We start from the raw sequence: 70,500 nt of genomic DNA, 5'->3' as shown, positions 1-70,500 counted from the left end.
CCACTCCTCAGAGAGCTGGCAATCTCTGGTGGGCTCCTAGCCCACCAGAACTCTGGATAAATGAAGATGCAACAATCGTCAGTGACTCACCATGAAGTAGAAAGCAGATGTTCATTAAATGGAGTCACAGGGCTGAGAATGTTAGAGTGAGGCAGGATGCTCAGTTGCTCCAATTGCTCAGATTGCTGGGCTTATGTACCTGGCAGGGAGATAAGACCCAGTGTCCAGGATGGGTTGATATGGTTGGGGGGTGGGAAAAAGAAGGCAGAAAGCTAGGATGGAAAGCACTGGCTATAGAAGGGGTGGGGAGGGTTGCATGCCAGCTTCCCTAGGGCTCTCGTGTTCACCCCCTCAGATTTCCTCCAAATTCTTCATTTCCCAGGCTTCCAGGGTCAATTGAGTCCAAGGCACTTCACTAGCTCCTAGACTATTTTCTCTTTTTCTGAGCCTCAGCTTCTCTTTTGATCTCAGAAGATGGCCCCAGGGAGTGTTTTCTGGATGTGCAAGACTTGTGGGGTATCTATGCAAATGCTGGGGGTTTAATATGAGAACTAAAGATTCAGGAGCCAAGTTGTTGTTTGGAAGGAGTCTCAAAAATCAAGCTTCTCTCTCCCATCTGACAAATGGGGAAACTGGGTCTTGGGGTGCAGAATGGAAAAGGAACTTGCCCAGAGTCGCACAATAAGTGGGGCAGAGAGAGGATCATGGGACTCTGGCCCAGGGAGTGATTTCAGGATTTGCTCTGTACTTCCTGGCAGCAGTGTCATGGAGGTAGTATCCAGGGGCCCCTGTCCTGGTAGCATATTCTTCAAGGCTCCTACTCTCACCTGCCCTGCTCTGTCTGTGTGTTCCTCCGATAGTCCAGAGAGATCACTTTTGTTGCTTCTGTGGCAGGCTGACTTCCTGTAAATGTCACTGGCACTGAGAGGGTTTTCAGGCAATGTGCTCCCCCTACCCCCACCATGTGCATTTGTCCTCTGAGACACCAGCCTGCTTGGATGCAGGGCACGGGATCCACAGCTAGGAGACCTAGAACGCCATGGCTGGCTGGCTCGGTGGATGGATGAAAGAATGGCTGGGTGGGAAGTGGGTGAGTGGACAGTTGGATGGATGGAGGTCTGATGAATGCAGAAACAGCTGAATGAATGGATGCATGGATGCATGATCCCAGGTGATTCTAAGACCTGGGATAGCCAAGGTTTTAAGCACTTGCATCTGGGAGCAGAGGAGAGGAAGAGGATGTCATGCTGTCAGTGAGGAGGGGCTGCCACAACTCCCTCAACATTTCTCCCTTTTCTTTCTTTTTTTTTTTTTTTGAGACGGAGTCTCGCTCTGTCACCCAGGCTGGAGTGCAGTGGTCAGATCTCAGCTCACTGCAAGCTCTGCCTCCCAGGTTTACGCCATTCTCCTGCCTCAGCCTCCAGAGTAGCTGGGACTACAGGCGCCCGCCACCTCGCCTGGTTAGTTTTTTGTATTTTTTAGTAGAGATGGGGTTTCACCATGTTAGCCAGGATGGTCTTGATCTCCTGACCTCGTGATCTGCCCGTCTCGGCCTCCCAAAGTGCTGGGATTACAGGCTTGAGCCACCGCGCCTGGCCCATTTCTCCCTTTTCAAGGCCTGCCCAGGCCTGGTTTTGTTGCTGGCTGAGGTATACCTGATATAACAACGGCCTCTCTTCCCAGGCAAGGGTGCTCAATCTGGCCGCCTTGTTCTCATCTGACCCCAGTGGCACAGACTTGTCACTCCCAGCTGGAGAGGCCCTTAGAGAACACCATCTGGAGGCCAGCCTGCTTCCCCAGGGGACTTCTCAAGTACGAGGCCCTCACTCTGTACGAGAAGCCCTGTGGGATGCTCCAAGAATCACACGGCTCTCATCTCCCAGAGCTGAGATTCCTTTCTGGTCTCATGTGGGGAGATGTCTCTCGTCTCAGTGTTGCCTTTGAGCCCTGGAGCCCATGTAGACTGTAGGAGCGGTGGTAGGGCTCCTCTATGTGGAATCTCTTGTGCTTCCCTGGCTACTCCTTTTTCCACCCTGTGGGCCTCTTTCCTGTCTCTGACCTCTGACTCCCAGATCTGTCTGTCAGTGTCCCCGAGAGGCATGGCCCCAGGATTGCAAAGATGGGGCTAGACCTTGCTCAGTTTGGCTGAGAGAGGAAGGCTGGCCTGGAGGTCAGATTCTATATGGACAGAATGGACAGATGGGCCCTCAGCCCTGGCTTCTGAGTCTTTCCTCACATATTTATTCATTCACTAAACAAATATTTATTGAGGGACTGCCTTGTGCCAAGCAGCATGCTGGACACCAGAAAAATAGTAGAACTCGAAATAGATGTGATCCCAGTCCAGGAACATGGACAAATTTGGACAAACCAGCAAATATAAGTCAGTGTGATGAATGCTGTGAGGGGCTACTGCGGAAGGCTACCTAACCCAGCCTGGGGTCAGGGAAGGCTCCCTGGAGGAAGAGGCATCTGGACTCAGATGGGAAGCCAGCTGGGCAGAGGAGAGAGAAGAGTGTGCCAGACCAAGGGAAGGGCGTGGGTGGTTGGGTATTTTCCCCCCAGGCAGTAGAACTGGATCCTTTGCCCCACTCCACCTCCCCCAGCCATGAGAGCTGGTTCCCCACAACTCCCTTCCCCTGAGTGACACTGGATCCCTCAGACACCTGGTTGCTTGAACACCTGCTTTGGAGAGCAGAGACTGGGAGGCATGAGACACTGGCTCACTCAGGGAACTGATCCAAGCTTACTGTCGCTGAACTATGGAAAGCAATGAGGCTGATCCTGAGAGCATCAGGTTGTTAAGTGAAAGTGAGCGAGGAGACCCCTTAGGCCACAGAAGAGAAAATAGATCCTGCCATTCTACCTCCCCCTTCTTATTCCTGTCCTCCTGGCTAGACAGCAAACAGAGCAGACAGATCTATGGGTGCCAGGTGGCTTTTTTTTTTTTTTTTTTTTTTTTAAGGCTAGTCAAGCAGTGGGAGTAGAGAAAGAAGAAAGAAATCTGTAACTGGTTGTGATCAATTAGTTGTAAACACCAGGTGGTTTTATTGGTAGCATTGCAGTCTGGGGGTGGAGCAGCTTTACTCTGACCACAGTCACCCTCTTGCTCACACTCACACGCACACACACCCCAGGCCCTGTCCTGGCTGGTCAGATCTGGTGCAGAGGAGCTGGAGGCCTGGTGCTTCCTTCTGGTCCTCGGTTCCCCAGATTAGGTAATAATTCACAACGCTTCACTCGGACTCCAGGCTCCCTCTGGTGCTGTCATGGGTTAACTGCTGCGGCGCTTCTTCTAGAGGAGGCAGGAGAGGAAGGGTCATGGGCTGGAATCTTAGATAGGAGCTCAGAGGGAGGATACAGGGCCAGGGAGGGCCAGGCTTGCCTTGGTTGAGGTCCTCTGCAGTCTCTGGATGATGCGTTCTACCCAGGACTGGTCTGGGGGTGCACAGAGCTGGCGGCCCCTCAGTGTGGTGAACCTGGGGTGAGAGGTCAGAGAGAATGGAGCCCCAGAATCCAGCATATCTGGGGACCATGTCTGGGAACCTGTTTCAGAGATTTCCTTGAAGGGGTTGGGTTTGGCATGGAGAAGGGGAATAAGAAGGTGGGAGTCTCAGCAGGGACTAAAAAGGGAGATGAGGCTAGACACCCTCCCCACCACTCACACCACAGCAGGCACCCTGCAGCCATCCTTGATGAGAAGGTAGCGGAAATTCCTCACGATGTACCCCGGGATGGGTTTCTGGGTCACAGACAGGCAGCAGTCTTCAGCATCATTGGTGCCACTCAGAGTTGGGGCTAGGATGGGGAAAGAAGGTGACAGGACACAGGGCCCTTGAGGGTGGCGTGGCCATGGCCCTAGCTCGGATTAAGGACACCTCTGTGTGTGTATGTGTGTGTGTGTGTGTGTGTGTGATGGGGTAGGGGAGGAGTTAGACCTGGTATTCAACCAGCATGCACCAATATGGCTCTGACTCTGCTGGTTGCTAAACATATTGTCATACTTCTAAACTGTTTTGCAAATAACCACTGCCCTGAGCCCCACAAATGACTTCCTGCTGCCCTGATCACCCCAACCTCTCTCCCACGACAATCCAGCAAGTAAAGAGTTAATGCAGGTCACAGTGTGGGAAGGGTGTGGGGTGGGGTAGGCTGGTGTTAGGAGCCTTATTAATTGCTAAATTTTTGAATATCAGCCTTGGCTTGGTGTCTGCCATTCTTCCTACCTTAAGCAAATCTCCTTCTGCCTGGGAAACGGAGGCAGCAGGAAATAGAGCTTGCAGAGACAGCCACAGCCATAGGCCCCAGGATGTACTAAGAGACACACCCGCATTGGAATTCAGGGGCACAGGGATACCCACACTAACAGGCACACATGCAGGGATCCACCAGGCTCACCGAAATATGCAGACCTAATCATTCGCCTAAACTCACCATGTCCCTTATGTCCAGTGCCAAGCAATCTGAGATCTAGACATTACCCACTGCCAGCCCCTGACCCTGACTCTTCCTTCAGTCTTACCTGGGGAGGTCCAGAGAACCAGCAGGCTGAGGGCCAGTAGCAGGGCCATGGAGGGTGAACAGAGGCAGGCCAATGGCGAATATGTAAGTGCCAGCTGTCTCGGTGTGTGCAGGATCTGTGTGAGGCTGCAAGGTATGAATGATGTGAGGCTGGGAATGTGAGTCCTGCAGCTGACTCCTATTTATGGCCAGAGCTTCACTTTCTCTGCCTGAAATTCCCCTTCATGTCCCATTCTGTGATTCCCCTGTTACCTCCCTCTTTCTGGCAGAATCTCACCCTGCCCCTCCTTCTTCCCCACTGCGGTTGCCCTTTCCTTCTGCTTTCCTTGGCTCCTGCTCTGAGAACTTAAGTCTGCAGTCTGGCCCAGTAAAGGGGGCTGTGCACTGTTTCTCCAGAGAAAGGGATTGCTCTGTCATCCCATTGGTGGCATTTGCATCATCAACCATGGAGCTGGGGTTCAGAAGTGATGGTCAAAGGTGGGGGCCACAGTGAGGAGCTGTGCTCCCTTCCTTAGGCTTATCCCTTGTCCTCACTGGTGCTTCTTTCTTGGGAGGCTGGTGGTGAAGAAGGCTCCCTGGCACCCTCAGGACAACCATGAGAGCCTGGGGTGGCCTCCAAGGTCCCACCATATGGGAACCAGTCCTTCCCTTGGGGCAAGCAGAGCTGAAAGGCCAGGTACCTTGGGAGGAGACACAGGACCTTCATCCCACATCTCTGGCCTCTGGGGCTCAGCAAGCCCTCCTTTTCCTCCATTTACCATTTTCCTATGTCCAACACCTGGGTCAAAGGAACAGCTGGAGGGAGACTGGCTTGGAATAGCCCCCTTCATTTTCCCCCTTTTCTCAGTCCTGGGAACCAAGAGGGGATTTCTAAGGAGAGGGGCTGGCCAGCTCATATTCAGACAAATCTTAAAATTTCAAGGAATCGGCTGATGGAGGAGGGGACAAGTGACTTCCCCCTTATGAGAAAGGTCAGAAGAGAAGGCCTCGAAAGAGAAACTAAATATGAAACGCCCATTCACCCTTCGTAACCCAAGTCCTAGACCCTCTTTTGGATGCGGAGAGGGAGGGGGAACATTTCCCTCTTAAATTTCTGACTTAGCTTCTTTCCATTCATTAATCATAATAATAGTAATGGTATTTTTGATTGTTTACTATGTGCTAGGCTTTATGTCAAGGACTTTACCACTATTACCTTGCTTAACTTTCCCAAAACAATATAATTGATGTAGTTTTTCTTATTTTCACGTTATTATTCTTATTTTACCCATAAGGAACATGAGGCTCAGAGCACAAAGCCACACAACTAGTAAGTACTGGAGCATGATTTGGATCCAGGTGTGCTCTAGGGTTTACACTCTTTACCTTCACCCCACACCACCTGTCTGCCACTTGGTCATGGCACAGCGCGGGTAGTACACGGTGCAGAGGAGGGAGACTCTGCAGACAGAGCGCCTAGCTTGGGATTCAGATTCCACCACTTACTAACTGCGACAAGATGAAAATTCTCCAGTTTCTGTGTCTTAGTGTCCTTATTTGTGAAATGGGAATGGTAGATCTACATCTCAGGATTAAATGAGGTACCCTGAGTAAAGCCCTTAAAAGCCCTTAGCTTAGAGGCTGATGCACAATAAGTTCTGTTAGCCATTATTCTTCTTTTGTCCATTTTTTTTTTTTTTTTTTTTGAGACAGAGCCTCCCTCTGTCACCCAGGCTGGAGTGGTGCAGTGGCGCGATCTTGGCTCACGGCAAGCTCCGCCTCCCAGGTTCACGCCATTCTTCTGCCTCAGCCTCCTGAGTAGCTGGGATTATAGGCACCCACCACCACGCCTGGCTAATTTTTGTATTTTTAGTAGAGGTGAGGTTTCACCATATTGGCTAGGCTGGTTTCGAACTCCTGACCTCAAATGATCCACTTGCCTCCGCTTCCCAAACTGTTGGGATTACAGGCGTGAGCCACCATGGCTTTCATTAATTCATCCATCCATCCCTCTTTCCATTGATCTATCCATTCTTCTGTCCATGGTGGTTCTGGTTATTCTGTTTGCCCCAATCTATCCATTCTCCACTCTTCACGGCCCTGCTCTGCTCCCTGGAAGGCTGACCTCTGCAGATAGCATTACTCAGGGTCTCCTGCTCTCTGGCTTCTGTTTGGGGCTGGTCCATGGGAAGCAGCAACAGGAGATCAGTGGTGGAAGGAGAGAGGCTGAGGTGTTAATTCCCCAAATCTTTCATCTTGCTGCAGTTCTGGCAGTGAATAATTTCCCTTGTGGCAGTTGTTCTCAAAGAGTAGCCTTTGGGCAGCAGCAGCAGCATCACTTGGAAGCTTGTTAGAAACACGAATTCTTAGATTTTACTTCCCACTTACCACATCTGAGACTGAGGATAGGGTCCAGCAAACTGCATTTTCACACACCCTCCAGGTGACTCTGATACGTGCTAAAGTTTGAGATCCAAACGAGCCTCAGAGATACCATCAAATGTATACTTCATCCCAGGAGTCTCAGGAGGAGACTAGAGAGAATAGGGCATTAAAAAAAACTGAAGAAATAATGACAAAACATCTGAAATGTGATGAAAAGTATGAATATACATATCCAAGAAGTTCACTGCACCCAGCCTGCTATGTTGTTATGTTTATCAGAGATCTTTGTTTCTTTGTGTGGCGTAAGTTATTATTTTTTGTTCTTTTGTTTCATTCTGAAGGTCTCCCTTTAGCATTTCTTTGTTTGCTTGTTTTTTGTTTTTTCTTTCTCCCTTTAGCTTTTCTTATGGGCAGGTCTACTATTAATGAACTTCGTAAGTTTTGTTTATCTGGAACAGGAGTTTGAGACTAACCTGGCCAACATAGTGAAACTCCATTTCAGCTCCTGACTCCTCAGCTACTCAGGAGGCTGAGGCAGGAGAATCCCAAGGCTCACACTGACCTCCCAAAATGGTCTACAGATTGAGGCCCACTGGTCTAGAGTGATCCTTTTGGGTTGCCTCCCTTCCACGGGTCTATCTCTGTTCTTTTTGTTTTTTTTGACACAGAGTCTCAATATGTCACCCAGGTTGGAGTGCAGTGGCACAATCTCAGCTCACTGCAGCCTCTGCCTCCCACGTTCAAGCAATTCTCCTGCCTCAGCCACCCGAGTAGCTGGGATTAGAGGCACGCACCACCACCCCAGCTAAATTTTTTTTTTTTTTTTTTGAGATGGAGTTTCACATTTGTCACCCAGGCTGGAGTGCAATGGCACAATCTCGGCTCACTGCAACCTCCGCCTTCTGGGTTCAAGTGATTCTCCTGCCTCAGCCTCCTGAGTAGCTGGGATTACAGGGACCTGCCACCACGCCAGGCTAATTTTTTTTGTATTTGTATTTTTAGTGGAGACGGGGTTTCATCATGTTGGCCAGGCTGGTCTTGAACTCCTGACCTCAAGTGATCCACCCGCCTTGGCCTCCCAAAGCGCGGGGATTACAGGCATGAGCCACCGTGCCTGGCCTAATTTTTGTATTTTTAATAGAGATTCACCATGTTGGCTGGTCTCGTCTCAAATTTCTGACCTCAGGTGATCCACTCACCTCAGCCTCCCAAAGTGCTGGGATGACAGGCTTTGGAAACACTATTCCCTCCTCTTGCCCCTTCAAGCGTTTGTATGGTAATGGCTTCTCACCATTGCTAGACCCCAACAGCTTATCATCCCATGTTGGTTCCTTAATACTGACCCAATTTCTTAAATTGTCCCTTTATTAAAATCTTTCCAGTTAAATTTTTTTGAGTGTATGTGATATTGTGAAATATATATCTGGTCTTCATCTTCCTTTTCTGACATATAGCTCCTAAAATTCTTGGAATCTTGGGATAGATTGTGTCTTTTGTATGCTAATGAGGTAACTGGTGGCTGGAGGCCTCTAGACAGTCTCTGGATAGGAGCTAGTCAGCAGAAGAACCAGCCACATGGTTAGAGAGTTGGAACATTCTCTAACATTCTCTAGTGGTGGGGAGTCCCACCCACTCCCCACTTCTGGGTAGGGGAAGAGGGGTTGAAGCTTGAGTTGATAAACCAATGGCTGATGATGTAATCAATCATACCTATGTACTGATACTTCCATTAAAAACCCGAAAGGACTAAGTTGGCATAGGGGCTTCTGGATAGCTGAAAACATGGAGGTTCTGGAGGAGGGTGCCCAGAGAGGGCATGGAAGGTCCACACATTTTTTTTTTCCGATACCTCACTCTATGCATCCCTTTCATCTGGCTGTTTATCTGTCTTTTGTAATATCCTTTATAATAAATGGGTAAGCATAAGTAAGTGTTTCCCTGACTTCTGTAAGCCGCTCTAGCAAATTAATTGAACCCCAGGTGGGTTGTGGAAACCCCTATTTATAGCTGGTCACTCAGAAGCATAGGCCACAATCTGTGCTTGCAATTGGTATCTGAAGTAGGGGGGCAGTCTTGTGGAACTGAACCCTCAACTTGTGGGATCTGATGCTACCTCCAGGTAAATTATGTCAGAATTGAATTGAATTAGAGGACACCCATCTGGTGTCCACTGAGGAACTGTCTGCCAGATAATTTCTTGGTGGGGAGAAATCCCACACACTTATGAATAACCAGAGGTCACAGAAGTATTGAGTGGTGAGAGGGAGTAGAGAGTAGGGAAACATGGTTTTCCCTGTATCCTTGGAGTGTGCTATGTTTCCTGCCAGGGTTCTCGCTGATGTAATTGGTAGTACCAGAACATGGATTCCCAAAATGCGATTCTAGGATTGGCTTGCCCTTGATGAGGGCATGGATGGTCTCTGTGCTTGGGAAAAGAGGACACAAGTAATCTGGAGCATGTAGAAGCATCACAGTCACTTAGACTATCACTCGTGAGGCATGGATGAAATGTTGGAAGTCAAGACATTAGGAGATAAAGTACCTGAGGCACTTACTATGGCCACAAATGATGATTGTAAATGGTGATTACTATATTGTTACCATAGTACTATATTGAGGCCAGAACCTCACTGACCATTTCTGATTGTGCTAGTAAAATTCCAATAAAAAAGATAAGGTTAGGCCAGGCACAGTGGCTCATGCCTGTAATCCCAACATTCTGGGAGGCTGAGGGGGGCAGATCACTTGAGGTCAGGAGTTTGAGACCAGCTTGACCAACATGGCAAAACCCTGTCTCTACTAAAAATAGAAAAATTAACCAGGCATGCTGGCGGGCACCTGTAATCCCAGCTACTTGGGAGGCTGAGGCAGGAGAATTGCTTTAACCTGGGAGACAGAAGTTGCGGTGTGCAGAGATCATGCCATTGCACTCCAACCTGGCGACAGAGCAAGACTCTATCTAAAAAAAAAAAAAAAAAGGCTAGACCATGAACTTCTAACTCAAATGGAAGTCTTAAGGAATGTTTATTATATGTGGCCACATGACAGATATGGCTGAGGATCAGATCCAAGACCCGAGTGTCTTGGATTCATGTCTGAGTGATGATGCCCTTATACTAGAATGAAGGCACTGTTGGGAAGGCATAGGACTCCGAAACTTGGAATGGTGACATTTGAGCAGAGATGAACAAAGCTGAGAACTCTGGACCTTCAAATCCCCCTGAATCTTCCTTGGTGGCAGAAAATAATTCCCCCTTCCCCTGTAAACCATGAAGGATCCACCCTTCCCTTCCATTAGATAATAACTCTCTGTCAAAGGGCATGCCTTTTCTCCTCAGGACTCACCCTGACCAGACATCAGAATCTTCAGGCCCATACTTCGAGTTCAATCCTAACATTGTCTAGACAGGAAAGTACAGGATGTGCTCCAAGAGCAAGAGTGTAGGTGCTGGGAAATTTGCAGGAACTTGTCAACTTGTCCTGGGAGAATCCCAGGAACCAGTGAGGACAAATTTATTCATATAGGTGTCCTCATGCATGATTTGGGTATCATTGTGTTAATATTAGCTGAGCACCTGGGAGTTGTGTTAATATTCTGTTGGGTTGATTTCTGGAAGCCTGGATTTGACAGTGGCCTGTGATCAGTGAGGTTGAGGTGCTAGAACCTCGCTGGCCTGCTGTAGAACACAGCTCCTCAAACTTTAATGTGTGCATGATTCACCTGGGAGAATCTTATTAAATTATAGATTCTATTCAGTAGGTCTGGAGTGAAGCCCAGGATGTTTCATGTTCCACATTTACAATTTTGTTTTGTTTTTATTTTTGAGACGGAGTCTTGCTCTGTCGCCCAGGCTGGAGTGCAATGGCACCATCTCGGCTCACTGCAACCTCCACCTCCTGGGTTCAAGCGATTCTCTTGCCTCAGCCTCCCAAGTAGCTGGGATTACAGGCGCACGCCATCACGCCCGGCTAACTTTTGTATTTTTAGTAGAGATGGGGTTTCATCATGTTGGCCGAGCTGGTCTCGAACTCCTGATGTCAGATGATCCATCCACCTGGGCCTCCCAAAGTGCTGGGATTACAGGCCTGAGCCACCACACCTGACCTTCATGTTTCACAAACTTTTAAATGATGCTGATGCTGTGGTCCTTGGACTATACTTTGAATAGTAAAGTAGAGGAAGAGGTTCAAAGGTTAGAAATGAATGTTGAAGTTACCTGTTTTGTACACCTCCAAAGGGCCCAGAAAGATACTTTCTTCTTCAAGGCAGCAAGAACACATTCCTGAGGGGAACGCCAACTCTTTGAAAAGCACTGTGTGACTAGGCTAGAAATAGGCTAGAAATGAGGTTGTGAGATTCTCTCTTGGGACTGGGCAGCCTTATTTCAAGGTGAATGATGGAATTCTTGTGTGGTAGAGGACAGGTGTTACCACCTAACCATGAGTGATAAGGTGAGTGAAATTACTATGAAATCTGTAGAGATGAGTGGTAATCATGTGCTTTGCCCCATAGGAATATGTGGTGGTAGCTAATTAATCGTGGTGTTCCTAGTAATGAAATGGACAGTTTACTAATGTTCTACTTGACCCATACAAGTGGAAAAATTCCAGACCTGGTAAGCAGAAACTTGATTTTCAAGTTATATTAAGGATTTACAGTCTTACCCAGTTCCTAAACTTAAGTTGGTTTCCCAGAACTGAATCCTCTTGATTGGGTGGGGGGCTGGGAGATCCTGGATCTCTTTCACAGGCGGATTCTATAAGTCTTCCCCCTAGTCAGTGTTTTTCAAGATGTGGTGAAATTTCTAGGCTATGGAGATGGGGACGAGCTGAAAAAGTCATCTAGGGCATAACGTTAAAGAGCATTTTGGGTTTTAGAGGCAATATATACTGTATTTATATGTACTACGGCAAAATGTTGACTGGATATTGCATAAAGGCTCGTAAAGATGACAGGTTTTTTGTTTTTTTGTTTTTTTTGAGATGGAGTTTCACTCTTGTTTGTCCAGGCTGGAGTGCAATCACGCGATCTTGATTCTCCTGCCTCAGGCTCTCAAGTAGCTAGGACTATGGGCATGCACCACCACACCTGGCTAATTTTGTTTTTTTAGTAGAGATGGGGTTTCTCCATGTTGGTTAGGCTGGTCTTGAACTCCTGACCTCAGGTGATCCACCTGCCTTGGTCTCCCAAAGTGCTGAGATTACAGGTGTGAGCCACCATGCCCAGCCGAAGCTGATAGTTTTGAATGAGGTCCAGGCTCCAGGGAAAGTTGCACTGCTGCTCTGGCTGAATGACCCACAAATCCAGTGAACTTCATGTTGTCTGTGGCAGATAAAGGTGTGCTGTAGGAGCCCTAGTAGGAGAGTTAAAGCAAAGAACCTTAGTGTAGTGGAGTAAGGCCATGCTTCTTCTGCTAACAGTTCTTTTCTATTTGAAAAGCAGCTCTTGATAGGCCTTGGGGCCCTGGTCTCAAACTCAGATTATAGTTCATCCAGTGACAATGTGACCTAAGGGTGCTATCTAAGCAAATCATATAGTTGAATGTGCACAGCAGCATTCATTATGAAATGAATTGTATGTATGAGACCAGACCTTAGAAGTTTCAGAAGGTATGAATAAAATCATGGCCAGATGGCTCAGACTCCTACTTGTGTTGTTTTCTGCTTCTTCCTCTCATCACACTTACAGCTTCATGGAGATGTTCTCTACAAACAGTTAACAGAGGGTCTGTAAGGTATGCTGGCATTAGCTGGAAGAGACAGCTGATTACAGCCCCATCCAGGGATGGTCCTGAAATACAGCGGTTAAGGGAAGTCGTCTCAGTGTGCAGAATTTGGGGCAGTACATTTAGTGTACACTTTGCCTAGAAGAAGAGGCGGTCTGAGGTTTGGGGCTATACTAATTCACGTGCAGTGACTGCCTACAACAACCCTGCTCTCACCTCTGTAACTGGTCCCTTCACTAAATTCTTTTCCATTAACCTTTTCTGAGTATGGCATTTGTTTCCTGCCAAGATCCTAAATGACACAATCATATAGTGCAAAGCTGGCAGAGAGGTTTCAATTCAATTTCAATACCATCTGCCTGGAGCGCCTGTTGGGAAAGACCCTGAGAATCAGCAGGAAGGGGTGAAATAATTAAATAACAATAAACAAGGCATTTGTTACACATTCATTCAATAAATATTTATTGAGGGCCTCCTATGTGCCAGACACTGTTCTTGGCACTGAGATAGAGCAGTATGTACAACAGATACACGTTCCTGCTCTTGCAGAGTTGTTATACTAATGAAAGAGACAGACAATAAGCAAACAAGAAAAATCTATACTATCTCAGATGGCAATAAGTGCTATGAAGAAAAATAAAGAAGGCAAGAGGGATAGGGAGTATCGACAGAGGGTGTTATTTTAAATAAGGCAGTCAGGAAAACCTTTACCAATAACATTTGAGCAGAGAGCTGACCTGAAGAAGGTGAGGGAGAAATCCTTGCAGAGGTCTGTGTGAAGATGTTCTAGCTAGAGAAAACAGCAAGGGCAAAGAGGTAAGAGTGTATTTGAGGAATAGCAAGGAGGCCAAAAGGGGAGGGTGGTAGGAGATATACAGTCAGATAATAACAGGGGCCAGATAGCACACGGTTTTGTAGGCCATTGTTATATTCTGCTGAGTGAGATGGGGAGCTATTGGAAGGTATTGAACAAGTGTGACATGGTCTGACATAAACTCTCTCTAGCTGTTGAATGGAGAGTAGACCAAACTGGTGCAAGAATGGAAGCAGGGAGACCAGTGTGGAGGCTGTTGCAACAATCCAGGGAGGAGATGATGGTGTGTGGAGTTGGTGAGAAGTGCTCAGATTCTGGAAACAAAGTAGAGCCAATAGACTTTGCTGAGGGGTTCAGCATAGGATATGAGAGAAAGAAAAGGAGAGAATACTGCAAGGTTTTTGATTTGAGAAACTTGGATAGAATTTTAGTTAACAAGATAAGGATGATTGAAGAGGAGTGGGTTTGTGGGGAGATCAGGACCCTGGTATAGACTTAAGTTGAAACTGCATGTTGGGCATATTAATGGAAATGTTAAGTAGGTAGCTGGGATGAGCCTGGAGTTCAGGGAAGAGATGCTAGCTGAAGACACACATTTGGGAGTAAATGGATGGTATTTAAAGGTATAAGACAATGAGGTCACCAAGAGAGTGAGTGTAGATAGAAGAGGTCCAAGTTCTAAGTCCTGGACCTCACCAACATGAACAGATCAGGAAGAGAAAGAGGAATCAGGGAAGGAGGTGGCAGTCAGGGTGTTACGAAGGTACCCACTATCATGGCAAAAAGGGAAAGGACACAGGCCCGGTGGGTGAAGGGTTTAAGGCACCTACCCACAGCTGTTGGCTTAGATAATCCAATGGGGGTGGGGGACTGGAGGTCAGGGAGGTGTTTGAAACAGTTTCTGACCACAGATACAGAGGCATCAGCGCTACGTGCTTCGCCTCGTTCACCCTCTTCCCAGCCAAGTCGTCTTTACAGAGTTCTTGGTTCAGCCTGAGCCCTGGCAATCTTGTTCCAGCTCAGGGCAGATCAACTCACTCAGCCCAGCCTAGCCTCATCCTCTTCCAAGGAGCCTGCCCAACTTTCGTGCTCCCAGGTCTGGCCAAATCCCTGCCCCAGAGGTAGGAGATCCTGAATGCGAGCGTACTAGCCATTGGGGCAGGAGAGTCAACCAAGTCCGTTGGGGAGGGGGGTCGGGGTGGGTGAATGATTGTAGGGAGAGGACCCCGAGTAGATGGTTAGTGTATGTCGCATGCATGAATGTGTGTATCCCGAGCTGTGTCTGTGGGGCTGTGCGCGTTGGGGCATGTGTGCGGACGTGTGTCCGCGTCTGTGAGCGTGCCCATGCATCTCCCCAGCTGGGCCTGCAGGGGGCGCCCCGAGCCTGGGAAGGGAGCCTCTGGAGCCGGGCGAGGTTGCGGCAGGGGGTGGGCGCATGCCACTGTGACCCCGCGAGCTCCTCAGAGAGCCTGCGGTGCGCGGGCATCCGAAGTCCCTGGGCCTGGAACAGCCTCTGGCGCCCTCCCAGTTCCCTGGCCCTGCCGTCCCTGGGGTCCCCACGCTCGGGCCGGGCGTATGGAGGGAAGGCTCAGGTTGTGGGTGGTGCCCGCGCCTCCTGTGACCTGGGCCGACAGTTATCACGGGCCAGGACACCCCCCGTCCCGCCAAACTCCCGCCACCCAGGCCCCTGAGCCCCGGGGGTCCTCTGCGGGGCTGGCCCAGCCTGGTAGCCGTGGGAAGTCCCGTGTTTGTCGGCGAATATGAAGCATTTATCTTTCTCTCCCACGCCCCAAATATTCCCCATTTACCCAGAGCCCAAGGTGCCCAATGTTGAAGTCTTGAAATAATTAGTTTGGCTTAAAGGCTGAAGGAAGGTTCACATCACCTCTGGCACTTCCCTCGCACCCGATAGATATCTTGCACCACTCATTACGGGGCCAATGCTAAGAAAGGTTTCCTTATTCCACGGAAGTGTATTGAGATGCTAACCGTGTGCGAGGCGAGAGGCTCGGGCTGGAGGATGAAGGGCTATAGCCTGACATGGGCTGAAAAGGAACTTGTCTTGCTCATAAGTGGACACAGGGAAACGCGCAACCTTTGGCCTAGAATGAGACACATGTGAGAACAAATTGTAAAAATAGTTGAAAACAAATTGATCCTAGAAAGATGAAGGAAATGAGAATAGAAAATTCAACCCCCTCGCCTGTTTTCCTTTAACAGACAGAGGACTGCTGCCTCCTGGTGGTCGAGCAGGGCAGTGAGCGTCTCCCAGCAGGCAGAGGCTCACACAGCGCAGGGGATACTCCGAGCAGAAGCTGGCGCTGGCTGCTTAGGCCTTCACAAGTGGTGTTCAGTTATTCTCTTAATATTGGATTGAAATTTATTATTATCACAACCCATGATTCTAAAGCAAAAGTCTCAAAGAGTATGGTAACAGAGTTTCTCTGGGGTGTTTTAGTTTGCTGCCATTTGAGAAATGGTTGTCTTGAAGAAAATGGAGCTTTCAGTTTCTTGACATAGGAATAGACGTAGGTCACCAAGGTCACAAGGTCATACAATTCCCCTTAAAGTAGGCACTACTAGAGGAATTACAAATATAGGCCTGGCGCAGTGGCTTATGCCTGTAATCCCAGCACTTTGGGAGGATGAGGCTGGAGGACCCCTTGAGGCCAAGAGTTGGAGGCTGCAGTGAGCTACTATTGCACCACTGCACTCCAGCCTGGGTAACAGAGCAAGACCCTGTCTCAAAAAAAGAATTACAAATATAGGTGTTAGAAAAAAAGAGAGCTGGCATTTTCAGCATCCATAAAAATGGTAATCCAGCCCAAGACTGATGGCAAAGCATAGAAACGTTGATGACTTTAACAAAACAGCATTATTTTGTCCCCAAATACAAGGAGAAGTAATGCCTGGATGTAAGAAAGAAAAAGAACTTCACAAAGGATACGAGCTTAAGACATATTTCACAGGTAAGTGATTACAGCTGGGAAACAAATTAATGTGACCTTTCATAGACAAGTGACAGACCCTGCCCCTCTGACTCTCACTAGGTCATATGGCATGGTAGAGGATACCTAGTGTGTCGTTCTGGTAGCCCCATAATTTTAATTTTTTTTTTTTTTTTTTGAGACAGAGGCTTGCTCTGTTGCCCAGGCTGGAGCGCAATGGTGTGACCTCAGCTCACTGCAACCTCCTGAGTTCAAGCAATTCTCCTGCCTCAGCCTCCTGAATAGCTGGGATTACAGACACCCACCGCCATGCCTGGTTAATTTCTGTATTTTTAGTAGAGAGGGGGGGTTTCACCATGTTGGCCAGGCTGGTCTCGAACACCTGACCTCAGGTGATCTACCCGCCTCGGCCTCCCAAAGTGCTGGGATTACAGGCATGAGCCACTGCCCCCAGCCTGTAATTTTTAATTTTTAAAGGAAAGGTATCAAAAGAAAGAACCCGGCAGTTGTTGGTAATCACAGCCCTCTAAAAGGATATGATTAATGAGTAGGAACTGTGGCCAGCCGAAGTGTGACCCAAGTATCATGAAGGGAGGGGTTCTTAAGAAACCTAGTTGCTTACTCTAAAAAAGTTTTTTGTAGGCTACTTTGCCTATGGAGTAGCCATTCTTTTATTCCTCTACTTTCTTAATAAACTTGCTTTCACTTAAAAAAAAGTTTCTTGTAATAAAATATAGAGACGGGGTCTTGCCATGTTGTTCAGTCTGGTCTCAAACTCTTCGGCTCAAGCCATTCTCCTACCTCTGCCTCCCAAAGTGCTGAGATTACAGGTGTGTGCCACCACTCCTGGCCAGCTGCTTACTTTGGAATTGGTTTCAGGTTTATAGGACTAACTGAGGCTTGTTTGTTTTTCACTGCAGCCTCGAACTCCTGGATTCAACAGATCCTCCCACCTCAGCCTCCCAAAGTGCTGGGATTACAGGCATGAGCCGTGGCTCCTGGCCGAAAGTTCTATTAGCTCTATTTTTTTAAAATTTATTTTTATTATTATACTTTAAGGTCTAGGGTACATGTGCACAACATGCAGGTTTGTTACATATGTATACATGTGCCATGTTGGTGTGCTGCACCCATTAAATCATCATTTACATTAGGTATATCTCCTAATGCTATCCCTCCCCCCTCCCCGCTCCTCACAATAGGCCGTGGTGTGTAATGTTCCCCTTTCTGTGTCCAAGTGATCTCATTGTTCAGTTCCTACCTATGAGTGAGAACATGCAGTGTTTGGTTTTCTGTTCTTGCGATAGTTTGCTGAGAATGATGGTTTCCAGCTGCATCCATGTCCCTACAAAGGACATGAACTCATCCTTTTTTATGGCTGCATAGTATTCCATGGTGTATATGTGCCACATTTTCTTAATCCAGTCTGTCACTCATGGACATTTGGGTTGATTCCAAGTCTTTGCTATTGTAAATAGTGCTGCAATAAACATACATGTGCATGTGTCTTTATAGCAGCATGATTTATAATCCTTTGGGTATATACCCAGTAATGGAATGGCTGGGTCAAATGGTATTTCTAGTTCTAGATCCTTGAGGAATCGCTACACTGTTTTCCCCAATGGTTGAACTAATTTACAGTCCCGCCAACAGTGTAAAAGTGTTCCTATTTTTCCATATCCTCTCCAGCACCTGTTGTTTCCTGATTTTTTTTAATGATTGCCATTCTAACTGGTGTGAGATGGTATCTCATTGTGGTTTTGATTTGCATTTCTCTGATGGCTAGTGATGATGAGCATTTTTTCATGTGTCTGTTGGCTGTATGAATGTCTTCTTTTGAGAAGTATCTGTTCATATCCTTTGCCCACTTTTTGATGGGGTTGTTTGTTTTCTTCTTGCAAATTTGTTTGGGTTCTTTGTAGGTTCTGGATGTTAGCCCTTTGTCAGATGAGTAGATTGCAAAAATTTTCTCCCATTCTGTAGGTTGCCTGTTCACTCTGATGGTAGTTTCTTTTGCTGTGCAGAAGCTCTTTAGTTTAATTAGATCCCATTTGTCAATTTTGGCTTTTGTTGCCGTTGCTTTTTGTGTTTTAGACATGAAGTCCTTGCCCATGCCTATGTCCTGAATGGTATTACCTAGGTTTTCTTCTAGGGTTTTTTATGGTTTTAGGTCTAACATTTAAGTCTGTAATCCATCTTGAATTAATTTTCATACAAGGAGTAAGGAAAGGATCCAGTTTCAGCTTTCTACTTATGGCTAGCCAATTTTCCCAGCACCATTTATTACACAGGGAATCCTTTCGCCACTTCTTGTTTTTGTCAGGTTTGTCAAAGATCAAATGGCTGTAGATGTGTGGTATTATTTCTGAGGGCTGTTTTCTGTTCCATTGGTCTATATCTCTGTTTTGGTACCAGTACCATGCTGTTTTGGTTACTGTAGCCTTGTAGTATAGTTTGAAGTCAGGTAGCGTGATGCCTCCAGCTTTGTTCTTTTGGCTTAGGATTGTCTTGGCAATGCGGGCTCTTTTTCAGTTCCATATGAACTTTAAAGCAGTTTTTTCCAATTCTGTGAAGAAAGACGTTGGTAGCTTAATGGGGATGGCATTGAATCTATAAATTACCTTGGGCAGTATGGCCATTTTCACAATATTGATTCTTCCTATCCATGAGCATGGTATGTTCTTCCATTTGTTTGTGTCCTCTTTTATTTCACTGAGCACTGGTTTGTAGTTCTCCTTGAAGAGGTCCTTTACATCCCTTGTAAGTTGGATTCCTAGGTATTTTATTCTCTTTGAAGCAATTGTGAATGGAAGTTCATTCCTGATTTGGCTCTCTGTTTGTCTGTTACTGGTGTATAAGAATGCTTGTGATTTTTGCACATTAATTTTGTATCCTGAGACTTTGCTGAAGTTTCTTATCAGCTTAAGGAGATTTTGGGCTGAGACGATGGAGTTTTCTAAATATACAATCATGTCATCTGCAAACAGGGACAATTTGACTTCTTCTTTTCCTAACTGAATACCCTTTACTTCTTTCTCTTGCCTGATTGCCCTAGCCAGAACTTCCAATACTATCTTGAATAGGAGTGGTGAGAGAGGGTATCCCTGTCTTGTGCCAGTTTTCAAAGAGAATGCTTCCAGTTTTTGCCCATTCAGTATGATATTGGCTGTGGGTTTGTCATAAATAGCTCTTATTATTTTGCGATACGTTCCATCAATACCGAATTTATTGAGAGTTTTTAGCATGAAGGGCTGTTGAATTTTGTCAAAGGCCTTTTCTGCATCTGTTGAGATAATCATGTGGTTTTTGTCTTTGGTTCTGTTTATATGCTGGATTATGTTTATTGATTTACATATGTTGAACCAGCCTTGCATCCCAAGGATGAAGCCCACTTGATCATGGTGGATAAGCTTTTTGATGTGCTGCTGGATTCGGTTTGCCAGTACGTTATTGAGGAGTTTTGCATCAATGTTCATCAGGGATATTGGTCTAAAATTCTCTTTTTTTATTATGTCTCTGCCAGTCTTTGGTATTAGGATGATGTTGACCTCATGAAATGAGTTAGGGAGGATTCCCTCTTTTTCTATTGATTGGAATAGTTTCAGAAGGAATGGTACCAGCTCCTCCTTGTACTTCTGGTAGAATTCAGCTGTGAATCCATCTGGTCCTGGACTTCTTTTGGTTGGTAGGCTATTCATTATTGCCTCAATTTCAGAGCCTGCTATTGGTCTATTCAGGGATTCAACTTCTTCCTGGTTTAGTCTTGGGAGAGTGTAAGTGTCCAGGAAATTATCCATTTCTTCTAGATTTTCTAGTTGATTTGCGTAGAGGTGTTTATAGTATTCTCTGATGGTAGTTTGTATTTCTGTGGGGTCGGTGGTGATATCCCCTTTATCATTTTTTATTGCCTCCACTTGATTCTTCTCTCTTTTCTTCTTTATTAGTCTTGCTAGTGGTCTATCAATTTTGTTGATCTTTTCATAAAACCAGCTCCTGGATTCATTGACTTTTTGGAGATTTTTTTGTGTCTCTATCTCCTTCAGTTCTGCTCTGATCTTAGTTATTTCTTGACTTCTGCTAGCTTTTGAATGTGTTTGCCCTTGCTTCTCTAGTTCTTTTAATTGTGATGTTAAGGTGTCAATTTTAGATCTTTCCTGCTTTCTCTTGTGGGCATTTAGTGCTATAAATTTCCCTCTACACACTGCTTTAAAATGTGTCCCACAGATTCTGGTATGTTGTATCTTTGTTCTCATTGGTTTCAAAGAACATCTTTATTTCTGCCTTCATTTCGTTATGTACCCAGTAGTCATTCAGGAGCAGGTTGTTCAGTTTCCATGTAGTTCAGCGGTTTTGAGTGAGTTTCTTAATCTTAAGTTCTAGTTTTATTGCACTGTGGTCTGAGAGACAGTTTGTTATAATTTCTGTTTTACATTTGCTGAGGCGTGCTTTACTTCCACCTATGTGGTCAATTTTGGAATAAGTGTGATGTGGTGCTGAGAAGAATGTATATTCTGTTGATTTGGGGTGGAAAGTTCTGTAGATATCTATTAGGTCCGCTTGGTGCAGAGTTGAGTTCAATTCCTGGATATCCTTGTTAACTTTCTGTCTCATTGATCTGTCTAATGTTGACAGTGGGGTGTTAAAGTCTCCCATTATTATTGTATGGGAGTCTAAGTCTCTTTGTAAGTCTCTAAAGACTTGCTTTATGAATCTGGGTGCTCCTGTATTGGGTGCATATATATTTAGGATAGTTAGCTCTTCCTGATGATTTGATCCCTTTACCATTATGTAATGGCCTTCTTTGTCTCTTTTGATCTTTGATGGTTTAAAGTCTGTTTTATCAGAGACTAGGATTGCAACCCCTGCTTTTTTTTTGTTCTCCATTTGCTTGGTAGATCTTCCTCCATCCCTTTATTTTGAGCCTATGTGTGTCTCTGCATGTGAGATGAGTCTCCTGAATACAGCAAACTGATGGGTCTTGACTCTTTATCCAATTTGCCAGTCTGTGTCTTTTAATTGGACCATTTAGTCCATTTACATTTAAGGTTAATATTGTTATGTGTGAACTTGATCCTGTCGTTATGATATTACCTGATTATTTTGCTCATTAGTTGATGCAGTTTCTTCCTAGCATCGATGGACTTTACATTTTGGCATGTTTTTGCAATGGCTGGTACCAGTTGTTCCTTTCCATGTTTAGTGCTTCCTTCAGGATCTCTTGTAGGGCAGGCCTGGTGGTGACAAAATCTCGAAGCATTTGCTTGTCTGTAAAGGATTTTATTTCTCTTTCACGTATGAAACTTAGTTTGGCTGGATATGAAATTCTGGGTTAAAAATTCTTTTCTTTAAGAATGTTGAATATTGGCCCCCACTCGGTTCTAGCTTGTAGAGTTTCTGCCAAAAATCTGCTGTTAGTCTGATGGGCTTCCCTTTGTGGGTAACCCGACCTTTCTCTCTGGCTGCCCTTAACATTTTTTCCTTCCTTTCAACTTTGGTGAATCTGACAATTATGTGTCTTGGAGTTACTCTTCTCGAGGAGTATCTTTGTGGCATTCTCTGTATTTCCTAAATTTGAATATTGGCCTGTCTTACTAGGTTGGGGAAGTTCTCCTGGATGATATCCTGAAGAGTGTTTTCCAACTTGGTTCCATTTTCCCTGTCACTTTCAGGCACACCAATCAGACATAGATTTGGTCTTTTCACATAATTCCATATTTCTTGGAGGTTTTGTTCATTTCTTTTTACTCTTTTTTCTCTACACTTCTCTTCTCACTTCATTTCATTCATTTGATCTTCAATCACTGATACTCTTTCTTCTAGTTGATCGAGTCAGTTACTGAAGCTTGTGCATTTGTCACGTAGTTCTTGTGTCATGGTTTTCATCTCTATCAGTTCTTTTAAGGTCTTCTCTGCATTGATTATTCTAGTTATCCATTCATCCATTCTTTTTTCAAGGTTTTTAGTTTCTTTGCACTGGTTACGTAGTTCCTCCTTTAGCTCTGAGAAGTTTGATTGACTGAAGGCTTCTTCTCTTAACTCATCAAAGTCATTCTCCGTCCAGCTTTGTTCCATTGCTGGTGATGAGCTGCATTCCTTTGGAGGGGGATATGCGCTCTGAGTTTTTGAATATCTAGCTTTTCTGCACTGCTTTTTCCCCATCTTTGTGGTTTTATCTGCCTTTGGTCTTTGATGATGGTGATGTACTGATGGGGGTTTTGGTATGGGTCTCCTTTCTGTTTGTTAGTTTTTCTTCTAACAGTCAGGACCCTCAGCTGCAGGTCTGTTGGAGTTTGCTTGAGATCCACTCCATACCCTGTTTGCCTGGGTATCAACAGCGGAGGCTGCAGAAGATAGAATATTGCTGAATAGCAAGTGCTGCCGTCTGATTCTTGCTCTGGAAGCTTCATCTCAGGGGTGTTCCCAGCCGTGTGAGGTGTGAGGTGTGAGGTGTCGGTCTGCACCTAGTGGGGGATGTCTCCCAGTTAGGCTACTCAGGGGTCAGGGATCCACTTGAGCAGGCAGTCTGTCCGTTCTCAGATCTCAACCTCCGTGCTGGGAGAACCACTGCTCTCTTCAAAGCTGTCAGACAGGGACTTTTATATCTGCAGAGGTTTCTGCTGCTTTTGGTTTAGCTATGCCCTGTCCCCAGAGGTGGAGTCTACAGAGGCAGGCAGGCCTCCTTGAGCTACGGTGGGCTCCACCCAATTTGAGCTTCCCGGAGGCTTTGTTTACCTACTTAAGCCTCAGCAATGGCAGGGGCCCCTCCCCCAGACTCACTGTTGCCTTGCAGTTAGATCTCAGACTGCTGTGCTAGCAATGAGAGAGGCTCTGTGGGCATGGGATCCTCCGGGCCAGGTGTGAGATATAATCTCCTGGTGTGCCATTTGCTAAGACCCTTGGTAAAGCACAGTATTAGGGTGGGAGTTACCCAATTTTCCAGGTGTTGTGTGTCTCAATTTCCCTTGGCTAGGACAAGGAATTCCCTTCCCCCTTGTGCTTCCCAGGTGAGGTGATGCCTTGCCCTGCTTCAGCTCTTGCTGGTCGGGCTGCACCCGTGGACCAGCATTGACTGTCCGACACGCTCCAGTGAGATGAACCTGGTACCTCAGTTGAAAATGCAAAAATCACCTGTCTTCTGTGTCACTCACACTGGGAGCTGGAGGCTGGAGCTGTTCCTATTCAGCCATCTTGGGTGCCCCCCTGATGTACTTCTACTTTTTTGGTTTTTTAAAGATGGGGTATTGCTGTGTCACCCAGGCTGCAGTGGTGTGATCATAGCTCACTGCAACCTCAAACTCCTGGGCAATCAAGTGATCCTCCCACCTCAGCCTCCAAGTCGCTAGGACAATAGGCATGTGCCACCGTGCCTGGCTAATTTTTTCTTTTCTTTTTCTTTTTTTGTAGAGACAGGGTCTTGCTTCACTGCCCAGGCTGGTCTCAAACTCCTGGCTTCAAGCCATCTGCCCACCTCAGCATTCCAAAGTGCTGGGATTATAGGCGTGAACTGCCATGCCCAGCTAGCTCTAATGCTTTACTAGTCCCACCTATCCTCTATATTTGTATCAAAGAAGCCTTAAAATATTGACAAGGAAGGAGTGAACTGGGAGAAGCAGGAAGAGATTCTGAGGCAACACTGGCAAGTAGGAGTCAGCCCATTATTTCATTAGTGTGTGTGTATGTTATCATTTCATGGAAGAGATAGTGGTGAAATCATTTAAAAACATGGTATGGCCAGGCACAGTGGCTCACGCCTGTAATCCCAGCACTTTGGGAGGCCAAGGTAGGAGGATCCCTTGAGCTCAGGAGTTTTAAGACCAACGTGGGCAACACAGCAAGACCTCATCTCTACAAAAAATGAACAAAATTAGCTGGGCGTGGTGGTGTGTGCCTGTAGTCCTATCTATTCAGGAGGCTGAGGTAGGAGGATTGCTTGAGTCCAGGAGGTTGAGGCTGCAGTGAGCTGAGATTGCACCACTCAGGTCAGCCTGGGTGACAGAGCAAGACCCTATCTCAAAAAAGGAGCAAATAAAAACAACAAAAATACAAGGTATTAATAATTTTCTGGATGACACTGAGGAGTACTCATTGTTAGAAAATAGTGATAACTCACTTTTAAAGCAATAAAGTGCTTCTGTGGTTCTGTGATGAAGAAAAGTCAGGATTCCAGGGATTACAATGAGTTTTCATGCTTAAGGAATGAAGATTTTGTAGATTTTAGAGATAATTCATCTTTAGGATTTTTTGTCTTTTTACATTTCTAGTAGAAGTCATTAATTGTTTCCCTGTTGGACACTGGCATATGAATATTCAGTAAATATGAATTTTTACTGTATTCATAAGACATTAGAAATCCTTCATATTTATAATTTTATTTTATGCTTTGTATCTATTTTAATTGAAATATTTATGTGTCTCAGCAGTAGGCTTTTGGAAAGTTACCTTTATCTCCTCTCCCATTTGGGCCCTTGTGGGTTTATGCCTTTATTTTATGTTTTAAATTAATTTATTTACTTTGAGACAGGGTCTCTCACTTTTTAGCCCAGGCTACATGGCTCCTAGGCTCAAGTGGTCCTCCTACCTCAGCCTTCTGAGTAGCTGGTACCACAGGTGCACACCACCACACCAGCTACTTTTTTGATTTTTTGTACAGATGAGGTCTCACTGTGCTGTCCAGATTGGTCTCAAACTCCTGAGCTGAAGTGACCATCTTAGCTTCCCAAAGTGTTGGGATTACAGACGTAAGCCACCGCGCCTGGCCTTGGTTTATGCCTTTATATGCATACATGCATCAAAAAAATTTACTGTAGTTTTAGTCGGGGCTCAGCGAGAAGTGAAAATAAAGGCATGTAATTAATTTTCCATCCCTACCCTGAACTCCCACTTGTTTTAAAATTTAATGGTGTTGATCTTTAATGATTTATGTTTTATGGTTTTATGTTTTGTTTAAGAAACTCTTTTTGGCCAAGCAGAGTGGTTCATGCCTGTAATCCCAGCACTTTGGGAGGCTGAGGTGGATGGATCGCTTGAGCTCAGGAGTTCAAGACCAGCTTGGGCAACATAGTGAGACCCGGTCTCCATTTCATTAAAAAAAAAAGTTATTTTATACCTCGAAGTTATAAACACATTCACCTATATTTTCTTCTATGTATATCTTAAACATGATGTTTTGAATCCATCTCATATGATGAAGAATTTGAAAGGTAATGTCAAGATAGAGGTATTTTAAAAAGGGAAGGGCATTAGAACCTTTAAGAAAAACAAAAAGCTGCCGGGCGCGGTGGCTCAAGCCTGTAATCCCAGCACTTTGGGAGGCCGAGACGGGCGGATCACGAGGTCAGGAGATCGAGACCATCCTGGCTAACATGGTGAAACCCCGTCTCTACTAAAAAATACAAAAAACTAGCCGGGCGAGGTGGCGGGCGCCTGTAGTCCCAGCTACTTGGGAGGCTGAGGCAGGAGAATGGCGTAAACCCGGGAGGCGGAGCTTGCGATGAGCTGAGATCCGGCCACTGCACTCCAGCCCGGGCAATAGAGCGAGACTCCGTCTCCAAAAAAAAAAAAACAAAAAGCTGAGTGACAAAGGAAAAGTGAACTACTTTGGTCTGCAGAGAACATTTATATAGTCAAAATAATGTAATATGTGATAATACATATTACGTAATAATAATCCACAATAATATAAACTGTAATTATGATCTAAATATGATAATATAATCATGATCTAAATATCATGGTGTGACTATATTTAGAGGATACAGTGACAGGAGAGTTGGCAAGAGAGTTAAATCTTCACTTTTTGTAGTAGGAAGTCATCTGGTAATGTTTAAAATAGGTAAATCACGAAACAGAGGTATAGGCAAAGTACTTAGACATATGGCACTAAGAAATAGCACAAGAGTTAAAATTGTAGGAAATGATGTTCAGAATAAACCTTTTGGTACTTTTGGATGTATTTTTTAACTGTGAGTGTGTATTATGCGTTATTTTTTGAGTTATGCATCAAGAGAATAAGAGAGAAAAGAGAAAGAACAGGACAATGTTGTCAAAGATGAAGGCAGACAAGGAGAGTGGCCACTCATGATCTGATGGAATAAATAATATATTGCATGCCTCTCAGAGCAGGGCTTGAGGCAAATACCAGGCATGCAGGTGTGGCAGGAGAATTTAGTGAAATAGGGAATTTTGTTTTTGTCTGCCTTTTTCTTTTCACTATAGAGTAGGCAAGAGTTTTGGCAGGGCTGGGAGTGAAGTCCTGATGTCAAAGTGAGCCTGATGTCAAAGGCCTTTTGTAAATGTCTTAAACCAGGGGAAAATGCCAGGCATAGAGGCTCACACCTGTAATCCCAGCAACTTGGAGCCTGAGGCAGGAGGATCCCTTGAGCTCAGGAGTTTGAGGTTACAGTGAGCTATGATCCTACCTTTGCACTCCAGCCTGGACCACAGAGCAAGCCCGATGTCTTAAAAAAAAAAAAAAAAAAAAAAAAAGAAAGTAAACTTGGGGAAGAGGTTATGCCCTGGAGGGGCTGAGGAGAGGGAGAGAATTCTTTAGGACTGCAAAGGGATTAGTGTGTACATCCAGCCAGAGTGGGCACTGGGCTCTAATTTCTGGCTGTGATGGGGCAAGTGACAGGACTGTTGAGTAGATGGCTTCAGGGGGTACCTGGGGAAGCCAAGTTCAAGCCCAGAGGTTATCATATCTGAATTCTTATGTCTCAAATGTGGAGTCTAGGACTTCAAGAAATATACCTGCTGGACCCACAGGGGTCAGAACACTCACTGGTGAGAATGATGTCCAATTATGGGATGGCGTGGGAGGCAGGTAGGCCTCCCGTGGGCCTTGAGGTTTCTGTGACCTTTGCATAACCCTTGGCAGATGGGATCCCCCAAGAGTGCCTGGTGTTGAGTTTCTCATCAGCACTCTAGTGCAGTAGCTTGGAGTAGGAATTAAGTTCATTTAAGGAACATTTCGAAATGTAGTATTTCTTGCATATCTGAGTTTATAGATTAATTTAACACCTGCTGCCCTAGGACAGGTAGGGGAGAGGCCCTGTCTTCACCTGCTGCAAGAGGAGCAGACAAGCCAATACTTGCAGATGTTAAGATAGGTGGTAAGTGCTGTGGCATACTCAGGTGCCTACAAAAGGAAAAAGTGACGGAGCAGCCACTTCTAGCTTCTGAAGTTCCTACCTTTCTTCTCCTCCTCCTCCTTCTTCTTGTTCTTCTTCTTCTTTTTTATTTTTTCCTGAGACGGAGTCTTGCTCTTGTCACCCAGACTGGAGTGCAATGGCATGATCTCAGCTCACTGCAAGCTCCACCTCCCAGGTTCATGTATTTCTCCTGACTCAACCTCCCGAGTAGCTGGGATTACAGGCGCCTGCCACAATGCCCGGCTAATTTTTGTATTTTTAGTAGAGACGGGGTTTCACCATGTTGGCCAGGCTGGTCTCGAACTCCTGACCTCATGATCTGCCTGCCTTGGCCTCCCAAAGTGCTGGGATTACAGGCATGAGCCACTGTGCCCAGTCTCGAGGTTCCTACCTTTCTTGCCCTTCCCCAGGATCTATTCCCTTCTTTCTCACGTTGCCCGGCCCAATCTGATGGCCTCTTCTCTCCCTGCCTAGAAGTGAGTGGGGATATAGAAGGGTCTTCACTCTGGGGAGGAAGAGGTAGAGGAGAGCCATCTGGGGCCTTCCAGGAGAGGAGACTGATTCACACTGAATCCTGGGGTTCTGAAAACCTGATCCAGGAGACTTATTCCTCGACTTCAAGGGGTTTAAGGGGCTAAAGTAGTCTGGATCTCAGCCAGGAAAGAAAGGGAGGAAAAAAAGGGAGGAGGTTTTTCCATCTGGAAGGAGGCTGAGCAAGTTCAGGGGCCCAGATAGGAACAGAAGGAGAGCACAACAGCCCCATTAAACAAAGAGGAGAGGTCGAGGCCCGAGCTTCACTGAATAGGGCTGAAGCAAGTCCCCTTGGGTCTTTGCCTTCCATGGGCTCTCTCAGGGCTGGAACTGTGCTAGGGTAGGTTTCAATATAACTTGTGTTTGTCTGTGTTATAGATGGGCCCAAGCCACAGCTTCCCTCCTAGGGACCCTTCCAAAGAACTACTTGGAGGGTCTCATTGACTAGTTCCCAGGGAAAGGAGGGGAAGTCTCTGGGATATCTGGGAAAAGGTCTGAAGGTCATGGAAAAGATCTGAAGGTCACTCCTGGAGTTAGTGCTGAACAGATTCAGGGTCTCAGAGGCCTGCAGAGCTGTGGGGGATGTGTGCTCCATGTCCACCATCTCTCCATTGGCAGAATTCCTCAGAAGACCGGGTCCTACCCTGTCCATCAACCTCCCTTTAACTGCCTAGGGGTGTGGGCACCTGAGAGGCAAGGAAACTCTTGGGGTAGATGGGAATATAGCATTTGTCAGCCTGAGCTTTCAACTCAGAGTGTGTGACCCCACCCTGTAGGGGCTTTGGCATCCCAGTGGACATAAACACATGGGAACAGGTACTTGGGTGGGAGGCCGGAACAGCTTTTTATTCAGTTAGGTATAAGTCATATTTACAAGGAAGAGATGGGGTACACTGGGGAGCAGTATCAGGTCCAGGGTCCTGGTGATTCTCCTTCGAGGGGACAGTCCTGCTGCCTCCTCTCATGCTCCCTGGGAGATTCTCCCTCCTCGGCCTCTCTGGGCCTGGCCTGGTGTGGGCAGCTCAGCCATGCAGGATAGAGCTGGGAATGCAGATGGAGTGGTTAAAGCAGGAGAAAGAGTGTGGTAATGCCAGCATGGGGTGACTGCTCCAGGGCCCCTGAGCATAGCCTCCTTCTTGCCTTTTGGGTTCAGGCTTCAAGCCCTGGTGAGGCTGGTGGGGTCTCCAGGGCTCCAGGCTGCTCACTGGGCTATGGCCCTTTAGGGGTCTGTGACTGCTCAGTCCTGTGAGGGCAGAAGAGGGGTGTGAGGGGCTGACTGAGGCTCCCCTTTACCCACGTCCCTTCAGATTCCTCACCTCTTGCAGCCCTTTCCCTTTTTGCCATTCTTGGGGACCCCCCTGTCCTTCCTGCAGCCCTGGGCTGGTTTCCGTGGGGCTGGTGTCTTGTCCAGATGCTGCATCAGCTGCTGCACCCAGAGCTCCTTTGGGTCTGCACACAGCTCTGCCTGAGAGCGCTTTCGGGGTAAGAACCTGCGGGTGGGGGGTCTAGTAAGCCTTCTAAGTCTTGCCCACCATGCCCTCCCCACCCCGTCACCAGCCTGTACCCACCCCTTTGTGTCCACTCACAGGATAGCTGGGATGGAGCAGCCTAAGCTTGGTTCCTGCTTCCGGTAGCCGCGGACAACCTTGGCGGGAATCTTCCTTTGGCTGTACTTGAGGCAACAGTCCTGAGCCCCTCCATCACTGCCTGCAGGGTGGGATTCACAGGGAGCCAGGGGCTGCTTGCAAGTTCCTACCCTGGCCTCTTCGTCCCCTTAGCCCCATCCAAGGCCCCTCCCTGCCTTGGTACCTTGGGTCCCGGGGATGCCAAAGGCCAGAACCAGGATAAGGAGGCTCAGAGCCAGTGACTGAGCCATGTCTGTGGTAAAGGGTGAGTAAGAGGCCAGAGCTGAGGGTGAGGTGGGCAGCTGCAAGTAGGGGGTCTGTGCGTGGGCTGGGATTGGCCTGCTATTTATGTAGCCAGACACTTTCACTTCCCTTCTCTTATCCCCACTCCTTTTCCTTCCTGAAAGCTGGATCCGCTGGCACTCAGCCCCACTTATCTCAAACTAAATGGACTGTCCTCAGTTGCCAAATTTTATGTCCTCATCAGTTGAATATGTCGGGCCTGAGCCTTCCTTCTATTCCCAGCTACTGCTTTCATGCAGGCCTCACCACCTCTCTCCTGGTACACCAGGACTGTCTCCTCACTACGCTCCAGGATCCATACCCTTCCCCTCCTTCCAGCAAATCTGATTATTAAATTGTAAGAGTTCTTTTTTTTTTGAGACAGGGTCTAACTCTGTCACCCAGGCTGGAGTGCAATGGTGTGATCTTGGCTCACTGAAATCTCCGCCTCCTGGGCTCGTGATCCTCCCACCTCAACCTCCCCAGGAGCTGGGACTACAGGCAAGCACCACCGCGCCTGGCTGATTTTTCTACTTTTTGTAGAGACGAGGTTTCACCATGTGTAGCCCAGGCTAGTCTCGAACTCCTGGGCTCAAACGATCTGCCTGCCTTAGCCTCTTGAGGAGCTGGGACCACAGGCACATGCCACCACGTCCGGCTACTGTTTTAATTTTTAATTTTTGTTTTTTCCATAGATGAGGTCTTGCTATGTTGCCCAGTCTGGTCTTGAACTCCTGGGCTCAAGCGATCCTCCTGCCTTGGCCTCCCAAAGTGCTGGAATTATAGGTATGAGCGACTGCACCTGGTCTGTAGCATAACCATTTTGATTCCCCTTTGCTTTCCTCTTCTATATATTTTGTAGTTATTTTCCTAATGGATACCTTGGTGATTATAATTAACATTCTAAACTGATAACAACCTAGTTTGAATAATACTAACTTAGTTTCAATAGTGTATAAACACTTTGCTCCTATACATTTTAGTCCCTTCTTCTTTATATTGTTATTGTCACATATCTTTATACATTGTGTTCCCATTGACATAGATTTATAATTATTGTTTAATGCATTTGCCTTTTAAATTATATAGAAAAAAATGGAGCTACAAACTAAAAATACAATACTAGCTTTTATCTTTTTTTTTTTTGACACAGGGTCTGGCTTTGTCACCCAGGCTAGAGTGCGGTAGCACAATCTCAGCTCACAGCAGCCTCAACCTCTTGGGCTAAAGTGATCTTTCCACCTCGCCTCCTGAGTAGTGGGCCACCATGCCTGGCTAATTTTTGTATTTTTTGTAGACACAAGGTCTCACTATGTTGCCCAGGCTAGTCTCAAACACCTGACCTCAAGTGATCCACCCACCTTGGCCTCCCAAAGTAATGGGATTACAAGTGTGAACCACCACACCTGGCTGTGTTGTTACTTTTTGTTTGTTTGTTTGTTTGTTTTGTTTTTTGTTTTTTGAGACACAGTCTCACTTTTTTGCCCAGGCTGGAGTGCAGTGGTGTGATCTTGGCTCACTGCAACCGCCACCCTCCGGGTTCAAGCCATTCTCCTGCCTCAGCCTCCTGAGTAGCTGGGATTATGGGCACCTGCCACCACATCCAGCTAATTTTTCTGTTTTTTGTAGACATGGGATTTCACCATGTTGGCCAGGTTGGTCTCAAACTCCTGACCTCAAGTGATCCGCTCACCTTGGCCTCTCAAAGTGCTGGGATTACAGGCGTGAGCCACTGCGTCCGGCCTGCTATGTGGTTATGTTTATCAGAGATCTTTGTTTCTTTGTGTGGCTGTGAGTTATTATTTTTTATCCTTTTGTTTCATTCTGAAGGTGTCCCTTTAGCATTTCTTTCTTTGTTTTTGTGTTTTTTCTTTCTCCCTTTAGCTTTTCTTGTGGGCAGGTCTATTATTAATGAACTTCCTAAGTTTTGTTTATCTGGAAATGTCTTATTTCTCCTTAATTCTTGCAGGATAGTTTTGCTGGCTATATAGAATTCTTGTTTGACTTTTTTTTTTTTTTGTCTTAAGTCTTTCTTTTTTTTTTTTTTTTGAGACGGAGTCTCGCTCTGTCGCCTGGGCTGGAGTGCAGTGGCCGGATCTCAGCTCATTGCAAGCTCCGCCTCCCGGGTTCACGCCATTCTCCTGCCTCAGCCTCCCGAGTAGCTGGGACTACAGGTGCCGCTACCTCGCCCGGCTAGTTTTTTGTATTTTTTAGTAGAGACAGGGTTTCACCATATTAGCCAGGATAGTCTCGATTTCCTGACCTCGTGATCCACCCGTCTCGGCCTCCCAAAGTGCTGGGATTACAGGCTTGAGCCACCACGCCCGGCTGTCTTAAGTCTTTAAATATATCCCCCATTGTCTTTTGGCCTTCCATGGTTTCTGAAATCAGCTGGTAATCTTATTGAGAATCTCTTGTACATAATGAGTTACTTCTCTCTTGCTGCTTTTAAAATCATCCCTTTGTCTTTGGGTTTCAACAATTTGACTATAATTTGTCTTGGTGTGGATCTCTGAGTTTATCCTTCTTAGAGTTTGTGAACTTCTTGGGTAGGTATATTCATGCTTTTCATCAGATTTCAGATGTTTTGTCATTATTTCTTCAACTTTTTTAACGCCCTGTTCTTTCTGTTCTCCTCCTGAGACTCCTTTGATGAGGTACATTTGATGGTATCCCTGAGGCTTGTTTAGTTTTCTTCTCATACTTGATAATTGTAATTGTCTTATCATCAAGAATACTGATCCTTTTTTTTTTTCCTGCTTAAATCTGTTGTTGATTGCCCCTAGTGAATTGTACATTTCAGTTATTGTATTTTTGCCTCCAGAATTTCTGCTTGAGTCCTTTTTTCTTTTTACTAATTTCTATCTCTTTATTGATAGGTTCATTTTGTTCATACACCATTTTTCAGATTTCCCTTAACTCTTTGCCCATGGTTTCCTTCAGCTCTTTGAGCACATCTAAGACAGTTTTTTTTTTTTTTTTTTCCAAAAGGGCCATTATTTCCCAATTTAATTGGAGGTCATAATAAAACAAGCAACAAAACAGTATTTGAGATTTCAGCCACTCACCCTTATCATCAAGCCTCCCATCATCAATATTTATTGAGCATTTACAGTAAGACAGTTAAAGTCTTCATATTCTATGTCCAGTATCTGGGCTTCCTTAGGGATAGTCTCTGTCAAATTCCTTTCTTCCTGTGAATGGGCCATACTTTCCTGTTTCTTTGTATTAGTAATTTTTTGTTGATAACTGGGCATTCTGAGTATTACAGTGTGGTATCTCTGGAAATTCAATTTTTTCACTCCTTAGGGGTTGCTGATATATACTTGTTGAGAACTGTGCCATCAATTTGTGGTGAGTTTTTCAAACCACTTTTTGCAAAGTGTGTATTCTTTGTTTTGTGGGGTTACTGAAATTTCTGTTTATGACCTGGCAAAGGGTTCTCTTCCTTTTCCGTAAAAAGATTCTATCCCTTTAAATCTTCTGATATATGTGGCTCGGTAAGATGCTGCAGCCCAAGAGGGCTGAAACCAAGCAAGCCTGTCCCTTAGGGAACCAGAAGACAAACCCAAATGCAAAACCCCTCATTTTTGGAGGACAGGGTTCCCCCTGTCCACTCGGTGACCACCCAGCCACTTCGGGAATGTGGGCTGCTATCCCCACTCTGTTGGTTGGTAGCTAGTGCATGCATTATGCTCTCTTCTGAAAGAGCAGCAACCTCTCCCTTCATCAAGCACCACCCTCCCCCGTTTGTTATATGTGTCCAATCAGGCTCTAGACTTCTGAAAGAGTCAATTCCAATTGCTCTTTCCACCTCAATGGTTGCTTTTGTGGAGGGACCAACCCCTGTAACTTCTTACTCTGCCATTTTGTATGATGTTGTTTCTGTAGTTTAATTTTTGACATTTTAAAATCTTTTATCCATTTGGAGTTTATTGTGGTATATGATATGTGAGGATTATTGGGTCATAACTTAGAATCTATGTTTAAAACTGGATTTGGACCTTAGAGTTGTAATCCTCACGTCAGAGCTGGAGAATCCATCTGGTTTCCAGAGTGCTAAACCCAGCAGCAAGCTCCTTACATCTTGTTTTTTGAAGGATGGCTTATGACAGGATAGGGAAACCATAGGAAGAGGAGGAGATGAGTGTCGGGAGAGATGTAGTCAGGACAGTGATGGCCAGAGACAGAAATATTGGGTTGCTTTTGGGGAAGGATGGGATGCAGAGGGCATGGGGTTGAAGATGGAGGTACTGTTGGGAGGGGGATAAAGAGGTGGTGTTTCATTCCAAGGTCCACAGAGTAGAGAGGCTGGAATTTGGTGGCCTAGAGGAGAGATAATTGAGCTCTTGAGTCTGAGGTTTTCAGACTCAAGAGACCTTAAGGCTGAGACCTTAAGCAGGGCAAGGAGTGACTCTGTTGGCAAGAAGCTGGTGTTCCTGGAACAAGACAAGGCAAAAACAAGGAGGTAAGATTTCTTGGATCTTTTACCTGGTCTAGTGGCAGATCCTGGCACCAGAAAGTTTTAAATTCCCAGCTCCCTGGTTTCCCCACCTGCCTACATGGAAGTGACTAAGAAAGTGAGCAGCCTATCTCTGAAGAATTCTCAGACAGATAGAATAGCATGGGCTTGAGAGGTGGGCATGTAGCTAATTCCGAAGTCATATTGTATTAGTTTGCTTCCAAACTTGGCTGCACTTCAGAATCACCTGGGCAACTTGTTAAAAACACAGAATTAGAAGCAACACGCCAGACCTCCTTAAATAGAATCTCAGAATAGAGCCAAAGAATGTGTATTTTTACCAAGTTCTGCAGGTAATTCTAAGCATTTGGTGGGGTGGGGTTGGGAGAGCCACTTGGGCCTATTCTACTCCCCATCTCACACTCTAGATTGACACAGAACCAGTGAAAGGGAACAAAGTTGGTCTGGGGAAAGGAAAGCTGGAGTGATGCCCCCTACCTCCCCTGGAGGAGGAGACCTTCTGGCCTGGCACAGATTGTAGAAAAAAAGGGGAGATGGCAGGGAAGAGGAGGGGGCTGTACCTTTTTATTTCCTAAAAGCTCAGGCTTGCTCTTTCTCCAAGATACCTGCCTGTCTCCCTTACCCTTATTCGTGCCATCAAAGAAGCTTCTTGTTGTGTCAGATGGTGTGCATAGCCCCCTAGGTTCCAGCTCTGCCTGGTCTTCCTAGATGCAGGAATCTAGGTTTATTAGGCAACAACCCTAAGCCCCTACCTGTGAACTTGAGCCCGCAGTGGTAGGGCAGTTTCAGGGAGATGTTCCATCCTGGAGATACTGAGGTCTGTCTGCTTGGTCCTGGAGCTTAGAATCAAGGTTAGGGGCCCTAAGGGAAATGAAGGAAGAAGTAGGGGCTTTTCTGGAGGTGGAAACCTGGCTGAACAAAATCCAGGGCAGAAAACAGCTGCCCTGAGAATGAGGATGGGATAGCGAGCCCCTACCCTGCCTCCAGTCTGTGAGTGGACCTGGTAACGGGGATGGTGAGAGGGAGGCACTGAAGCAGAGTAGAAGAGAGTGAGGAGCTCGGATGATGAGACAGCCATTACCCTTTTCTGGGACCCCAAGTCTTCCGAGCCATTCCTCTGCCCTCAGCTGCTGGTCTGGGCTCATTGTACCCCACAGCCCCACTTGAACTCTAAGCTGGGTTTGGGGGGTTTGGAGCCTGCAGCTTTGACCCAAGCTCCTCTCAGTCCTCAGACCAGGCTGGATGCAGAGCCTGGGGAAGGGGACACAAAGACTCACATGGCAGCACATCCACGATATGGGTCTCCACCTACAGTTCCAGTCCTCTGGGTGAAGATATTGGCTTGGTGAGCTCCTGAGAGAACTTGGGTACTGTGTGACAACCTCTGGGGTGGCCTAGGTGCAGAGGAATGCTTCACTGGCACCTGGGGTGAAGGATAAGGGAGGTACACATGGCTGACTTCAGCCCTACCTGTGATGATGAATTCAGCTCTAACACACTCTATCACCAGACTGAGATCCTGGGAGCGGGAGAGGAACTGTGCTTATTCACACCTACCTCAGCAGGCCCACTACCTCTCTAGGACAGGCACCTGGAGTAGACATCCTAGGTGTGGGTGTTGCAAGAGTCTGGAAATCCCCTAATTGGAAAGGGCCACATTCCCTTCAGTCTCAGGCCCGTTTGCTCTTGCCTCGTGGGGTTTCCAGGGCAGCAGATGCTCCCAGCTTGGCAGGCAAGAGCCAGGGAGGGGTATGGCGGGAATTTCAGCTCAAGGGCTAGGCAAGTCCTGGAATAGGATTGGGGTGGGCTGGGGCCCATGGGCCTGTATATCCAACAAGGGTCAAAGGATCTGGGTGCGTTGCTGCTCCTGGGTTCCCAGTGGAGCATTGACCCCTCTGGAAATAAGATGCCCTGTGGACTGTGCAGCTGTTACTGAAGGAGCTTCTCAGTTTCTGGGAATCATAAGTGTTCAAAATGTGTGTGTCTAGTGTAGTTGCATGCATTCATCAATGTGTAGCTCTACCAAGGGTTAGGGTTAGAGTTAGTATTATGCTTAGAACAGCATTGATGTTGTGGTTCCAAATTGGATAGGGCTGGAATCATGGTGATGTTAAAGTAGGGTTTGGAATTGGGTTTGTGGTTCCTGTTGATAGAAATAGGTGTGTCTTAGATGAGGATTGTGTTAGGGTTGGAGTAGAGAACTGTTTGCATTTAGGATTTGGATTAAGAGTGAGGAGATCTTAACCTAAATCCTAAATGATCTTAATCCAAAGAGATAAATTTTGTGTTGGAGGTTGCTTTTTTTTTTTTTTTGAGGCGGAGTCTTGCTCTGTCGCCCAGGCTGGAGTGCAGTGGCCAGATCTCAGCTCACTGCAAGCTCCGCCTCCTGGGTTCCCGCCATTCTCCTGCCTCAGCCTACCAAGTAGCTGGGACTACAGGCGCCCGCCACCTCGCCTGGCTAGATTTTTGTATTTTTAGTAGAGACTGTGTTCGCCAGGATGGTCTCGATCTCCTGACCTTGTGATCCGCCCGTCTCGGCCTCCCAAAGTGCTGGGATTACAGTGGAGGTTGCTTTTAAGCTCTCTCTCTCTCCTTTTTTGTTTGTTTTGTTTTACTTTGTTTTGTTTTGTTGAGACAGGGTCTCACTCTGTCACCCAGGCTGGAGTGCAGTGGTGCAGTCTCAGTTCACAGCAACCTCCGCTTCCCAGACTCAAGCTATTCTCCAGCCTCAGCCTCCTAAGTAGCTGGGACTTTTGATGTGAGCCACCACGCCCAGCTATTTTATTTTATTTTATTTTTGTACATCTTTTGTAGAAAGGGGGTTTCACCATATTGCCCAGGCTGGTCTCGAATCTGGAGCTCAAAGCGATCTGCCCACCTCAGCCTTCCAAAGTACTGGGATTATAGGTGCGAGTCACTGCACCCAGCCTGGTTGTAAGCTTTCAAGCTAGTCTGGAGAGGGACTTAGGCTTCTGCATAATGTGTGGTATTGATCTGATATAGATGACAAGTTGTTGGCTGTTTTCTAGGACCTCTACAGTTGAGGGGTACAGAGTGGCCCCTGCAACTATGATCCAACTAGGGGAGGGAGGCATTCAGCTCCTGGGGAGAGGGCAGATCAGTTTTCTATCTCAAACTTATTTGGCCATGTAAACATTTTTGGATCACACCCACCAGCATTTTCTGTCTGGGTACAGTTATTCCCAGAGTCTTACTTGAAAAACTATAGTTTAGAGTTTTCTTTGGGAATGGGGTTGGAGTTGGGTTTAGAGCTATGGTCAATAAGGTTGAGATTGTGGTTAACATGAAGTTTAGGCTAGGGCTACATATGAGATCATGTCTTGTGTAAGGGTTTTCTAACTGAGGAACCGGGACCTGGTTCTTCACGGTTTCCCGAGGATAACCTGGACTAAGTGTGTCTACCTGGTCTACAAGGGAAGTGGTTCTTCCCTTGTGTTTGCTATGTCAAAGAGTCTGAGAGTCAGCACCCTTCAAGGATGGCACCAGCAGTAAATAGGGGGCCCTTGGGGTGATGGGTGTGTAGGCGAAGGATGAGGCTGCTGAAGAGGGCAGTGGACTCTCTTTCTGACCCTGACATTCTTTAAGAGCACACAGCCACATTGTTGAGACCAGGGGTATGCACGTGAATCCAAAACTATCCTATTAAAGGACAAGCAATGGGACAGAAATGACAAACCAGAGTTTAAGGGAGAGATGAGCCTGGTGTGAGGTAGCCTAGAGGATATACGGAGGAGACGGGCTTTGCAGGATGGATTTGGACTGCATTTGTGCCTGTGGATCTGTGAGATGTGTTCTGTGTGCAAACCTGTCTTTGTGTCTGCATATGTGTTTGTGCCCGTGTCTGCTCAGGCATGTCTGACGCAGGGCGTTCATGAGTCCATGTGAGTTTGTCTTCCTTGACATGTTTGTCCTTACGCTGAACCAGTTTCTGAGTGGCACAGTTGACTTGTGTCTTTTTCTGTATGTACCTGTGTGGTGAGATGTCTGTGTCCATGTGTCTTTGACTGTGTGTTTGTGATTCTTCCCTGGCCCCTTAGTGTATCTTCCACCTCCCCTGACATACTCCAGCTGCTAGCACTATTTACCGCAAGGAGGGCTTCCCTTCCCGCCGTCTGAATTCCCATGGGTCAGTCTGCCTGCCCAGGGACCTGGCCCTGTGGCCTCTGTAGTAGACCTGACCTTGGAAGTGACACATTCTGGAAATCCCCTAATATGCTACTTGCCTAGCCACTAGCTGAGTGTTTATAGTGGAGGAGAGGGACAAGGCAGGAAAGGGGGGCAGTTGGCAGCAACCACCCCTCCTTCTGGAAACCGATCTCACTGGCCCCTTCCCAGGCCCCCCTCTCCCTCCCCATGCTTTCCCAGGGTCCTGGCCTCACTGTCTCCAGGCATGAGAATGCACAGACCTCAGTAAGACTGGTCAGCCCTGTGAGGCATCTGGTCCTTTGTGTCCCCAAGCACTTTACATGCCTGCATTGTGCTTACCTCTCATATTCCCACCTGAGCTCAAGAAAGTCCTTTCTTCTCTTCTGTCCCTGCAGTGGACACAGGGGCTATTCTGGCCCTTCCATCTGTGGCAGGCCTGGCCTAGACCATGGGCTCCAGAGGCCAGACAGAGCATTCGGCCCTGGTTGGCTGGTTAAGCAGCAGAGGCCCAGTCATTTCCCACATGGTGCAGGAAGCAGTGTCTCTGTGGAGTCTATTCCTGTGTTCACCCTGTGTTCCTTGCCCTCCCTGCCTGGGCTGCAGTGAGCAGGTACAGAAGTGAAGCAGCCACGGTCCCTTCCTTCAACAACTCAGCGTTGAACAAAAGTGATGTGTGGAGAAGCCACCCTCCTCCCACTGCTGGTGGTCGGTTTCCTGAAATTCCCTCTAGCCAATTCTGAAGTGCCCCTCTGGAAAGCCCAAGAGAAGAGCTCTAGAATGTCAGGGCCATTCACCATTCACCAAAGACCTCAGGCAAGCACTGATGTATTCCTAGCATGTACCACCAAATCTGAAGTAGTAATTTTTTTTTCTTTTTTGAGACAGAGTCTGCCTCCATGACCCAGGCTGGAGTGCAGTGGCATGATCTTGATCTCGGGGCACTGTAACCTCTGCCTCCTGGATTCAAGTGATTTTCCTCCTGCAACCTCCTGGGTAGCTGGGATTACAGGCGCACACTATCATGCCCAGCTAATTTTTGTATTTTTAGTAGAAACGGGGGTTTCACCACATTGGCCAGGTTGGTCTTGAACTTCTGACCTCAAGTGATCCACCCGCCTCGGCCTCCCAAAGTGCTGGGATTACAGGTGCGAGCCACTGTGCCTGGCCCGAAGTAGTAAATTCTTGAGTTTGTACTCTACGTGTGAATTTTGCTTCTTGCCTCTCTTCACCCTGGGGAAGATAGAAGGTGGGGTTGTGCTGGGGTTATGGGATGAAGCAAAGCTTCATCCGCCATCAGCATCCTGCATGAATCATAGGCTCTGACCCTGACTTTGCTTAGCTCTCGACTTTGCTGAGAACTCAGAATCTTGAAGGTATCAGTTCCAGCTCATCTTTGCCCCCAGTTCTATGTCATGGGACTTCGGTTAGCAGCATGAGCCCATGCTGGCCTCAGGCAGGTGGGAGCCTGTAGGGAACCATGGGAGGGACCTGCTCCACCCTAAACCAGGATGTGTGCATGCTAACCCCTGGCTTCCTACCTGATGCTGCTGTGACCCTCCTGAGTCCATTCCCTTCATTCTGGGCCTCCCTCTATTCTAGCTGTCTGGCTGCCTGCGCTTCTCCCACCAGGGAGGGAGGATGTGCCTGTCACAAGACCTCCTTTGATCTTTGGGGATGCTTTAGAAAAACACCTTTTGAATGTTGGTTCAGCAGGCTTGGACCTTGTGCTTCTCTGCCCTGGGCCCATATATGGGCTGGGCCCCCATCCCTTAGGCACAGAATCAGCATTCAGAGCAGGGACACATCCATGCTTCTTTCTATCCTGGCTTTTCTGTATCCAAGCAGTGGACACATTGTGCTAAATGCTGGGGTCCTGTCAGAGGAAACAAGTCCTGCCATCACCTCCTCCTAGTGATGAGATGGTGAGTGATCCTGGGTTTCCTTAGGAACCAGGGGCATCCCACTGTTCCTCAAAACATGTCATAAAGAAGTCACAGTACTTCCTGCCCTTTTCCCAGCTCTTGGCTCCTCTGTGGTAGGTCAGAAGGGGAATGCAGAGGTGCCAGCTCCTGAGGGATAATAGCTATACAAAATCTATGTCCCTTCCATCTTCTCAGGGCAGCTTCTTTGTCTTCCTGCTTCCCAATCCTCTCATCCCACTGATATAACCTCCCTGGTCCCTCACCTCACTGAGCACTAGGATGCCACCCCTGCCCTGTTTCTCCATCTCCAGCCTCATGCTCTTGCCCAGGCTCTGTGCATTTAGAGCTTTCTCTGTGATCTCTCCTGCTGGTACAGTGTTCAAAGAGCACCTGCTGCACAGATATCAGCAGCAGCTTTGACCACTTTTTCACCCACCTATGTACTCACAACCAACTGCTTAGGAACTTGGGACCAACAGAAACTTTCCATGGTAACTTCCAGAATCTTTCTCCACCTCCAGCTTTCCAGCTTTGGTTCTCCATATGGTTCCCCCTTCCCACAGACGTGGTCCCTTCCCAGCTCCTCACTCATCCCTCTGGGTCTTTGCCCACACTCCCTTATATGTGGAGGAATCCTTTCTTCTAATCCATGAAGTCCTCCCTCATTAACTCCACCTTCTCTCTACCACCAGTGAAGTTCTGTATTTTTAGCCAAAGTCATCCTGTCAACTTAGGGACTTGGGGACTGAAGCCAGGACCCTCCCTGAGGACCATCCCATTCCTTCACTTCTGCACCACAGCATTGTTCCAGCAGTTCTCCCCTTGAGCTCCTGTGTCGTTAATTTATCCATCTCAACTGGATGTTTTCCATTAACATCCACCATGCTACGTCTCCAGTCTTTTTGGAAAAGTCATTTTGGGTTCTAATGCCTTATATTTCTGTATCTTTATTTGAACAGACCTCCTTGAGGAATTTATATTACCCTTTCTGACACTAATTGCTGTCTTTCCATTCTCTCCCTCCTCCTCTCTCTCTCTCTCTTTTTGAGATGGAGTTTTGGTCTTGTCGCCCAGGCTGGAATGCAATGGCACAATCTGGGCTCACTGCAACCTCTGCCTCCTGGGTTCAAGTGATTCTCCTGCCTCAGCCTCCTGAGTAGCTGGGATTACAGGTGCACACCACCACGCCCAGATAATTTTTGTATTTTTAGTAGAGACAGAGTTTCACCATGTTGGCCAGGCTGATCTCGAACTCCTGACCTCAGGTGATCCACCCACCTCAGCCTTCCAAAATGCCGGGATTACAGGTGTGAGCCACCGCGCCCAGCCATCCACTCTCTCTTGAATCCACTCCAGTCACACCTTCATCTCCATCATTCACCTGAGGCTGCTCCTCTTAAGGTCATGAATGATCTCTGTGTGGCTAAATCTAACACTCCTCATCTTAGTTGGCTGACCGGCAACTTTTCATGCAGTTGATCTCTCCTTGAAAAACTTTCTTGTTTGGCTTCTAGTATTACACACTCATCTTGTTTTCCTTCCATCTGACTGGCTACTGCTTGTCAGTTTCCTCTGTTTACTAGTCCCTCCTTTACTTTCCAGTTTCTTAACATAGAAGAGTCTCAGGGCCCACTCGTTAGATGTCTCCATTTACACTTAGTTGTTTGGTGTGTTATCCAGTTGCATGGTTTTCTCTCTCTCTCTCTCTGTGTATTATCTGAAGCCAGGACCCTCCCTGAGGACCATCAGGCTTCTGTGTTGAGGATAAACTGTTGGTCGAATGGACTCAGGATGAAATGTGGAGATTAGTTATGATGCTACTGGAGTGATAGTAGCAGTAGAGAGGGTGAGAAGTGGGCGTTTTCTCGATGAATGCTTGAAGGTAGAGATATAGGATTTACTGTGGGTTAACAAAAAAATCAAGGATAACACCATTGTTTTTGTCCTAAATAACTGGAAAGATGGAGCTACCATTCACTGAGGTGAGAAATATTGTGAATAGAGTGGGTTTGGTATGCGTGATTGAGTGGTGGTGAAGGGCAGAAAACCAGTTCATTTATTTTTGTATTGTTTGAGATGAATATTGGACTTCCAAGTTTATAATTTGACTGGACAATTTGGGAGTAATAGACTGTCGACCCCATGAGATCATGAGCTCCACTGGGTCAAGGCCTGTGTCATGTTCGTGGTTATGTTTTGCATAGTTCTTGGCATGTAATAAGCACTCAAATATTTAATTGTTGAAAACAAGATGCTTCTCAAAGTAATTTTTATTGTGGGTTTCTCCTCATCAGCTGATTACTTCCTCCTGTGGCACTACCACACACCTCATAGCCCCATTGCAATGATCAATGCTTTGTCTGTCTCCATAACCCTGACTTTGGATTCAACTAATATAAGGTCTTACTATGCATTCACCACTCTCCTAGGCCCTGGAATTATGGGACAGTGGAAAATATTCTGGTGGGATGGATGGTAAATGTTCAGAAATCAAGCATGACCTTTAGCTTCAGTGCACTCTAGATAAGGGCTTTTCTTCTTTGATGTGGAATGGTGACCCATCTGAAAGGTAAGCTAAAGCTCCTTCCCCAGACAGGAAGGACTTTTTAGCCTCCCTCACACCTTCCCTTAATACAATACAGCAGAGACAAGGAGCGGACAGACAACGAATTGCTGAGAAATATAGAGTGTATTTCTGGTGGCACCCTGCCCCACCAGCACATTTATGGAAACGACAATACTGGTCCTCTGGAGGGCTGCAGCAGCTGGGGAGCCTATAAACTCTTTTTCATGGCTCTGCATGTTCTCCTTGAGCAGACCAATGTTTCTATCTCAGGTGAGGGTCAGGAGCTAGGGTGGGTACCCTGGTTTGGTGGCACAAGCCTCTCTCGAGGACAGTGACGAGGGCAGTGGCGGAGGTGGCCCGGGGCTGAGGCAGAGCCAGCTTGTCTGGAGTGTAGCCACGGCTTGTTGTCTAGAGACTGGGGACCATCCAAGAAGGCTGGGCCCACCAGCTTCTGAGCAGGAAGAGATTGGGCCTTGGAGTACCCTGTCAGCTTCTCTGTCTTACTTCTCCCCACAGGGCTCTTGGCTGGAGCCAGGCTCTTTGCAACATTTTCTTTTCTGGTTTTGGCCACCTTTGCAGCTGAGAACATGGAATCCTCATGCCCTTTGCTTTTTGTCTTGGGGTTAATATGCTGCAGAAAAGATTTAATTTTATTTTTCAAGCTAGACTCTGGAAGGCTGGGCTTCTTTTGTGTATGGGCTGGCATCACCTGCCCATGTAAAACCTGGCCTTGCAAAGTTTGGCCCTGCAAGGGCTTACACTGAGTTGGGTGGCTCAGGAGAGGCTGACCCTGTGAAGCCTGGGGCACCACAGTCTGGGCATTCTCAGGAATTATCTCTGGTTCAAGGATGACGTTTAGCTCGGTTTGATTGTCTTGAAGGTCATTGTCAGATTCTTTCTCCCCAGGGACTCGTGGAGGTAGCTGTGGGAGCTTAAGCTGAGGGTGATGCTGGGAGCTGTGTTGACAGGGATCAGCAAGATGAAAGCTACGGCTCCATCGCCAGAAGCCTCGGGGTGTCTGGTTTGGAAGCCTCCCTGCTGGCCTCTGGTCTTCAGCAGGGCATCTTTCTTCTCTGGTAGAGGAGTGCCCAAACCCCGCATCCCCTTCTCTATGGTGCCTGGCTGCTTTGATTTCCTCTGGGTCCTCTCTCTTTCCTGCTAGCATGGGGACACGTGTTGGGTCCTTGCTCTTGCCAGGGCTTTGGGGCTCAGGGCCCCAGGGTTTCTCCATGCTCGGCTTGTTCACACTGGCCTCCACCCGAACACAAAGCATGTGGGTCTCTGTCATGTCCCCACTGGGTTGTGAAATCTTGGAGACCCAGTGGGCAGAACCATGGGGTATTGCTTTGCAACTAGATTTCTTTTGGTTCTGCTGCACTGCCTTCAAGTCATTGGCCAGCTGTTCTTTAAGGTGAACCCCTTCTGGATTAGGGGCAGGAAGAGTGTCTGGTGGGATGGGCAGTTCTTGGAGCAATGCCTCCCCTTGGTGGTTTAGACTTTCAAGAGACTTCTTTGTGGATATGTTCTCTGGTGCTGTAGCAGTTTGTTCCCTGGACTCCCTTGCCTTAATGGGAATTCCCCATTGTATCTCTAGGACCTTTTTTCTCAGGTGGAAGTTTAGTTTGGTCAAGATATGTGTCTGGAGTGAGTGGGGGCTAGCAGATTGTGTCTGGCTTTCTAGAGGCAGCATCTCCATTGTTCCTTTTAACGGCACTACAGACTGGAATTCTTTTGCAATGTCTGTACAAGTCTCATTGTTGCCTTGAGGGCATGGCCCAAGGCTTATACACTGTTCTTCAAATGAAACCATCTGAGTCAGAGGCTCTGCTGGGATTTCCACAGGTGCAGGCACCATCTCTGTGATGACAGATTGGCTAGTGACTGCCTGGACCAGGGCCCTGGAGGGCACCACATAATACAGAGGAGGGAGCCCCAACAGGAAGGCCAGATACTTGTGCCGTAAAGTTGTCTCCAGTTTCTCGATGTCTTCCACGGACAAGACTCGGAGCAGCTTAGGGTGTTGAGTGACAGTACCTGGTAAGACCTGTTGCTGCTGATCAAGGGCCGTTGGCATCCAGGGCATAACTTTGTGATGTAGGTCTGGGTCACTTGCTGCCTGCAGTTCCAGGACCTGGCTTTCTGGAATGCAGGGTAAAGGAGCCACTGCCAGGACCCCAGGAATTCTGCAGTCCCAGGACCTATGTACACAGGCAGGGATCTTGCCCTGGTGGATCTGTCCACATTTGGAGTTGATGTGGTTCTGCAATATTGCCTTGGCCTGGGTTAACAAGTGTGGCATGAGGATGGACACTGGGGCCACAGTGGGTGATAGCACATCACAAGCCCCGTTGGCCTCTAGGGCTACAGGCTGGGGGATGCTCACATTGGCTAGGGCTGGGCTGCTGTAGGACACAGTCTGTTGGTTAGTGGAGGTAAGGAGCAAATGGATGGACTGCTGGATCTTCTGAGGCAGGCCCCAGCGACGGTGAATCAACTGTTTCTGGATGTGGAATTCCAGCAGCTTCCGGGCATGCTCCAGGAAGAAGAGTAGCTCCCTGGTGAGCACTGAGATGGACTTCCCTGGCTGGGAAGTTGTCATGGTCTCAGGAGACTGAGCTTTGCCACAGGGCTCATGCTGCATGAGGCACTGGGTGTGCTGAGACCTCTGGAGGGCAGCTGGCCAGCCCCACTGAAGCTGGAGTTGCCTCTGTAGCAGGTGCCACTCCAAGGCTTCACACTCGGCCAGAGTCAGAAATGGGACATTGATCTGAGCTTGTTGATGGCCAGATGGAGACACCCAATTTGGGGAAAGTGGGGAAGAGTGTGGGGCTGACTGGGGTGGAGTCTTAGGGAGCAGTTGGGGGAAGGAGAGCTTGTTGGAGAGAAAAGGATCCTTCAAGGGGGGCTTGGGCACTTTTTCATTCTTGGGGAGGCCTTGAGATCCCATGAAAGTGGCAACCAGGGACTCACTGTGCAGAGAAGGGAGCCCACAGAATAGCTGGCTGTATTTCTGCTGGAGATCACTCCCTGAGTCATTATCTTGTCCCCCAGACAGTGAATGGGGGCTACTTAGAGCTTTAAGGGCTGGAGAGGGCAAGGCTAGAGCCATAGGGTTTGGGCTTTGCTGACAGTGGTGTCTTTGTTCTGGGTTCATAGTAGACCATTCAGAAACCCAGAAGGTCTGGATGGGCTGGCCAGCCACACATGAATACCAGGTCTGTAGGGAAATGGTCTGAAATCTATGAAGAGAGACCTGAGAAGTATTATTCAGGTTGAAAGAAACTGGCTGGTCATTTCCAGGTTGGTAATACAATGGTGGGTTTGGCATAAGCTGCCTCAGGGACTCCTCCACACGTCTGGGGAGCCCCCACCTCTGGAAATGCATCCATTTTTTAACATGTACCTCAAGAAGCCTCAGCACTTCAGGACTGAGAAATGGCAGGTGGGCAGGGAGGACCATATGCAAGGCCATCGGATGCGTCGGGTTCAGGGTTTCTGGGTTCGGAGACAGCAAGGAGAGCTGGGAATTCAAGTGATGCTGGCCTTGGTTTCCCTGGACAAGGCTGGGGTTGCTCTGCATCATCTCCTTCTGGTTCAGTGGAGTCCTTGGCTCCTCAAGTCTTAAAGAAGCCATCGTGTTTGGGCCCTGGAGCACATCTGGCACTTGAAATTCCTGCCCTAGCTGGAGATGATCAGCCCAGTAATCTTGTATGCCATCTGCATACGTTGACTGGGCAGCTGACTGAGTTAAAGATTTTTGATCTGTTAATTGTGACAGTGTTGGGGTTACAGATGCCAGTGAAAGCTCTCTGGTGTGCCAGGAACGAAACTCCAGACACTCATCTAAAGACATACTAGACATAGACAGCATCTCTAGGCAAGAGGAGCCCTGCAATGGCCCTGATAAAGTCAGGGAGATCTGGTTGTTCTCACCCGCCAGCAATTGCTGAATCTCCAGAGCCACAGAATTACAGATTTGGCAGCAGGGATCTGCACACAGGATTCGCCGCACACTTCCCTCCGGAGGAAGCCAGCCCTGGCTGGGAAGGGAAACAGCAAAATTAACAATGGAGTGACATCTGCCTTCTTGGAAGAGTGTGGGCTGGAGTTGGCACTCTCCTTTCCAAGTCCTGAAAATCCTGGGGCCTATACCATCTTCTTGTCTACCTCTCTACTTTCCTTTCTAAGAAAATGCCATTTGGCATGCTGTGGTGGGCTGGGCTGATGGTCTGGAGCTTGTTGGGCAAGGCTTCAGACAACCCATGGGAGGGCATGGCCCTCAGAGAGGGCTGGGAGCTGGAGTCAGTTCTCTGTTGACCTTGTTGAAAAGCTGAACTAGGAGAATGGAGCCAGGGGGTTAGCTGATGGAGCATCACCAGGAACATCACCAGTTAGAACCCAGACCATTCTCATTTGAGGCTAGGAAATCCAAAGCCTGTATTCAGTACTTCCAAGCTGTGGGAAATGCGGTCCTTGTGGGACTTCTGCATTCTGGGGTATTTGGTACCCCTAATGTGATACCCAGCATCTCTAAGGAACCAGTCCTGTTCTCTAGAGCTCTTAAGGAGAGGATAAAATAATAGACTCCTGTCTAAGGAGTGTCCCAAGTACTGGCCTCACTAAAGACAGAACCAGAGGAGGTCATGTCAGCAGAGTCTAGCCAGTGTCAGGTATTTTCCCTTGAAAGGGTATAGCTTTATTCCCTTGAAAGAGTATAAAGAGAATAAGACAAGGATGACTTCCTTTTTCAAAACCCATTCTCTTAGCTGGGTAACTTATCTCATGGCTGAGTGCACCTCCATGTAATATGTTTTATGAATTATGCACTAGTAAAATCCTGAATTGTAGAACTGCTGTTACCCTAGCACAGAGCTGAACTGGGCAGCTCATCCCTCCTGAGACATGTGATCCACACTCTTCCCTGGCAACCCTCTCAACCAGTGTCCCTGCTTCCACTGTGTACATCTCCCTCCCAGCCATTATCCTTCTCCTTAGTCCTGCCACAGGCCAAGTCAAGAAATCATCATAGGCCAGGCTGGTTGTTGACAGAGTGCAAAGAGCAATAGATCACCTTTTAATGATGGAGAGCAGTTTCTGTGGCTTCTCAGCTTCTTCCTGGGAACGTCTCCTAACTGAGGAACGAGGAGACAGTGTTACATGGCATGGGATAATTTCATAGACATCCTATAGGAAGCTGAATAGTAAGGCCTTTGACTCTCACCAAGAAAAGACTACAATCCTGAAAAGTCAGTACTCTAAGGCATGTCTGAGTACAGCATCACTATAACACAATGTCCCATATATCTAATTTCGTTTGATTTTTACAACCACAATGTGAATGAGGCAGGATTGTCAGTGTTTTGCTCATTTTGTGGATAAGAATGAGAGATGAAATGACTTCCACAGGGTCATAAAACTAGTAAGTTACACAATTAAGAACATCTGCTCTACTTTCTTAATTCTTCATTTCCAGGGCATTGAGGTACAGGATTTTGGAACATTCTCGAGTTATGATTTCCCACCCATGGAAGTTTCAGTCTGGGGAACTGGAGTCTTCAGTGGCAGAGCACCTGGCTCTTGGCTCCAGGGGTCATAAAGGGACAGGATTGATGGGAAACATTCACAGTGGAAGGGAGTCAGAGGAGAGATTGGGACTTTACCTGTTGATGCTGCATCTCTAGCTCTTTGCCTGACTTTTTGGTGACACTTAAAAGACAAAAACATTAGAATGTGAAGCTGGGATACCATTTTCTTTCTCATGTCCAAAATGAGACAAAACTTACATACATTTTCCACTCCCTTTCAATGTATCTATCTATTTTATACACTGTCCTGGATTTCCTTTGCCTATTCCACCTTTTTACCCCATTTTCCTTCTCTGCTTATTTCTGATTCACTTGGAGGCTTTTCTAAATTCTCTATCTCCCATCTGATTCACAGAGAAGTCCTGCTGGATGCTGAGGATGACACAGGAGGAAAAGCAGAACAGACGAAAGGGTAAATGGTTCTAATAACAAAAGGACTTCTGCTTATGAAGCCTGCCAACCAGAAAAATTCCCCATATTCAGAGATCTTCCGAGATCTAGCAAGATAGACTCCATATTATCTAGTTCTCAACCCAAGCCAAATAGAGAGGTTCTTGGCTTTTCAATCAGAGTATGTTGTGGGAAGGGCCTGGTAAGGAATTATAGTCTCTGAGAAGAAAAGTATTACACAAAGGTAACTGAAGGTATGCTATAAAAATTGTAGGGTGGGGATTACAAGGGGGGACGCTAAGAACCTATAAGCTTCTTATCTGAGGCTTAATTCAGTTGGGATCATAGCCCTACCCGGCAGCAGCTCCTTTTAGGTTCCAAACTCAATTCATGGTGGCGGCTCCTTTTCACTTGCCAGATGATTAGAATAATGATGAAGATGGAGCCATAGGTGTATAAGGGATATCCAACATCCCACAGAACAAAAGTAGGACTCAACATGGTCTAAACCTCATTAGCATGAGATCAGCCATCCCTATATCTGGGCATTCAGAGTTCTGGTGCCTAATGACTCCCAGTGCTAGGCCTTGTCATGTCCACCTCACAGAGGATGGAACTAGGCCACCAGACTGCATCACAAAGCCCTCCTATTTCATAAGGCACCTGTAGTAGGGAAGCTCATGTGGTGATTCAGTCTGTAGATGAGGGTGTTTTGAGCCTGGGACTGAAGGTGCCACAAGCAGTGTCTATTTCCTAGTCCGTCTTCACTCTTCACTCCCTATACCAGCCTGATGGCTCGGCTCTCTCCTTCACAACTGTATGGTCACCTGTCCTCAGAGAACTGAGTGCTTTGGCACAGGGGGCACCTTATGAGAAGGGGTGGTTAGGCCAGAGGAACCTCCACTAACTCTCCCACTTGTTTTGGAAATATACCTGAGAAGCACACATGAATTTAGGGAGGGTGGAGTCTGGTTATGGCTTGGAAATGGAGATCTTCGCTGTTTCAGGCAATGGGCGATTAGTAACACAGGAGCAGGAAGGGGACCATGGCTGATGTGGTAGGGTGGTAGGGAGAGGCCAAAGTGGTCATATGTATCTGGTCTGTGTGGTCTGAAGCTTGCAGATGGGTTGGGAGAGGTTGTAAATGCTATCTTCCATGGAGGCACATTCATGCTGAGGGAGATGAACGCCGGCAGAGATGGGTTGGCGGCCACTTCTGACTGTGGGTCACAAGTGACTAGTTGCTGTTCATGGTTGGATGTATGCTGTTTGCCTGAGGAGGTCTTTTTCGTTGTTGTTTATTTTTCTCAAATCTGGATTTCGTAAATTTTTAGGCAGGGCATGTGTTTTCCAATTCCGCTTCAGGATTCATTACTTTCATAGCCAGACTATTGATTTACCTGCTTAGCTTTTGTAGATATTGTGATATGCCTCCAATACCTCAGTATTCCCAGTATTCCTGAATTTCCTTGAGAGAGTCTTGCTCTGGTAATGGTGGTCTCAGGCCAAGAAACCTTTGGGCTTGAAATCTCTGAAGAGGCTATTTGGTCCTTCCTCAGTGTTCAGCCCACCCAGCAGATGTGGTAAGCACCCAATATGTGCTTAGCCCTAAGCTGGGGAGTGTTGAGAATACAAAGACATTTGAGCTTGGCTTTCTGCTCTCAAGATACTTAAAAATGTAGTTCAAAGACAAGACTAATTCATACAAAGCAAGAGCCAACAATCAGTACAAATAGACTTTTATACTCATTTATAAGGCTCTGACCACAAACATTCCATTTCAGAAAAGAGAAATCACAGTGAGGATCATGGTCATCAGAGAGGGCTCCTGGGTAGTTGAAGTTAAGTTTAACATTGCAGGCTGTGGGTAAAAAGACTCTTCCTGGTGGGAGAAAAACTTACCGGCTCATGCTGAAACTAGGGAATGGGCCATAGAGTTCATTTGGCAATAAGAAATGCAGTATATCTCTAGCAGAACGCAGAAGAGTGGACTGGAGAGCAATTGTGGGAAAGATTGGAGGATCAGGGATAGAGGCCTCTTGATGGAGGGAGGGCCTTTGTATCTATTTTATTTCAATCCCTAAGACTTTTTTTTTTTTTTTTTTAAAGTAAGCATACTTATACATGGCACAAAATTTAAAAGGCAGAAGAGGTGTACAGTTGTCTCTTTCTCATCCTTATCTCCTCCTATTTTTCTTCATCATGTGTCTCTCTTTTAAAAAATGTTTTATTTTTATTTTGTATGGGTACATAGTAAGTGTATATATTTATGGGGTACATGAGATATTTTGATACAGGCATACAATGCATAATAATCACATCAGGGTAAATGGGGTATCCCTCACCTCAAGCATTTATCGTTTCTTGTGTTACAAACATTCCAATTATACTTCTAGTTATTTGAAAATGTACAATAATTATTGTTGACTGTAACCACCCTGTTGTGCTATCAAATACTAGGTCCTATGTATTCTATCTAACTTCTTTTTTGTTTACATTAACCATTTGTATACATTTTTGTATACATTAACTGTTTGCCCTTCTCCCACCCAAACCCCCAAACCCCACCCCACTACCTTTCCCAGCCTCTGGTAACCATCATTCTATTCACTATCTGCATGAGTTCAATTGTTTTCATTTTTAGCTCCCATAAATGAATGAGAACATGCAAAATTATTTTGCCATGCCTGGCTTATTTCACTTAACATAATGTTCTTCAGTTCCATCCATGTTGTTGCAAATGACAGGATCTCAGTCTTTTTTCATGGCTGAATAACACTGCATTGTGTATGTGTACCTTTATCCATTCATCTGTTGATGGACATTTAGTTTGCTTCCAAATCTTGGCTATTGTGTAAACATAGGAGTGCAGATATCTCTTCAACATACTGATTTCCTTTCTTTTGGTTATATGCCTAGCAGTGGTATTGCTGGATCATATAGTAGTTATATTTTTAGTTTTGTTTTTCTTTTTTTAAGACAGGTTTTTGCTTTGTTACCCAGGCTGGAGTGCAGTGGTGTAATCATCGCTCACTGGAGACTCAGCCTCCTGAACTCAAGCAATCTTCCTGCCTCAGCCTCCTAGGTAGCTGGGACCACAGAAATGCACCACCATAGTCAGCTAATTTTTGGATTTTTTTTTTTTTTTTTGTAGAGACGAGGTCTCACTTTATTGCCCAGGTTGGTCTTGAACTCTTAGGCTCAGGTGATCCTCCCACCGCAGCCTCCTAAAGTGTTGGGATTACAGGCATGAGTCTATTTTTAGTTTTTTTTTTTTTGGGAGGGGGGGAACCTCCCTACTGGTCTCCATAGTAGCTGTACTAATCTACATTTCCACCAACAGTGTACAAGGGTTCTCTTTTTTTCCACATCCTTGCCAGCATTCATTATTGCCTGTCTTTTGGATAAAAATCATTTTAACTAGGGTGAGATGATCTGTCAGTGTAGTTTTGATTTGCATTTCTCTGATGATCACTGATGTTGAGCACCTTTTCATAGACCTGTTTGCAATTTGTATGTCTTCTTTTGAGAAATGTCTTTTCAGATCTTTTGCCCATTTTTCAATAGGATTATTAGATTTTTTTTCCTAATGAGTTGTTTGAGCTCCTTATATGTTCTAGTTATTAATTCCTTGTCCAGATGCATAGTTTGTAAATATATTTTCTCCCATTCTGGGGTTATCTCTTCACTTTGTTGATTTCCTTTGCTGTGCAGAAGGTTTTTAACTTGACATGATCCCATTTGTCCATTTTTGCTGCTTTGGCTGTCTGTGCTTATGGGGTATTACTCTACAAAGAAATCTTTGCCTCCCAGACCAATTTCTTGGAGAGTTTCCACAATACTCATGTATCTTTCAGAATTAATTTAGCATGGGAAGCATAAATAAATTGATATATTTTCTTCATAAATAGAAACATGCTAGATACTGTTTTCCCTTTTCTTGTTTTACTGTTAATTATTATGAATATATCTCCTGTATATAATTTTCTTTAATGTTTGTACAGTCTTCTTTGGTAAAACTATAACATAACTTATTTTCAATCCTATATCCGTGGATATTTCTTTAAAGTTTTTTTGTTCTACCAAGTAACACTGACATGCACCTCATGTGTATAAGTTCTTGTACACTGGTATGAGTATATAACTAGGAGAAATTCCTAAGAGTTGAATTAACGGGTCAAAGGGTGTGTATATTTTAAATGTTGATATTGCATAATTGCCTATCGATTGTGTGAATTTGCACTCTCACCAAAACTCTGTAAGGGTGCCTCTCTTCCTATGCTTGTTGACTCAATATTATCAAATTTTTGATCTTTGTCGATATGAGAAGTGAAAAATTGTATTTTATATATTTATAAATTTGTTCGAAGGCACAATAATCACCTTTTTGTTTCTTTTCTGTGAAATATCTCTTCCTATTCTTAGCTCACAGATTATTGGGCAAAAATCACTTATGCATGTATAAGTGTTTTTTAACATTAAGAAATTAACTATATATGTATCAGAAATACTTTTTCTCAGTTTGTCATTTGATATTTGTGATGAATTTTTGCCACACATAAATTTTTGGATTTTATGTAGTTGAATTTATTAGTCTTTTATTTTATGGTTTCTGTGGGTCTTTTTTTTTTTTTTTTTTTTTTTTTTTTTTTTTTTTTTTTTTTTTTTTTGAGTCAGAGTCTCACTCTGTTGCTATGCTGGATTTCAGTGGTGCCATTATGGCTCACTGCAACCTTGATCTCTTGGGCTCAAGCGATCTTCCCATCTCAGCCTCTCTAGTAGCTGGGATCACAGGCACGTGCCACCATACCTGGCTAATTTTTATTTTTATTTTGTAGAGGTGGGGGTCTCCTGTGTTACCCAGGATGGTTTTGAGCCCCTAGTCTCAAGCTATCCTCCTGCCTCAGCCCTCCAAAGTGCTGCTATTACAGGCATGTACTACTGTGCCCGGCCATGGCTTCTGTGTTTTAAGTCACACTAAGAAAGGTTTTTCCCTTCCTGAAGTTATAAAAAAGTTCTAATTCTTCAGGTACTCGTGGTTTCATTATTTTTGATAAATGAATGAAGTTAGAACCTGTGTTAGTTAAGAATTACGTTGAAGTACATCTAACAGAGATTTAACTACAAAGTAGGGTTTCTCGGGCTTCTGGATTCCTGAGAAAGGAAAGTTGGAAGTAGCATTACTTTCACTCTTACAACAAAAGAAATCACACATACAAGAAGAAAAGAAATCACAAGACACTCTGCAAATTCACAACTTTTCTTGAATTTGTTTGCAAGCTGAAGTTCTAGGTCAACCCAATTAACCTTAATCTAAGGAAGACATCTTGACGGAGACGTGGCACAGGTGCACTTGCTTATTCGGAGCTGACTCCCCCACTCCCCTCCCATCAAGCTTGTAAGAATCCAGATAAAAGTTTTAATGAATTGCTAAAGGCCAGCTGTAGCCCAGCATGAGAATACAGAAATGCTGGGACTTACAAGTACAGGGAGAATTCACACTCACTTGCAGGGTCCTTTCCACGAACCTTACTGTGTATTCACAAGAAAGACTGGGGGTAGTGTGAGAGTCCTGAAAAAATATACCTCGTGGTACAGGCCTGGGGTAAAGAAAGAGCAGCTGCTGAGGGGAAAGGCACCAAGCCCTTCCCAGATTCTTCTCCCTTCTCTTCCTTATGGAAACAAAAGGGCAGTAAGTCCTGTCGTTAGGCCATAAATCACGTGTAGATTAAGACCCATTGGCCGGGCGCGGTGGCTCAAGCCTGTAATCCCAGCACTTTGGGAGGCCGAGACGGGCGGATCACGAGGTCAGGAGATCGAGACCATCCTGACTAACACAGTGAAACCCCGTCTCTACTAAAAATACAAAAAAAAAAACTAGCCGGGCGAGGTGGCGGGCGCCTGTAGTCCCAGCTACTCGGGAGGCTGAGGCGGGAGAATGGCGCAAACCCGGGAGGCGGAGCTTGCAGTGAGCTGAGATCCGGCCACTGCACTCCAGTCCGGGCGACAGAGCGAGACTTCGCCTCAAAAAAAAAAAAAAAAAAAAAAAAAAAAAAAAAAAAAAGACCCATTGCAGCTGGAAAAAGGGTCTGTAGGCCCCAGACCATCAGAAGTATTCCAGCTGGGGGTGGCATAGGATCAGGGAGAAGGCCCTGCCCTAAGACTCAGGGGCATAGTGCCTGTCTAAAACTGAAGCTGAGTCAGAAAAACAGGATCTCCCCACCCTGACCAACCAGGCTAATAAGCATTAAGTAACAACTGCAGTCTACTGCTGAAATAGCATCAAGAGCATGGAGGATGACATTGAACAAACCTCTGGCAAACCAGCCTCAACCATAAACACAAAGTAATATTAGAGAAACCTGGAGCCTGTTATGCACTGACAGTAGCATAGCAAGAACAAAAACCAAACACAGCTCAGCTCCCTACTAGACTCATATACTAAAGTCCAAGCAGAAGGAAAGGGGTGATGATTGTCAGGTATAAAAACGATTTACCTCAGTCTTTACTCCCTTACAATAGATGTCCCCCTTCCTTCCTTCCTTCCCTCCCTCCCTCCCTCCCTCCCTCCCTCCCTCCCTCCCTCCCTTCCTTCCTTCCTTCCTTCCTTCCTTCCTTCCTTCCTTCCTTCCTTCCTTCCTTTCTCTTTCTTTCTTTCTTGAGATGGAGTCTCACTTGGTTGCCAGGGCTGAAGTGCAATGGTGCGATCTCAGCTCACTGCAACCTCCGCCTCCTGGGTTCAAGCGATTCTCCTGCCTCAGCCTCCCAAGTAGCTGGGACTACAGGCACCTGCCACCTCCCCCGGCTAGTTTTTTGTATTTTTTAGTAGAGACGGGGTTTCACCACATTGGCCAAGCTGGTCTCAAACTCCTGACCTCGTGATTCACCCGCCTCAGCCTCCCAAAGTGCTGGAATTACAAGCATGAGCCACCGCGCCCTGCCCAGATGTCCAGTTTTCAACAAAATATTAGTACAAGGCCTATGAAGAAGCAAGAGAAAATCACCACACTATAAAGCGACAAAGCAGGCCAGGCGCGGTGGCTCACGCCTGAAAACCCAGCACCTTGGGAGGCCTTGGCCAGTGGGATAATGAGGTCAGGAGTTCAAGACCAGCCTGACCAAGATGGTGGAACCCCGTCTCTACTAAAAATACAAAAATTAGCTGGGCGCAGTGGCAGATGCCTGTAATCCCGGCTACTCAGGAGACTGAGACAGGAGAATCCCTTGAACCCGGGGGCAGAGGTTGCAGTGAGCTGAGATTGTGCTACTGCAGTCCAGCCTGGGTGACAGAGTGAGAGACTCCCTCTCAAAAAAAAAAAAAAAAAAAAAAAAATAGACAAAGCAATTAATATAACCAGACTTAGATATATGATACATATATTGGAATTATCAGAAAGAGAAACTTAAGGAACTATGTTTAATATGTTAAAGGATCTAGTGGAAATGGTAGACAGCCTTCCTGATCAGATGGGTAATTTCATCAGAGAGATGGCAACTCTAAGAAAGAATAAAATGGAAATTCTGGAAGTAGGAAAAATAGTTACATAGTTTATAAAGGGTTGCTTTTGTCAGGCTCACCAGTAGTAGTTTTTTTCCTCCACAGTAGAGGAAAAATTAAGTGAATCTGAAGATAATTCCATAGAAATTATCCAACATGAAACAGAAAGAAAAAAGTGAAAAAAGCAAAACAATACCAGAACAGAGCATCCAAGAGCTGTTGCACAATATTAAACAATCACACATATATGCAATTGACATCCCAGGAGAAAAGAAAGACAATGGAACAGAAGAAATATTTGAAGAAGTAATGGCCAAGGGTTTTTTTAAAAAAAACAGGGTCTCATTCTCACCCAGACTGGAGTGCAGTGGCACGATGATGGTTCACTGTAGCCTCGATCTCTCAGCCTCAAGACACCCTCCCATCTTAGCATCCTGAGTAGCTGGGACTATAGGCACACACCATCTCACCCAGTTAATTTTTTATTTTTTGTAGAGATAGGGGTTTCCCTATGTTGTCCAGGCTGGTCTTGAATTCCTGGGCTCAAGTAATCTTCCCACCTTGGCCTCCCAAAGTGTTGGGATTACAGTCATAAGCCACCATGCCTGGCTGAAATTTTCAAAATTAATGATAAATACCAAGCTAAAAATCCAAGAAGCTTAGAGAATACTAACCAGGGTGAACATTGAAGAACAGACCTAGACATATGTTATTTGAACTGCTGAGAAAGGAAGACAAAGATGCTAAAGCCCGCATGAGAGAAAAGGAAACATTATATAAAGAGTAACAACGATAAGAATTACAGTAGACTTCTGATCAAATATGTGTAAGTTAGAAGACAGTGGAGTGACATCTTTAACGCACTGGAAGAAAAATGTGTCAGCGTGGAATTTTGTACCACGCAAATGATATATTTCAAAAATGAGAGAAATAAATATGTTTTTCAGGCCGCTAGGGTTTCTCTTCTTCATAAAACTCTTCTTCAAAAAGTTGGCTGCCAATCATTGATTCTTTCACTTCTTCCTAGCTAACTGAACCTGTATTTTTTTTTTTTTTTTTTTTGAAACGGAGTCTCATTCTGTAGCCCAGGCTGGAGTGCAGTGGCACGATCTTGGCTCACTACAAGCTCCACCTCCCGGGTTCACGCCATTCTCCTGCCTCAGCCTCCAGAGTAGCTGGGACTACAGGCGCCCGCCACCACGCCCGGCTAGTTTTGTTTCTGTATTTTTAGTAGAGACGGGGTTTCACTGTGTTAGCCAGGATGGTCTCAATCTCCTGACCTCGTGATCTGCCCGCCTCGGTCTCCCAAAGTGTTGGGATTACAGGCGTGAGTTACCGTGCCCAGCCCTGAACCTGTATTTTAAAAATTAAGGTAAAATTTACATGTCATAAATTCACCATTTATCTATTTTAAAGTGTGTAATTCAGTAGGTTTTAGTACATTCACAACGTTGTGCAATCATCACCACTAATTCTAGAACATTTTCGTCACTCTCAAAGAGAAACCCTGTACCTATTAGGCATTCAACTACTATTCTACCCTCTCCGTAGTCCCTAGCAACCATGATTCTGCTTTGTGTCTCTATGGAATTTCCTATTCTGAACATTTCATATAAATGGAATCATAGAATATGTAACCTTTTTGCACCTGACTTCTTTCACCTAACACAACGTTTTTAAGGTTCACCCATGTTGTGGAACCTATTACTACTTTATTTCTTTTTATGGCTGAAGAATAATCAATTATATGGACGTACCACATTTTGTTTATCCATTCATCATTTGATTGACATTTGGGTTATTTCCAGTTTTTGGCTACTATGAATAATGCTGCTATGAACATTTGTATACAAGGTTTTGTTCCTGTTTTCAGTTCTCTTGGGTATATACATAGGAGTAGAATTGCTGGGTCATGTGGTAATTCTATGTTTAACTTTTTGAGGACCCATCAAACTGTTTTCAATAGTAACTGCACCATTTTACATTTTCTTTTTTTGAGACGGAGTTTCGCTCTGTCGCCCAGGCTGGAGTGCAGTGGGCAGATCTCAGCTCACTGCAAGCTCCGCCTCCCGGGTTTATGCCATTCTCCTGCCTCAGCCTCCCGAGTAGCTGGGACTACAGGCGCCTGCCACCTCGCCCGGCTAGTTTTTTGTATTTTTTAGTAGAGACGGGGTTTCACCATATTAGCCAGGATGGTCTCGATCTCCTGACCTCGTGACCCGCCCGTCTCAGCCTCCCAAAGTGCTGGGATTACAGGCTTGAGCCACCGCGCCCGGCCACCATTTTACATTTTCACCAACAATGTATGACGAACCCTAATTTTTAGTTAGAGCTGCAGAACCCTGAGTACACTGCAATTCCCAGTTCCTCAGGATGAATTGTGATTTCTAAAAGCCAATTGAGGCATATTATATTTTCCAAAAATGGCCACGATATTTATAGTCCGACATGCTTTTACTGTAACTTGTCACTTCATCATCATGAGATGGTCTGTTTCCTCTCCTCTTGACATTGAACAGATCTTTGTGACTCATTTAACAAATAGAAGATAGTGTAAGCGTTGCTGTGTCATAAAAGACAATATGACTTTTGTCTAGCTTTTTTTTCCCCTCAGGACATGTGCCCTTGAATCCCTGAGTATCCATACAGGAAGTCCAGAAGATTATGCAGAGAGACTACATAGAAATATAGTGAGATGTTCAAGGACCCCTAGTTGTTACAGCCTCAGCTGTTTATCTTCTCAACCCAGGCATCAGATATGTGAATGAGTGAGTCTTCAGATGGTCCAGCACCAGCATCTGACCACCACTGTGGCCGGATCCCAAACAAGACTGCCTAGCTGATCCCAGTCAGTCCCACAAACAATGAGAGATAATAATATCATAATTGTTTTTTAAGCCACTCACTTGGGGGTGATTTATTAGTCAACAATAGATATCAAAGCAATTGGTCCCCTTTGTCAGATTCCCAATTTTTAGACTTCTTTTTTTTTCAATTGAGACAGAGTCTCGCTCTGTTGCCCAGGCTGGAGTGCAGTGGCGTAATCTCAGCTCACTGCAATCTCTGCCTCCTGGGTTCAAGCAATTCTCCTGCCTCAACCTCCCGAGTAGGCACGTGCCACCACACTCGGTTAATTTTTTGTATTTTTAGTAGAGATGGGGTTTCACTGTGTTAGCCAGGATGGTCTTGATCTCCTGACCTCATGATCCACCGGCCTCGGCCCCCCAAAGTGCTGGGATTACAGGCGTGAGCCACCACACCCTGCCTAGACTTCTTTACATCTAAGGATGGACATGGGACCCAGTTCTGACTAAGAATATACAGGGAAATTTTCTGGGAGGACTTCTGGAGAGGAGTTTCTTTTTGATATAAGAGATAGGATATAGGAGAACTTGCTTACAGCTCCCCAGCTTATGCTCCCTTGCTTCCTGACCTTGAATGAGAAGTACGGACGTCGTGCTTATACCTAGATCAGCCATTTATGGTCCTGAGGTGATAGGCCAGAGGTTAAAACACCAGTATCTGAGGATGATGGAGAAGAATGGACAGTGTTAGGATGTTCAATGACATTAATCTCTAAAGGAATCCTGGAACCTCCTGAGTTTGAGTACTGTTTCTGAGCCAGAACACTTCTATTTCCTCTACCTACTTTTCATTTTCATGTACCATGATTCTGGGTGATAGCTGTTTCCTACTTTCATTCAAGGTGCAGTTTACTATTTTTCTTGTTGTTTTGAGGTGATTTTCTAAGAAGGAGTAAGAAACCTATTTATTCGTTATCTTGAAACTGATCAACTTTATTCATAGTAAGAAAGTTCAAGTTAAAACAAAATAAGACCTAATTTTCATTTCAGGTTGACAAAAATAATGTTTGATTATACAATATGTTAGGAGAGGTATGGAAAAGAGACACTCTTATATAATGCTGGTTAGAACATAAAGTGGAACAAACGTTTGGAGTGCCATTTTATAGAAATGTGAAATGCACATAGCTTTTGATCCAGCAGTTCCCCTTCTGGGAATTTATCTAATAGATAAACTCATATATTTGCACAAAGACATATGAAAGGGTATTCACTGCATCATTATTTAGAATAGCAAAGCAGTGGAAACAACTTAAACATGAGGATCATTAAATAAATTATTATATATCCATACAATGGAATATTATGCTACCATTAAAAAGGACGAGGTAGATACATGTGGTCTCGTATGTAAGTGAAACAAGCGTATATAGTGTCCTGTCTCTCTTTCTCACTCTCTCTTTTTTTTTTTGGTGATGGAGTTCCACTCTTGTTGCCCAGACTGGAGTGCAATAGTGTGATCTCAGCTCACTGCAACTTTTGCCTCCCAGATTCAAACAATTCTCCTGCTTCAGCCTCCCGAGTAGCTGGAATTACGGATTTGTGCCACCATGCCCGGCTAATTTTCGTATTATTAGTAGAGACGGGGTTTCACCATGTTGGCCAGGCTGGTCTTGAACACCTGACCTCAGGTGATCCCCCTGCCTTGGCCTCCCAAAGTGTTGGGATTACAGGCATGAGCCACTGCACCCGGCCTGTGTCCTCTCATTTTTGTAAAAAATGTTTAGAAACACACACACACACAGACACACATACACACACACACACACGCACACACACACACACATATATATATATATATAATTAAGAGCTATCTTAAAGGCTGGCTACTAGACAGGTAGATAAGTTTTCTATTTTCCACCTCTAACAGATTGTTACAAGGCAGTATTTCTCTTCTTTTCTTTCTTTCTTTTTCTTCTTCTTTTTTTTTTTTTTTTTTTTTTGAGACAGAGTTTCACTCTTGTTGCCCAGGCTGGAGTGCAATGGTATGATCTTGGCTCACCGCAACCTCCGCCTCCCGGGTTCAAGTGATTGTCCTGCCTCAGCCTCCAGAGTTGCTGGGATTATAGGCATGTGCCACTATGCCTGGCTAATTTTGTATTTTTAGTAGAGATGGGGCTTCTCCATGTTGGTCAGTCTGGCCTTGAACTCCCGACCTCAGGTGATCCACCTGCCTCGGCCTCCCAAAGTACTAGGATTACAGGCCTGAGCCACCTCATCCGGCCTGGCAGTATTTATTGCCTGTCCAGCGATGTTCTGCATGGCCAAGTGACGGCTGGGCTGGCTGTTTAATGTACCACCTTCTATTTGCTTTCCTTCCTTTCCTGTCTCATGTCCCTTTTCCTTGACTGTCGCTATGAAGAATTAGTACTTAAGCTTTACCTGGGCTCTGTTTTCTAGGCAGCTGGAACTAAGACAAACAGTGTAGCTTAAGTATTTCATCATACTAGTTTTAAATGGGGGGGGGGGAGGGGACAGAACAGGAAGTGCTCTCAAGATATGCAATTCTCAGTGTGTTCCTTATCAATGTGCTTGTTGAGAAAACTCTTGAAAGTACTGAGAGAATGGAAGTCATGGTATAAAAGATCTGCCAGTGAGCACTGAACCTTTGGAGATTCCCTTTCCATTTAATTTGTTTCTCTTCAAAATCACAATTGAAATGCCCAAGAGAATATAAAAATAGAACATCTGTATCTGTATTAGAAGGACACTTATATTTTGTGAAATATCAGCAAGATACAGCACAAATATGCCCAGGCTGAAGGGAATATTAATCAGCTTTTAATTTCAGGAATGTAGAAGAAAAACTCACTTGGAAAATAAGTAGATTAAAGTCTCCCAAAGAGGTCCCCTCACAGACTCAAGTTCAGAGGAGCAGAGCTGGGAGTGAGAGTGGGCTGTTGGATAGTATGGGGAGGGGACCAATGACCTTGGACTCTGACCATGGCCCAGTCTTGGAGCAGCTCTCTCCTTGCTCACTCTCAGCATTTCCTCACAGTAGATACCTCTGGGCACTACTATAGTACCATTGCTGCAGGCCCCCAACAAAGAACTGTGCCTCAGCTAACGTACGACTGTCACACCATCACAGAGAAAAACAACTGCCAGCTACCTCACCAAATGCGGTATGTCTACTCTTTTTTAAAGTTTATTGTTATTATTTATTTATTTTTATAGAGACAGGGTCTCCCTATGTTGCCCAGGCTAGTCTCAAACTCCTGGGCTCAAGATATCCTCCTGCCTTGGCCTCCCAAAGTGCTGCGATGACAGGTGTAAGCCACCATGCCTGGCTTCTTTTTTTTTTTTTTTAAATAGGGTGAAAAATTATGCACTTTATTTATACAACTTTGCATTAAATAGACTATTTTAGGCTATTTATTTCTAATTCACCTACATCTATCTCTTGGAAATATGAGGATCAATAATTGTTTTAACTACATGGGATTTGGGGAAGAACTCATGATATTAGCCATCATTATAATTGCATTTTAAAATAGTCACACTTTAACATGACAATTACCTATAACAAAGTCATGCTTCTTGAAAATGTAGTATAGTTCAGGTATTGAACTGCCTGTTTTTGTAAATAAAGTTTTATTGGAACACAGTCATGCCCATTTATTGATGTATTGTCTGTGGCTGCTTTCTCACTACAATGGCAGAGTTGGGCATTTGGAACAGATGCCTGCCATTCTAAAATATTTACTATCTCACAATGTGACTTGCAACAACACTGTAGTTAAAAGCAGCCTGTGATAAATAGTTTCAGTAACAGTATATTCTCTCACTTGTACATTTTCCCCAAGCCCTAGTACAAGCATGCGCTATAGGCTCAAAGACCTTTTATCTCTAGATATAAATGCTGTATAAAGGCTTTTCCTTTATAAAAAATCATGTCTTTTAGAAACATTTTAATCTTATCCTACCTGATACATGGTGTTACAATTTGACAAAGTAGTAAACTCTATAAAGCACCTTTAGGTGAGGACCAGTTTTCCACTGAAGGGGGACACAATTTAATACAGAATGAGAAAAATTGGACTTTCAAACACAGAAAGGGTTAACCCCTCTAGAGAGCCTTGTTCCATTTCAGGGGATTATTTACAACCATAGTAAACCCTAAAGTTCATATTCACTTCTCCAGATAACTGCAGAAAGGACTATTTTAGGCTATTTATTTCTAATTCACCTACATCTATCTCTTGGAAATATGAGGACCAATAATTGTTTTAACTACATGGGATTTGGGGAAGAACTCATGATATTAGCCATCATTATAATTTCAGGGAGCATGCCTCCAATATCCTAGGAGTATCACTTTTATATTTACAGCTCTTCTTGAGTTTGTGCAAAAAATTTACATTACCATGTGGGTCCTGTATAGGTGTCTAATAACCAGTACCATCTTCTCCTTTTGGAGATGATTGGTCCCTTTCCCACCCTTTCCCTATGTCTTAGTCTGTTTTTGCTGCTGTAACAGAATACTTGAGACTGGATAATTTATAATGAACAGAGATTTATTCAGTTCACAGTTCTGGAGGTTGGGAAGCCCAAGCACATGACGCTGGGATCTGGTGAGTCGTCCCATGGTGGAAGGCAGAAGGCAGAAGTGAGTGCATGAGACAAAGGGAGGCACTAGGGGCTGAAATCACTTTATAACAATTTACTCTCATGACAACTAACCTGCTTCTGTGATAATGGCATTAATCCTTTCATGACAGCTCTGCTCTCGTGACCTAATTACCTTTTATTAGGCCTCATCTCTTAATACCTTTGCACTGGAGATCAGGTTTCCAACACATGAACTTTGGGAGGTACATTCAAACCATAACACCCTATTTCTCCCAAGCAATTGTAATTCCAAGCTGGCAAAAGTACTCAAGATTAGGGGCTGAACATTACAATGGACCATGGGTGGTGGTCAGTGGGGAACAAAGCTCAACAGAATATGTGATATCAATGGCTTCACTGGAGAATAAATAGGCTCGGAATTTTGAAGAACCAATAAACTGCTTATATGTTAAGAGTGAGAAAGATGTAATGCACAAAATCATAGAGCTGTAAGTTCAAATTTGGGGTAAAAGCTATAACAAAATTGGCTTGCTTATGGCCAACCACAAAGTAGGTTGCAACCTGGCTCGGTGCTACATACTCAGAAGGTTCCTAGTGATTGCTTTCTGATGAGGAGGTGAATCACCACTTTTCTCCAGAACAGTGGTTTTCAACCTTGTTCATTTGTCACTAAATATTGTGCCAAAACATTTTAATGTTTTACATGATGAAAGAATAAAGGCAACTTAAATTTATCTCTATAATATGCTACTTTTACTTTCATTCTACAATGCTTTGCTGAGGGAGAGAAAGGGGTAGAGTTACAGCACATATGCTGGAAATTGTGCACTAGGTAACACTGGGCACTTGAATATCATTTGCCAAATATATCAGGGTGTAAAAAAGGTTGGGAGCTGCTGCTCTAAAGAATAGGTCTTGCCAAAATCAGGTAATCTTTAGTACAGAAACATTTCAAGTGGATGGAGGCGGAAATATCACCGGTCATGACTTGGCAAGATTAAAAAAAAAAAATTCAGGTCCGTGACATACTCATTAATCATCTGCTCCATCAGCCAGACAGGGGTTGAACAGGAAGCCAGGGGTTAGTTACAGCTTGACAGAAATATTTTAGCACAGAATCAGAAGAGACAATGTCATTTCCTAACTAGAAGGCTTGGGCAAAAGCTGCTATCCTTGCTGGGATGGATGCTAAAGGAGGGCAGGGGTGTACTGAGTACACAGGACCAGAGGAGGGATTAGAGCAAGGAGCAGCCAGCTGGCAGACTATCCTCCATGACTCAGAGCAGAGAGGTCAGGAAGGAGCTGAAGTAGGCTGACTACCAAGTCCCCACAGCTGGAGTATTGTTCATTCTGATCAGCCTCCCGATTCTTGCTTCTCCATACTGGCTTCTTGGATCCACAGCTATACTGGCCAAGCTTGGTGAGCCAAGGTCAAGAGGACCAATAGAATGAGCTACTCAATTTTCCATCTATCAGCCAGCTTCACTTTTTAGGCTAGCTGCTTCACTGGAGTGTGAGGAGTAGCTATAGGTACTCTCTTAGGAGAATGAAAGAAGCAGTGGGGAAAGAATTTACTAGCTTTTCAAGAAGAAATGATATTTACAATAAGAGGTAGGTAGGTAAAATACTGATGAGAATAATGTTAAAGGAAAAAAACCAGCATGTGAAATTATTTGAGCACTAAGAGTATATAACCATGTAAAAATGTGTCCATGAGAAAAAAGACCAGAAATACCCCATACTGATAGCATTATTTATTATGGGGGGTAAAGTTGTGAATATATTGTTCCATTTTCCATTCAGAATTCTGAAAATGGAAAAATATACCAACAACTTTACCCCCTAACAAATAATGAAGATGCACTGTACTTCTATAGTTTAAAAAAAGCGTTTCAAAAGTAAACAATTAGGGTGCTTTCAATCCAATGATAGATTAAGTTGATTCAGACCATTTCTCCTGCCAAGAACAATTAGAAAATAGTGACAAAATGTTTTAAAATAATGTTTAAAGGCACTGTAAAACCTCAACAAATTTTGATAAAACTATCCAAGATGACTTTAAAAACTTTGGTAAAACTACCAAAGCACTGAAGAATTATGGGGTCAAGATTCAAGTGAGAGGGAAAGCTTACTGAAGTGAGCCTGACAATTTGGGGCTGTTCTTCCTCTTAAGGTCAATGACAAGCGCTAACAGGCTGAAAAACTGAGCAGAACATTTGAGAGATTTACAGGTTAAAGGGAACAAAACTTGGATTTTGCTTGATAAGAAGGAGGGGTTCTGGTAAAAACCACAGGCTTTTGGTCAACCCCTGAAGAGCTGTACCGTAGAAGTAAGTATGAACTGGAAATAGACAAACCCTCACAGGGATTGAATCTGCTGCAAATCCTCCCAGTCTCTGATTGAACTATGGTGATCTGGGATTGCCAGTGCCTCTAGCTTAGCTACCAGCCATGAGATACCAAAGCCTGACAACTATAGTAAGAGAAAGGAAAAGTACAAGCTAATCTCGTTTGTGAATATAGATATTAGCAACCCAAACAAAAGATTACCAAACTAAATCCAGTAATATATAAAAACAGCAATACACTACAACTGAATTGGGTTTATTTCAGGAGTACAAGGCAAGTGTAATATTGAAAAAGCAATCACTGCAATTCACATTAAGAGAATTAGGAATAAAAATTATATGATCATATTGATAGATGTAGAAAAATATTTTGATAATATTACACATTCATTCATTCTCTCAAACAAGGAATGGATGAAATCTGATAAAGAATATTTACTAAGCAAACATTAAAAACTGTGAGTCAGTCTCCTTTCCTTGCTTAATAAAGCCATTTGGCAGCTTGGGAGGCATGCCCTGCTCCCTGAGACCTGAATTATGTAAGTAATAAACCTTTTTATACCCTCTTATTGTGTGTGGCATCATCAGTCTTGATATTCAAACCAAATTTTGGGTGTGGGTTCATCCTGTTGCTTTAGGATGGTCAAATCATAAAGCTTCTAGAATATAACATAGAAGACTATCTTCATTACCTTGAGGTTAGGAAAAATTTCTTTAAAAGGACACAAAAAGCACTAACCATAAAGACAGATTGACACATTGCACTACATTAAAATCAAGATCTTTTATTTATCAAAAGACACCTTTAAGAGAGTATAAAGGTAAGTTACAGAAGAGGAAAAATATATATACAAAATATTTAGCCAACAAGGCAGTTGCATCAGAATATATAAAATTCTGCAGGACATAGTGGCTCACATCTATAATCCCAGCGCTTTGGGAGACTGTGGGTTGGGGGGGTGGGGGTTGTTTGAGGCCAGCAGTTCAAGACCAGCCTGGGCAACACAGCAAGACCCTGTCTCTACAAAAAAAGTTAAAAGTTAGCAGGGTGTAGTGGCCTGTGCCTATAGTCTTAGCCACTTGGGAGGCTGAAGTGGATGGATCACTTAAGCCCAGGAACTCAAGGCTGCAGTGAGCTATGATTACACCACTGCACTCCAGCCTGGGTAATGGAGCAAGACCTTGTCTCGTAAAAAGAAAAAAAAGTTCTACAAATCAACAAGAAACAGACAGATAACCCAATAGACAAATCAGCAAGGGACCAGAACAAGCATTTTACAGGAAAAGATAACTATTAGTAAATTGCCAACAAATGAGAAGGTTTGCAAACTCACTTGAAACCTCAGATATATAAAGCATTAAAGCCACAATGAGATACTAATATAGGCCTACCAGAAAATATAAAATTTGAAAGATTGACAATGCCCAGAGATGATGAGGATCTGGAGCAACTGAAACTCCCAAACACAGCTGGTGGCAGTGTAAATTGGAATAACTACTACAGAAAACTGTTTGGCAGGATCTGGTAAAGCTGAATATATGTATTTCCTGATGACCCAGAAATTCCACTCCTAGATTTATACTCAAGAGAAACACACACATGTGTTCACCAAAAGACATATATTTGAAAGTTCAAAGTGGCATCATTTATAATAATCTCAAACCAGAAGCAAAAAAAATTATACATCAGCAGTAGAATGGATAAGTAAATTGTGACATTCATATAATGAAATGCTAAACAACAATGAAAATGAATGAATTACTCCTACATGTAACTGCACAAACATAATGTTGAATAAAATAGTATATACTATATAATTCCATTTACAGTTCAAAAATAAGGATGTTAAAAGAATGGAAATTACCTTTGGGGAGAAGGGAGGGTAGGAGGTGATTAGGAGGGGATACAATAGTTTTGAGGTGCCAGTAACATTATATTTCTTGAATATCATGGAAGTGGATACTTTGGTGTGGTCCCTTTGTGCTAATTCATCAAGATGTACACTTGAGATTTGTATATTTTTCTGTATGTATGTTATACTTGGATATGGTTTGGATCTGTGTTCCCACCCAAATCTCATGTTCAATTATAATCTCCAATGTTAGAAGTGGGACCTGGTGGGAGGTGATTGGATCATGGGGGCAGATTTCTCATGAATGGTTTAGTGTCATCCCCTTGGTACTTTCCTCACAATAGTGAGTGAGTTCTCATGAGATCCGGTCTGACTCAGCACAGCCCCCAGTTGTGGTAGCCACAGGCTTGCTTGTTTCACCACATCTCCAGCCTCAGATGACTTAGCACAGAGAGACTCTGTTTGGGAGAAAGTAAAGGAAGAGAACAAGAGTTTCTGCCTGGTAATCCAGATAATTGTCCTGGATCTTAGCCAAGACCACCAACGTGGTAACTCTATGCGTTTGCAAGAACTACAGCATTACTGGGCTTGGGGTGCCCCTTAATGCAGATATGGCTACAGTGATCAAAAACATAGTATCACAACACCCAAATCCCTTTGGATAATTAGAAAGTCTTCCCAAGAAGGATGGATATGGACAAGCCCAAACTGGGAAGACTACAATAAATACCCAACTCTTCAATACCTAATGCACTGGTGAACATTCACAACCATCAAGACCGTCCAGGAAAACATGACCTCACCAAATGAATGAAATAAGGCACCAGGGACCAATCCCAGAGAGACAGAAGTATGTGACTTTTCAGACAGAGATTTCAAAATAGCTGTTTTGAGGAAACTCAAAGAAATTCAACATAACACAGAAAAAATTCAGAATTCTATCATATAAATGTAACAAAGAAATTGGCATAATTAAAAAGAATCAAGTAGAAATTCTCAAGATGAAAAATGTAATTGACATACTGAGGAATTCATCTGTCTCTTAATTGCAGAATTGATCAAGCAGAAGAAAGAATTAGTGAGCTTAAAAACAGACTACTTAAAAATACATAGCCAGGGGAGACAAAAGAAAAAAGAATAAAAAACAAGGAAGCATGCCTACAAGATCTAGAAAATAGCCTCAAAAGGGCAAATCTAAGGGTTATTGGTCTGAAAGAGGTGATAGAGAGATACATATAGAAGTTTCTTCAAAGGAATAATAACAAAGAACTCCCCAAACCTAGAAAAAGGCATCAATATTCAAGTACAGGAAGGTTATAGAATACCAAGCAGATTTAACCCAAAGAAGACCACCTCAAGGCATTTAATAATCAAACTCCTTAAAGTCAAGGATATATAAAGGATCCAGCCAGGTGTGGTGGCTCACACCTCTAATCTGAGCACTTTGAAAGGCCAAGGTGGGAGGATTGCTTGCTTGAGGTCAGGAGTTCAAGACCAGCCTGGGCAACACAGCGAGATCCTGTCTCAATTCTTTTTTTTCCTGTTCTGTTCTCCTGTTATTCATTCTTTTTTTTTTTTTTTAATTTTGCTTCAAGTTCTGGGATACATGTGCAGAACGTGCAGGTTTGTTACATAGGTATACACGTGCCATGATGGCTTGCTGCACCTATCAACCTGTTATCTAGTTGTTAAGCCCCACATGCATTAGGTATTTGTCCTAATGCTCTCCCTCCCCTTACCCACCATCCCCTGGTGTCTCAATTTTTAAAATAAAAAGGAAAGCATCCTAAAACACCAAGAGAAAAGAAACAACATACAATGGAGTTCCAATATGTCTGGCAGCAGACTTTTCAGTGGGAACCTTACAGGGTAGGAGAGAGTAATATGACATATTTGAAGTGCTGAAGGAAAAAAACTTTTACCCTAGGATAGTATATCCAGCAAAAATATCCTTCACACATGAAGGAGACTTAAACACTCTCCCAGGCAAACAAAAGCTGAGGAATTTCATCAATACCAGACCTGTCCTATAAGAAATGCTTCAGTCTAAAAAAAAAGAACATTAATGAGCAGTAAGAACTCATACGAAGGTACAAAACTCACTGGTAATTGTAACTACACAGAAAAACACAGATGAAACAAGCAAAAATAATAACTCCAACAACTTTTCAAGACATAGTACAACAAGAAATAGAAACAACAACAAAGTTAAAAAGCAGGGTATTGGTGGATCACTCGAGGCCAAGAGTTTGAGACCAGACTGGCTGTCATGGTGAAACCCCATCTCAACTAAA

At 45.0% G+C, this 70,500-nt stretch overlaps 3 protein-coding genes across 4 annotated transcripts; all 3 read right to left on the bottom strand.

The window, feature by feature from the left end:
* Positions 1-3,014: 3,014 nt before the first annotated feature.
* Positions 3,015-4,702, bottom strand: CCL19 (C-C motif chemokine ligand 19). Its single transcript, XM_010385804.2, has 4 exons — positions 4,523-4,702; positions 3,666-3,798; positions 3,386-3,479; positions 3,015-3,295 (listed from the first exon to the last, which is right to left on the bottom strand). Exons 1-4 carry the CDS (start codon positions 4,569-4,571, stop codon positions 3,275-3,277), a joined length of 297 nt encoding a protein of 98 aa, XP_010384106.1. The 5' UTR covers positions 4,572-4,702; the 3' UTR covers positions 3,015-3,274.
* A 24,169-nt stretch (positions 4,703-28,871) lies between these two features.
* Positions 28,872-29,999, bottom strand: CCL21 (C-C motif chemokine ligand 21). 2 transcript variants are annotated; one of them, XR_750390.2, is made up of 5 exons: positions 29,861-29,999; positions 29,638-29,758; positions 29,368-29,541; positions 29,192-29,294; positions 28,872-29,092 (listed from the first exon to the last, which is right to left on the bottom strand). XR_750390.2 is itself a non-coding variant. In XM_010385805.2 (4 exons), exons 1-4 carry the CDS (start codon positions 29,925-29,927, stop codon positions 29,261-29,263), a joined length of 396 nt encoding a protein of 131 aa, XP_010384107.1. In that variant the 5' UTR covers positions 29,928-29,999; the 3' UTR covers positions 28,872-29,260. The 2 variants fall into 2 exon arrangements, 1 of the variants encoding a protein (XP_010384107.1); XM_010385805.2 differs by having other exon boundaries at positions 28,872-29,294.
* Positions 30,000-43,380: 13,381 nt separating this feature from the next.
* On the bottom strand, positions 43,381-49,682 carry LOC104680020 (protein FAM205A). The gene is given in 5 exon segments (XM_010385806.2): positions 43,381-43,419; positions 43,422-47,136; positions 48,168-48,228; positions 48,757-48,802; positions 49,426-49,682. Coding segments are annotated over 5 exon segments (4,008 nt in total). The 5' UTR covers positions 49,573-49,682.
* Between the last annotated feature and the right edge of the window lie 20,818 nt (positions 49,683-70,500).

Source organism: Rhinopithecus roxellana, chromosome 16 (assembly GCF_007565055.1).
Source record: "Rhinopithecus roxellana isolate Shanxi Qingling chromosome 16, ASM756505v1, whole genome shotgun sequence".
NCBI classification, from domain to species: domain Eukaryota; kingdom Metazoa; phylum Chordata; class Mammalia; order Primates; family Cercopithecidae; genus Rhinopithecus; species Rhinopithecus roxellana.
The sequence above is the reverse complement of the archived record's forward strand: the minus strand, read 5'-3'. Positions and strand labels throughout refer to the sequence as shown.

What these genes read in the sequence shown, in the direction of transcription:
- CCL19 (XM_010385804.2), bottom strand. Translation starts at nt 4,571, where the DNA reads ATGGCCCTGCTACTGGCCCTCAGCCTGCTGGTTCTCTGGACCTCCCCA. An exon ending in TGCAGGGTGCCTGCTGTGGT is followed by an intron (nt 3,480 to 3,665) that starts GTGAGTGGTGGG and finishes CTCTCACCCCAG; the next exon opens with GTTCACCACACTGAGGGGCC. An exon ending in TGCAGAGGACCTCAACCAAG is followed by an intron (nt 3,296 to 3,385) that starts GCAAGCCTGGCC and finishes TGCCTCCTCTAG; the next exon opens with AAGAAGCGCCGCAGCAGTTA.
- CCL21 (XM_010385805.2), bottom strand. Translation starts at nt 29,927, where the DNA reads ATGGCTCAGTCACTGGCTCTGAGCCTCCTTATCCTGGTTCTGGCCTTT. An exon ending in TGCTCCATCCCAGCTATCCT is followed by an intron (nt 29,542 to 29,637) that starts GTGAGTGGACAC and finishes CCCCACCCGCAG; the next exon opens with GTTCTTACCCCGAAAGCGCT. An exon ending in AAGGGAAAGGGCTGCAAGAG is followed by an intron (nt 29,295 to 29,367) that starts GTGAGGAATCTG and finishes CTGCCCTCACAG; the next exon opens with GACTGAGCAGTCACAGACCC.